Source organism: Heptranchias perlo, chromosome 18 (genome assembly GCF_035084215.1).
Source record: "Heptranchias perlo isolate sHepPer1 chromosome 18, sHepPer1.hap1, whole genome shotgun sequence".
Lineage (NCBI taxonomy): Eukaryota > Metazoa > Chordata > Chondrichthyes > Hexanchiformes > Hexanchidae > Heptranchias > Heptranchias perlo.
Window position 1 is genome coordinate 53882668 of NC_090342.1, and position 72089 is coordinate 53954756.

General features: G+C 49.0%; 1 protein-coding gene across 1 annotated transcript; it reads right to left on the reverse strand.

Annotated features, from left to right (window-relative positions):
• Window positions 1–25819: 25819 nt before the first annotated feature.
• LOC137334471 (basic salivary proline-rich protein 3-like) lies at window positions 25820–55606 on the reverse strand. Its single transcript, XM_067999152.1, has 4 exons — window positions 55555–55606; window positions 54113–54207; window positions 33338–34482; window positions 25820–26009 (listed from the first exon to the last, which is right to left on the reverse strand). The coding sequence occupies exons 1-4, from the start codon at window positions 55604–55606 to the stop codon at window positions 25820–25822; spliced, it is 1482 nt and encodes a 493-aa protein (XP_067855253.1).
• Window positions 55607–72089: the final 16483 nt, after the last annotated feature.

Genomic DNA, 72089 nt, shown 5'->3' on the forward strand with positions numbered 1-72089 from the left:
TAAAATTGTTTACAATTAATGATTGAGGCATAGCAACGGGGAGTGATAGGACAAAAAGAACAACACTCCCCCAATCCTATGTCCTATTGGTAAAAGCAGTATAAAAAGAAGACCTCGAGAGAAGAACAGCCTCTTCACCTCAAGACAGTTGAAAGGAACCACGCACACTGCAGTCGAACATCACTTAAGAAGAAGAGGACCTCATGGACTGAAGAGCTGATCAACCTTCAGGCCTCGATGAGCAAAATCCTTGGTTTAAGGTTATATGAATTAATGATTTGTCTGATGTGTGTATGAATTGTTAAGTCATTACATAATAATGTTGCAAATTATTAAGTGTGTAACGGGATTTTATATGGGAAAGTCATATGGATGATTTGATTTTGCTTTATGAATGCTCGTATGAATTATAGCATCATTAAATAATTACTTTTAATTAACGGAACTACCGTGAGTGAGGGTGACTTTCTTTGCTTGACTATTCGTCCAGTTCCAAGAATCACAGGAAATAAGGATTTCCCTGCCCCCGGGTCTGTGATGACTAGCCTCCAACAATCGTCACCACCATCGTTAGCACCAGGTACTATGTCAAGTCAATGGAGGATTTTTCCTTTGACTCCCCCCATTGACTTCAGTTTTGCTAAGGCTCCTTGGTGCCTTCCGACTCAGAAGCAAGAATGCTACCAATTGAGCCAAGCTGACTCTAAACAGTCTCAAGACTAGTATCTCAGTCCAAAAGGTTGGTTGGAACAAGACACTCGCACAAATGTTACTGCAAAGAAGACTGAAAAATAGTTTCCTCTAAAAAAAAACTTCTGAATTTCCTTCAGCCAATATGGGATAACCTGTCTTTTCAGCACAAGAAACAATTTCTCAGTACTCATTTCCCAACTTCAGAGATGTGTGATTCCAGCAGTTAGATATTTCGAACCATAGAACCACAGAAGTTGACAGCCATCACCCATAGCAACGCTGGACGCCAGAGATAAACGGGCATTCCTTGAATCCAGCACTGTTAAAGCACAAATGATAGAAATACATCTCAAGAGGTCTTCCGTGTTATTATTACCACCACCCATATTATAAACTCAATGGTGGAAAATGCCTGAAAAGGTGGGGGCAAGCAGGGAGCCGGTGGAGCTGCTCTCAAAAAAAGTTCCCGGCACATTCCGTCAGAGTTACGCCAGCGGCATACCTGCAGCGGGATATCCAAAATGTTATTTTTACCAGTAAAGTTCAGGAAGACAAAAAAAAAAATTCAAAATGGCAGCTCAAGCCAACTTTACAAAATTGTTTGAGTGGTCACTTCCTGTTTCTTGACAGTACCTTTTGTTTTAAAAAAAAGGAACAATTCAATTGCTCAGTTTTCTGCTGTTCACTCGTTCCTCATTGGTGCTTCCCGGTGAATCAAACTGTTCAGTCAGTTGTTTTTTTAGTCAATCGTTTATTTGATTGATGACTTTAAAAAGACCAATCCTCATTTCAGCCAATTACTAATTTCTACCTGATGGACTGGTGATATCCTGAAGTGTGACACTATAGTTGAAAGGGATGGTACAATGCATAACTTCTAAATGCAAGGCTATTGCATACATATGGAAACCATTAGCGCAAAATACATTTAAGTTAGTCTATTCTGTTATCAGTTGTGTCAGGTATCAGCCGTGGCTCAGTGGTGGCACTCTCGCCTTTCAATCAGGAAGTCATTGGTTTACGCTCCACCCCAGAGACTTGAGCACATATTCTAGGCTGACACTCCAGTGCAGAACTGAGGGAGTGCTGCACTGTCAGAGTTGCTGTCTTTAGGATGAGACGTTAAACCGAGGTCCCGTCTGCCCTCTTAGGTGGACGTAAAAGATCCCATGGCACTATTCGAAAAAGAGCAAGGAAGTTCTTATGGTGTCCTGGTCAACATTGACCCTTCAACCAACAGTTTATTTGGTCAAATATCCCATTTGCTGTTTGTGTGACCGTGCTGTGCGCAAATTTTCTACTGCCTTTCCCTAGATTACAACAGTGATTATCACTTCAAAAAGTACATCATTGTCTGTGAAGCACTTTGGGACACCTGAGGTAGTGAAAGGCACTATATAAATGCAAATTTGTTCATAATTTATTAACCTGAGATTGGCTCTCCTTTCCAATTCCTTCTTCAGTCCCCACAACTCACTGCTCAATGAAGTGATATAATTTAATAATTCATCACGATGCAAGCTAATATCTCCATGACTCACTGGGGCATTCCTCAAGGTGAGTCAGAGAATATACTTCCTTATAACTATAGGGGCGTTTGTGCCATTCAGGGAATTGCATCAGGGCCATTGATTTACAATGACCAAATAAGTCAAATCCCATTTAAATTAAATAGAATATTTCATGAGATTGTTGCCTATGCTTTGGGCATTGGATTCCAGGGACTCAAATTTAAAACAGAACCGGGAAGGGGGCGGGGGGTCAATTTGAGGTCAGGAAACCCATTAGTACGGGTTTCCCGGACATCCTTACGATATTGATGTAAGGACGTCTTTTCCTTTTTTTGTCAGTTTCCCGTCTGACTGACCGACTGATTGTCAGGCTGATCTCATTTGAACGGGAGATCAGCCAGGGAGAGGACATCTGCAGGTAAGTCTTTGTTTGTATGGATGGGAGGGGGGGCATGGGTGGGCAATGGCACGGGTGAGAACGGGGCATGGGGGCATGGGGGCATAGGTGGGCACGTGTGGGTATAGGTGGTCACGGGGGTCGCGAGTCATGGGGGATGGGATCGGGGGTCATGGCGGGAGTCCGCGATTATTGAGGGGGAGGATTGGGGTCGGAGGATCGGGGTCAGAGGATCGGGGTCGGGGTCGGAGGATCGGGGTCAGAGGATCGGGGTCGGAGGATCGGGGTCGGGGTCGGAGGATCGGGGTCAGAGGATCGGGGTCGGGGTCGGAGGATCGGGGTCAGGGTCAGACGATTGGAGTCGGAGGATCGGTGTCGGGGTCGGATGGTCGGGGTCGGAGGATCGGGGTCGGAAGATTGAGGTCGGGGGTCAGAGGATCAGGGTCAGAGGATCGGGGTCGGGGTCGGAGGATCAGGGTCAGGGTCAGAGGATCGGGGTCGGGGGATCGGGATCGGGGTCAGGGTTGGAGGATCGGGGTCGGGGGTCGGGAGTCAGGGTCAGGGTTCTGCTATCGGGGCCGGGGATCCGCAATCGGTGGGGGGGTGGGGTAGGTGCAGGTAGACTTGTTGGGCCTGCTCCTGCTTCTCCGGGCCCACAATTTGTGCCTTTCTAGGCACCTACCTGATAGTCTCGGGCCTTCTCGCCTCCTTTCACGAGGCGTAAAACAGAAGGCCCGGTAATCCCGCCCCCCCCACGGTTGGAATCGGGAATTAGTGAAAAATGGAGGCTTGAAGCCTCCTTGAAAAGTTTTAAAGCCCGACCCGCCTCCTGGGAGTAGGTTGGCCGCTCGCCCCTCGTCCTGCCCCCGTGAAAACCGAAAACGGGTGGGTTGGGGGCTGGTTGGTGGCAGGTCTGAAATGGTGGCAATTTTCAATGCCCCCTGCCCCCAACCCACCCGTTTTTTACTTTTAAAATCGAGCCCCAAGGCTCTGTCTACTATTCTGTGAAAACTGTAAATAAGTAGTATATATATTTCCTTACAACTGCATTTAATTTTTATCCCTTCCCAGTTTTAAAGCGTAGAATACACAGTGAGATGTACCAGTTGGAGTTAACTATCTGCCAGTTAGGTGTACTGGGTAAGAGGAGTGGGCTTTAGCTGCATTGGGGAAGAGTCCTGGGCTTTGGTGGCACTGGGCTGACAGTCCTGGAGTGTGACAGCACTGCAGTGGGGCTTCTGGGGTTTTGCAGCATTGGGATTCTTTGCTGCAATATCATTATAGAGAGGGAACCTGAGGTTTGACAGAACTGGAGAGATAAATATGGGTTTGGTTAACTGGTAAAGTGTGTGTGTCACTTTCTAAGAGATCTTTGCAAATGTTAAATTTGGTGTTTTGCGATTGGTTCCTTGAAGCATATCTCTGTGTCTATCTCTCTCTCTGCCTGCCCCTCTGTCTATCTGTATCTCTCTTTCACTCTGTGTCTCACAGGTGCCAGTAATTAGAAAGTTTACATTTACTAACTATCAATAAAGCATAGATAATAATCACCTCATACATTAAGGGTTTGTTTGCTTTCAAAATTCAATTAATTTGTTTTGCACTCAAATTACAATGAGGAAAGACTCTATGGGCTCGATTTTAGCAGGCCTGCGGGTTCCCAGTGGGTGGTCCTCCGGGAGCGTGGAAAACGCGGACGGCTAATTGCGTGCGCCCCCCCGCGCGATCGCGGGATAATTGAACTGATTAAGCCCTGCTTCCGGGTTCTCCGCTCCCCAGCTGCGTGCCGGCCGGCTGCGCATGCGCAGTGCCGTCGACGCGATGTAGGAGCTCCACTTAAAGGGGCAGTCTCCCAAAGCCCCTCCTGCTGCAATCAGTAGGCAAGACATGATGGCTCAACCCAGGGGAAAGGCTGCGCCACGTTTTTCGGACCTCGCGCTGCAGCTGATGCTGGAGGGCGTGAGGAGGAGGAGGGACACGCTGTTCCCTGCGGACGGACGCAAGTGCCCTGGCTCCGCCGCCAGGAAGGCATGGGCAGAGGTGGCGGCGGAGGTCAGCAGCAGGGCCAACACCCCAAGGACATGGGAGCAGTGCCGCAAGCGGTTCAATGACCTCACTAGGTCCGGCAAGGTGAGTACACCAACGCACCCTCCCACAGCCCGTCCCCACCATCACGCCAAACACATCACAACCCCTCCTGCAGAGCCACCACAGCGCTCCCGCAGCAATCCTCACAGCCACTCACTCACCATCCTCGCCGTGCCCGCGAGTACCCACCGTCCCTGTCCCCACCCGAACACTACCACACACCCCAATCCCCATGCAATGGGATGGGCATGTGGCACACGCATCCTCCCATCCATCTGCCCCACGCTCAACCCACCCACACCGATGCTCGATGCGTGTCACTATGCAATACGCACCCACTCACGCATTTGTGTTTTGCCTTGACAGGAGAAGAGAAGCAAGAACAACAGGGAAAGGGCCCGCACCGGAGGTGGCCCGCCGCACGTGTTCGACCTGACAGACGCAGAGGTGGAGGCACTCGACCTCGCCCGGACGCCACATTGCCTATCTGTCGCAGATGGTGAGTCTGTCGCTGCAGAAACGGCCGGTAAGGGAAAGCTGACACTCAACACCCATGATCGCGAGTGACCGTATCATCACCTGCCATCAGGCGCACCGTAACGTTGGTCCACATGCCTCATAGTGCCCTCTGTTCTCTTGCAGGGCCGTCTGCGAGCGCTGTGTTTGAGGAGGGCGATTCCTCAGAGGACATGGCGGTCTCTGAGGGTGCATCGTCACATCAGAGCCAACCATCCACCAGCGCAGAGACACGCACCTCGGTGGGTCCCCCTCGCCAACTAGTTGGGGTAGCACTTGGTGATTCACCGCGCACGAGTGAGCATGAGCAGACCCTGGTGGCAGGGGCAGCCGCGGAGGGTCCGCGTCGGTGGGAGCACTCATCTCCAGGCTCTGCTCAGCCGGACCCAGATGCTGAACCCAGGGGGCCACCAGTGAAAAGGAGAGCCGTCAAGGGGCACCAGCTAATTGCCGAGGTACTGGGAGAGGTGCCGTGCGCATTGTCCACAATTGCGCAGGCGATGGAGGAGTCCAACTCCTGCATGCGGGCATTGGTGGCGCAGGCACAGGAGGGTACCGGCGACATAGTGTCGTGGGTAGGTGCGGGAGCATCTGCGGTGGAGGACAGGCTGGCCTCCCTCGAGCGTCACGCACAGCTCCACATCGAGTCCGTGCAGGCCCTGACAACGGCTGTACGGATTCAGGGTGAGCAACATTCCACCGCCATCAACAGGCTGACGGATACACTAGGGGTGGCCTTGCAAGGCCTCACACATGCCATCCAAACTGTCGTCCAGCAGGGTGGAAGGGGTGATGTGGGCCGAGGCCACGAGAGGGATGATGGTGACCGGGGACATGGAAGCGGGGACGCTTCTCAAGGCGCCCCCACGTCCCACCCGTTGCCCCCCTCTCAACCAGTACCCGCAATGGTGCCTCCTCTCCAGGTGGCCGAGTCTGCCCCAGCCCCGGTGCAGGAGGAGCAGTCTGTGGAGGTGCCCTCACGGGCACCGAAACCCAGGGGCCGTCCGCCCAAAGCATCTACCCGGTCAGGGCGAGAACAGGAGCAACCTGCCACTACCTCTGCTGGAGCCACAGGGGTAGCACCACGTAGGGGTACCCGCAAAATAAATCCAAAGGCGTTATAAGCACAAAGGGAATTCACCAGGATGTCTGTTAATTTGTACACTTTTTGTTTATAGTCGTTCACCATGTACATATTAAACACTATCGTTCTCACCACTCCTGCCACCTCTCGTCCATTCTTCCGCAGCCTGTGCAATAGGTGCGTTCCGTGCAGCCCATCATGACGGCGAACACCTGCTGCCGCCCATTGGGCACACTGCTGTGGGTGCGTGGGTACTGGCAACACTCTTCAGTGGAGGGGGCTGGTATGGCCCCTCGCATGTGCAGGTGAGGAGATGCGAACGCCTCGCACTGTCTGACTCTAGGAGAACCGTTGACGTATGAGTGCCTCCCTGGCCCGGCGAGCATCCCGGTGAGTCGTGGTTGGCGCATGGGTCGTCCACCATCCTCTGGCGCGTCCTCCTCCTCCACCTCCTCCTCCTCCACCTCCTCCTCCTCATCCTCATCGCCGTCCTCAATGTGGGTGGCGGGTGTGGATGGGGCCTCCTCCAGCGGCACCCCTCTCTGTTGGGCCATGTTGTGCAGGGCACAGCAGACAACTATGATTCGTCCCACTCTGAATGGTGTGTATTGGAGCGCTCCCCCAGAATGATCAAGGCACCTGAAGCGCATCTTGAGAAGCCCTATGGTCTGCTCAATTGTACACCTGGTAGCAATGTGGCTGTCATTGTACCGACGCTCCGGCTCGGTGATGGGGTTCCTCAGAGGCGTCATGAGCCACGTGTGTAGGGGATACCCCTTGTCACCGAGGAGCCAGCCGTTGCCGGTGTTGGGTGCGTGGAGGATGGGCGGGACGGCGGACTCCCTGAGGACGAAGGCATCGTGGCAGCTGCCAGGGTATCTGGCGCACACGTGTAGGAATCTCTGGCGGTGGTCACAGATGAGCTGGGTGTTCATGGAGTGATACCCCTTCCTGTTGATGAACAGCCCTGGCTCATGCGGAGGTGCCCGTATTGCGATGTGGGTGCAGTCAATTACACCCTGTACCCGTGGGAAGCCGGCCATGGCATGGAATCCAACCGCCCTCTCCATCTGGCTGCGCTCATCCATGGCGAAGTTGATGTAGTGCGAGGCCCTGCGGAACAATCCATCGGTGACCTGCCTTATGCACTTGTGTGCAGACGACTGACAGACCCCGGTGATGTCCCCGGTGGCACCCTGGAAGGAACCAGATGCGAAGAAGTTGAGGGCAGTGGTGACTTTGACTGCGACAGGTAAGAAGATGCTGCTTGGTCCATCAGGGAGCAGCTCGTCGTTAAGGAGGCTGCAGATGTCGGCGACTACCTGGCGATTGACTCTGAGCCGACGTATGCACTGCTCCTCGGAGAGGTCCATGAAGCTGAGCCTCGGTCTGTACACCCTGTGCGGAGGGTAGTGCCTCCTGCGACACATCTCTCTCTGCGGTTGCCCTCCCTCCTGCTGTGCAGGTGGGTGTGCCACAGCACCGTGTTGGGGGGCTCCACGTCTCCGAGGCGGACGGCGTGGACTGCGAGGCTGCTGGGGCTGGTCATGCTGTTCGTCCTCCGAGGGTGTCCACGCACCACCCATCTGGCAGGTGTTGGTCTGAGGGGTTGTGCAGGGTAGGTAGGTGGTTCCTCGCACTGGGGCTGCGGTTTCACGTCGGTCTGTCCGCTGGCTTGGCGGGGTGTGGTGGAGGGCAGGGGTTGCCCTATGTGACGCGGTGGCCTCCTGCGTGGGTGAGGGCTCTCCCACCCGCTGTGGAGTGCACCTTGGCAGCTGCCACAGGCTGCTGGCTGGAACACGACCGGTTGAGGGAGGACTGTTTCCCCCAGTGTGTGAAACACTCTGCCTTGAAGGTAAAATCCCACACTTCCTGTTTTGACAGCTGATTCAGCTCATTTAATGACCTCAACAAGCAAGGTAAGTAGACTCAAGTGGAACCCCGCTGGCTTTAATTGCCTGCGGGATTCCCACCAGCGGGGGCCGCGCACGCAGCCCCGCACGTCAGCGCGGCACCTGGAAGTGGCCGGGATCTCGGCGCGATCCGCTCCCGCACGTGGAAATTGACATTTTGGAGCCCGCCCCGCCGATAACGCACAGGAAACCCGACGCTAAAATCGAGCCCTATGTGTTTCCCTCCCTTTCTCTCTCTCTCTCTCTCTCAGCTTAAACCATTTTCTTAAGTTTATAATGGTATAAAAAGGAGGCCGATTTATTATTGCTCATTTTTCGGCCAACAATAAAAGAGAAAATTACCATCTTTCTCTTTTACACGCACACACACACAGACTCTTTATTTTTGAAAAATGCACTTAAATAAATTTTACCTGAATAAAGCTTTTGTATTTTGTCCTCTAGTTTTCCTTCAAATATCATTGAACAACAATCAAATAGATTTGTTAGCGACTGAAGGAAACATATTCCATAATTTGGCTAAAGTGAAGACTACTAATGCACCTTGGCAAATTGTGCACACTGCACGAGCTCACTCTGCATGACCTACCTTCTGTTGATAGTGTCACTGCTCTGGGCAAAAATATCAAGTCTAACCCCAGGCTTTTGGGTTGGGATGAGACCAGGATGTTTAAACTTTAGTGAAGGCATTAAGAGACACACATGACAATTCAATGGATGAATATGTGAAACATATAACTTTTTGAATTTGTTATTTTGTTTAAACCCTTTTTGGGGGGAAATTAGAAATATCAGTTACTGAGAAAAAAATGGCCAATAAAATTTTTTGCCCATGAAGTATTTTGAGGAAAAGATGGTACAACACCACTCAGTGACCAGATTGTGAAATTACAGGGTGCCAAATTTAAATAGGTGGCCTCCATTATAAATATGGACAGTCAAACTAACAACAGAAAAAAGTTGATGCAGTAGTGTGACAAGATGTGTGACAACAAGGTTTTGTAAACAAAAAATGCAAACAAAGAACTGTCCTATTGAGTCATTCAACACATTCTGTCTCTCAAAAAACATTTCTGCACTCACACGAATAACACCCTTTTCAGAACTGTTGGAGATATATTACTAAAAGATTACTATAACTATTTTGAACTTCTTATGAAGTTACAGGTAGGAAGCAAATTCTCTTGCGACCCTGCCAAAAACAAAAGTTTTATAAATATATATATAGTACACAAAAGACAGCTAGATATATTATACTTTTTTGGTCAATTTTCTCCCCATCTCCTCTCCAAAGGCATTGTTGCATGGTTGTGAGTAAATGGAATTGAGGTACAGATCAGCCATGATCTAATTGAATGGTGGAGCAGGCTCATGAGGCTGAATAGCCTATTCCTGTTCCTATATTTCTGTGTTCTATACGAGATACTCATCAATGGTTTTCCTGAATACACAGATAATTACACTTCGAAAATATAAAAGTCACAATCAACAATTCAAATATACCCACAGGCCAATAAGTCACCAGGATTTTAGTCATTCACAATGACAAACCATTAGCTTGTTCCAATAAAGGAAATTCTGCCATTTACACGTGTGGCCATTAGCAATTCAAAACAATGGCCAGCACTTTGATTTTAAATGGATAAGATCCAAGTGCTTGTATGTCCTGGTTTAAGTGGTCCAACTTGTTCAAACTCATATTCTATACTTTACACAGATAGAGTCCTTTTGTTATTCGCATAATTGACAATAATGTTTTTGTTCTTATCTTGAATTGAGCTCACATCACTGATGTCGCCGTGCAGATAGAAGTTCTGCTCTTTGGTGCAACAATTCACCGAGGATCTGCTAAGTTTGTGACGTGCAATCAAAAGAAAGTGCATTTCTACCTCACCGGATAACATCATGTGCCTCCAACAACTGACATTGAACCTGTCCCGAATACTATGGCTGATACTGGTACAGATTCTGATCCTGCTACTGATACCACAATTACTACCAACACTAATAAAACTACCGATACTGCGATTAATACTAATACTGCTATTGATACAGCAATAGTTATCAAACATTACCACTGGCACCAATATTGCTACCATTAACAGGAAAAAAAGAACTTGCTTTTATATCGTGCCTTTCACAACCTCAGGATGTCCCAAAGGACTTCACAGCCAATGAAGTACATTTGAAGCGTAGTCACTGTTGTAATGTAGGAAATGCAGCAGCCAATTTGCACACAGCAAGGTCCCACAAACAGCAATGAGATAATAACCGGATAATCTATTTTAATGATTTTGGTTGAGGGATAAATATTGGCCAGGACACTGGAGAGAACTCCCCTGCTCTTCTTCAAAATAGTTCCATGGGATCTTTTACATCCACCTGAGAGGGCAAACTAATACTGCTAGTGCTACTGATACTGCTATTGACGCTGCTGCTGCTACTAACACTATTACTACTACTGTTACTGCTACTATAATTAATACTGTGACTGTTGCTGCTGTAGATATTGATATGGATACTGTTACTGCTGTTGATACTGTGACTGTTATTGATACTGCCACTATTGATACTGCTCCAGCCAGTGCTACTGCTATTGATATCATATTCTCAAATTACGACAGTAACTTGCAGCCTGTATTCATGGAGATCCATGTTATAAAAACAGGTTTTTTTTGTATTTTAAAAATGAATTATTTAGCTTGAAATCTGAAGCGGCAGCTGCAAAAGTAGAGTTTAATGAGGGCAGAATGATTAACAGTGAGAAATATATCAGGTAGCTTGGAGAGGAAACTAAAATGTCTTATCTGCCACAATTGCTGAATTAGATAATGATGGTGCCAAAATGGTACTAACTATGGGAAGAGTTAAAGGTTACAGGTTAGAAAACTGTTCAGGTTCCTAAAGATTTTGTTTTGTGCACCATGATCTGAAATTTAGCCCACGGTAAGAAAATGACTTACTGGCTGCAACAGTATCTCAATTACTAAATGCACTGTGTGGTCGAGTAATGAGCCACACAGAGCAGGAAGGACCCAAGGGTTTGATTCCTGGTATGTGCTGAGTTAACTAATCTCAGCCAGAACAGCGGTGAGGATGCAACAATTAGCCTCAGTGTCTGCAGGCTAGAGGTGAGGGAAATCAGCCAAGGTTCCTTCCCCTGATCATTATCCAATGATTCCTACTGCAAAGAGCATTCATGCATTCATCAGATAAGGTCAGGGTCAGGCTCAGGTGCCCCCCATGGTTGAAGACCCTGCCAACAAACATTGTCTGGATCATACATGAAGAATGGAGAGGGCATTAGACAGCTGCTGCTTCTATGGTGTTGTACCCTAGCAAGGGATTAAAGGTGGCAGGACAAATTGAGAAGGCTGTTTCAAAAGCATACAGTGACTTTATAACTAGAGGCATAGAGTACAGAAGCAAGGAAGTTATGCTAAATCTTAATAAATCACTGGTTAGGCCTCAGCTGGCCAATTCTGGGCACCACTCTTGAGGAAGGATTTCAAGGCCTTAGAGATGGTGCAGAGGAGATTTACTAGAATGGTACCAGGGATGAGGGACTTCAGTTATGTGGAGAGATTGGAGAAACTGGGGTTGTTCTCCATAGAACAGAGTGAGACTAATTGGACAGCTCTTTCAAAGAGCTGGCATGGGCATGAAAGACCGAATGGCCTCCTTCTGTGCTGTATGATTCTATGATTCTATCTAAGTAACCGTATCCTTGAGTTTCCAAGTTTAATTTTAGAGGCAAAACCTGTTGACAAAGAACCAGCTGTGAGCTTTCGTGGACATGATACAGGCTGAACGGATTGACTTCAGAGGTTCCATAACAGGGGTTCATGCTGCATGATAGGTTGCTGGTAAGGTTGACACACTGTTGCCTAGAAACACTTCAGTGTGAGGGAATGACTGTTGACTAATGGCAACTTATGCAACATCCCTCGAGGTATTTCCCATTGCAACATTTATTTAGGTTATTTTGAATGCTTTAATCCGTGTGTACTGGAATCATCATTAGAAGTAATATCCCAAGACAAATGAGGTGATATAACCAGCAGAGTACAGCTGCAGGCAACTGAAAGGAGGTCAGCGTTCTCAAAATCGTGAGCCTCCTGAGAGTGTGCTGCAGAGAAATAAACAGAAAATGCTGGAAACTCACAGCATTTGAAAAGAGAGAACGCAGGTTGGAGATTCAGGTAATGATCCTTTATCAGAACTGGAGACCAGTGAGTCACTGACACACACAGACCAGGAAGGGTTAACCGCCCATCTGTGCTGAGTGAGCTTGTTTTAGCTTTGGTGACAGTAGGGTTCCACCCTCAGTGTAAATTCAAACTGCCCTTAGTGCACCTTGTGTTAAACGCTCTGAGATGTCCTTCCATGTGTGGGGTGTTATAAAGTATAAATCACTGCTGCTGTTAATCGCTGAACAGCAGCCCCTGCCGGAAGTGTATGTGTGTGTGGACATCAGTTGAAGACAGACTTGGTTGTGATGCCCTCCGTGGTAGAATAGACTGCTACCATTCACTGTAGAAGCTCACAGATGCAAAATGACTACTTCAGTGAGGTGACTGGAACCTGTGGAGTCCACACCTTCAGGAGAAGATGGGAGGAGAGTTTGTTGAGTTCACAAGAAATGGATGATGTTAAGGTCATGTCTACACTGCTGATTATATTAAAGAAGAAACGAGGGAGGGAGGAAGGGAGGGAGAGCGGTGGGAAGGAGGGATGAATGGATGGAGGGAAGGAGGAAAAGGAGAGAGGGAGGGAGTAAGGAAGGATGGATGAAAGGAAGGAAGGAGGGAGGGATGGAGGGAGGGAGAGAGCCTGGAAGTAAGGAAGGAGGTAGGGAGGGAAGGAGGGAGTGAGGAAGGGGAAGGAAGGAAGAGAGGGAGGGAGGGAGGGAGGAAGGAAAATAAACTTGTAAACCTCAACTTATACAGCGCCTTTCACATCCTCAGGATGATGCAACGTGCTTCACAGCGAATGATTCACTAATGGATAATGTTTGAAGAGTAGTCACTGTAGTTACACAGGCAAATGCAGCAACCAATTTGCACACAGCAAAGACCCACAACCATCAAAGAAATAAATGACCACTGAATTTGTTTTGGTGAGATTAGTTGGGGGATGAATGTTGGCCAGGCCACCAGGGGACCTCCTCACTCTTCTTCGAATAGTGCCATGGGATCTTTTACGCCCACCTGAACAGGCAGATGGAGCCACAGTTTAACATCTCATCCAAAAGACAGCACCTCTGACAGTGCAGCACTCCCTCAGTACTGCACTGGAGTGTCAGCCTAGATTATGTGCTCAAGTCTCTGGAGGGGGACTTGAACCCACAACTTTTTAAGCTCAGCAGCAAGCGTGCTACCAACTGAGCCACAGCTGACACCTTATGACACCAATACTTTCAGCTACATCAGGGCACAGGATTTAGGCAAGTTTAGGACAGACACCAGGAAGTATTTCTTAACACTGAGGGAGTGCTGCACTGTCAGAGGTGCCGTCCTTTGGATGAGATGTTAAACCGAGGTCCCATCTGCCCTCTCAGGTGAATGTAAAAGATCCCATGGCATTATTCAAAGAAGAGCAGGGGAGTTCTCCCCGGTGTCCTGGTCAACATTTATCCCTCAACCAACATCACCAAAACAGATTATCTGGTCATTATCTCATTGCTGTTTGTGGGACCTTGCTGTGCGCAAATTGGCTGCCGCATTTCCTACATTAGAACAGTGACTGCCAAAATAATTAATTGGTTGTAAAGCACATTGGGACATCCTGATGTCATGAAAGATGCTATATAAAGACAAGTTCTTTTTTATTGTTAAGGGTTTATTTTCTCTATTCTGTTAAGTATCTCATAAATCTCTGCTTTCGAGCCTGAAGAGCCCCAGCTTATCTCATCATTCCTCAAAGCTCCTCCCTGCTGACACAGGGGCTCAATTTTAAAATCAAATTATGGGTGCGTTGGGAGCGGGGGGCGGGGGCTGCGAAAATGGCGAAAATCCCAAGCAGGTTTGGAAGCCGTCTCCAACCTGCCGACTTCCGAGTTCCCCACAGACACTCCTATGTGGGCGGGCTTCCCGAATCCGGAAGTCCTGCCGGCAATTAAAACCGGCGGGATGATAGTTAAAGAACCAAATGTACCTCATTGAGGTACTTAAGGTACTTTATTTCTGACCTAGTAGATAGTTGAAACAATTTTAAACTTACCTGGGTGGCTTTTCCATGGCTTCCAATTCACGCCTGGTGAAACTAGGCAAAAATAAATTAAACAAAAAATCATTACACAAAGTTAAAAAACAAAATAAACCTACCTTTCCACCCTGCTCCAATGTCCAAAGACTCCCTCTCCGATGTCCCTCTCAGCCCCCGATGTCTCCCTCTCCGATGTCTCTCGGCCCCCACCCCGATGTCCCTCTCCGATCTCCCCCGATCTTCCCCTCTCCCCCCCGATCTTCCCCTCTCCCCCCCGATCTTCCCCTCTCCCCCCCCGATTTTCCACTCTTCTCTCCCCGATTTTTCACTCTCCCCCCTGATCGTCCCCTCTCCCCCCCGATCTTTCCCTCTCACCCCCAATCTTCCCCTCGCTCCCCCCGATCTTACCCTCTTGCCCCAGATTTTCATCTCTCTCTCCCATGATCTTCTCCTCTCCCCCCCCAATTTTCCCCTCTCCCCCCCATGATCTTCCCCTCTCCCCCCGATTTTCCCCTCTCCCCCCCATGATCTTCCCCTCTCCCCCCGATCTTCCCCTCTCCCCCCCATGATCTTCCCCTCTCCCCCCGATCTTCCCCTCTCCCCCCCATGATCTTCCCCTCTCCCCCCGATTTTCCCCTCTCCCCCCCATGATCTTCCCCTCTCCCCCCGATCTTCCCCTCTCCCCCCCATGATCTTCCCCTCTCCCCCCGATCTTCCCCTCTCCCCCCCATGATCTTCCCCTCTCCCCCTGATTTTCCCCTCTCCCCCACCATGATCTTCCCCTCTCCCCCCGATTTTCCCCTCTCCCCCCCATGATTTTCCCCTCTCCCCCCCATGATCTTTCCCTCTCCCCCCGATTTTCCCCTCTCCCCCCCATGATCTTCCCCTCTCTCCCCCCCATGATCTTCAGTGCCCTCCACTCTCTGTTCCAGCGAGGATGATGTCTTGCTCTCTCTCTCTCTGGTTCTTCCCCCCACCTTCGGCGTTTCAGCTCCTGTCGGCAGCGAGTCTGTCAATCAGACTGGCTGCCAATCGCGAAACCCAGAAACAACTTTAATCATCATCAATTGCATTGCGATCGTGTTGGAAAAGGTAAGATTTTTTTATTCGAGTTTGCCACGCGCACCTTCACCCACCCCACCCCCCCCCCAACCATTTCAAAATTGAGCCCCAGGTGATTTCTCTACACTGCCTCTCACAACTGCTTCGCCCCCTGACATCACAGTGATCAAAATAATAGCACTTAATGCAGCCTGACCAAGGCACTGTACTGACTTTAGGGATTTAAACACAATTCATTTGGCAAGAGAACTAATACAGAAAATGGATAATGGGGTCCAGAACTATATTTACTTGTATACCATTTTGTTCAGATCAGTTTGTAATCTCCTCGTGTCAGTCCATACAGCTCCCGTATAATGGACCGATCAGTCCATACAGCTCCCGTATAATGGACCGATCAGTCCACACAGCTCCCGTTTAATGGACCGATCAGTCCATAGAGCTCCCGTTTAATGGACTGATCAGTCCATAGAGCTCCCGTATAATGGACCGATCAGTCCACACAGCTCCCGTATAATGGACCGATCAGTCCATACAGCTCCCGTATAATGGACCGATCAGTCCATAGAGCTCCCGTTTAATGGACCGATCAGTCCATACAGCTCCCGTATAATGGACCGATCAGTCTACACAGCTCCCGTATAATGGACTGATCAATCCATACAGCTCCCGTATAATGGACCGATCAGTCTACACAGCTCCCGTATAATGGACTGATCAATCCATACAGCTCCCGTTTAATGGACCGATCAGTCCACACAGCTCCCGTATAATGGACCGATCAGTCCATACAGCTCCCGTATAATGGACCGATCAGTCCACACAGCTCCCGTATAATGGACCGATCAGTCCATAGAGCTCCCGTATAATGGACCGATCAATCCACACAGCTCCCGTATAATGGACCGATCAGTCCACACAGCTCCCGTATAATGGACCGATCAGTCCATAGAGCTCCCGTTTAATGGACCGATCAGTCCATAGAGCTCCCGTTTAATGGACCGATCAGTCCATAGAGCTCCCGTATAATGGACCGATCAGTCCACACAGCTCCCGTATAATGGACCGATCAGTCCACACAGCTCCCGTATAATGGACCGATCAGTCCACACAGCTCCTGTTTAATGGACTGATCAGTCCACACAGCTCCCGTATAATGGACCGATCAGTCCACGCAGCTCCCGTATAATGGACTGATCAGTCCATACAGCTCCCGTATAATGGACTGATCAGTCCATACAGCTCCCGTATAATGGACTGATCAGTCCATACAGCTCCCGTATAATGGACTGATCAGTCCACACAGCTCCCGTATAATGGACCGATCAGTCCATACAGCTCCCGTATAATGGACTGATCAGTCCATACAGCTCCCGTATAATGGACTGATCAGTCCATACAGCTCCCGTATAATGGACTGATCAGTCCACACAGCTCCCGTTTAATGGACCGATCAGTCCATAGAGCTCCCGTATAATGGACCGATCAGTCCACACAGCTCCCGTATAATGGACCGATCAGTCCACACAGCTCCCGTATAATGGACCGATCAGTCCACACAGCTCCCGTATAATGGACCGATCAGTCCACGCAGCTCCCGTATAATGGACTGATCAGTCCATACAGCTCCCGTATAATGGACTGATCAGTCCATACAGCTCCCGTATAATGGACTGATCAGTCCATACAGCTCCCGTATAATGGACCGATCAGTCCATGCAGCTCCCGTATAATGGACCGATCAGTCCATGCAGCTCCCGTATAATGGACTGATCAGTCCATACAGCTCCCGTATAATGGACTGATCAGTCCATACAGCTCCCGTATAATGGACTGATCAGTCCATACAGCTCCCGTATAATGGACCGATCAGTCCATGCAGCTCCCGTTTAATGGACCGATCAGTCCACGCAGCTCCCGTATAATGGACCGATCAGTCCATGCAGCTCCCGTATAATGGACTGATCAGTCCATACAGCTCCCGTATAATGGACCGATCAGTCCATGCAGCTCCCGTATAATGGACCGATCAGTCCATGCAGCTCCCGTATAATGGACCGATCAGTCCACACAGCTCCCGTATAATGGACCGATCAGTCCACACAGCTCCCGTATAATGGACCGATCAGTCCACGCAGCTCCCGTATAATGGACCGATCAGTCCATACAGCTCCCGTATAATGGACCGATCAGTCCACACAGCTCCCGTATAATGGACCGATCAGTCCATACAGCTCCCGTATAATGGACCGATCAGTCCATACAACTCCCGTATAATGGACCGATCAGTCCACACAGCTCCCGTATAATGGACCGATCAGTCCATGCAGCTCCCGTATAATGGACCGATCAGTCCATGCAGCTCCCGTATAATGGACCGATCAGTCCATACAGCTCCCGTATAATGGACCGATCAGTCCATACAGCTCCCGTATAATGGACCGATCAGTCCATACAACTCCCGTATAATGGACCGATCAGTCCATACAGCTCCCGTATAATGGACCGATCAGTCCATACAGCTCCCGTATAATGGACCGATCAGTCCATGCAGCTCCCGTATAATGGACCGATCAGTCCACACAGCTCCCGTATAATGGACCGATCAGTCCACACAGCTCCCGTATAATGGACCGATCAGTCCACGCAGCTCCCGTATAATGGACCGATCAGTCCACGCAGCGCCCGTATAATGGACTGATCAGTCCATACAGCTCCCGTATAATGGACCGATCAGTCCATACAGCTCCCGTATAATGGACCGATCAGTCCATGCAGCTCCCGTATAATGGACCGATCAGTCCATACAGCTCCCGTATAATGGACCGATCAGTCCATACAGCTCCCGTATAATGGACCGATCAGTCCACACAGCTCCCGTATAATGGACCGATCAGTCCACGCAGCTCCCGTATAATGGACTGATCAGTCCATACAGCTCCCGTATAATGGACCGATCAGTCCACACAGCTCCCGTATAATGGATCGATCGGTCCATGCAGCTCCCGTATAATGGACCGATCAGTCCACACAGCTCCCGTATAATGGACCGATCAGTCCATACAGCTCCCGTATAATGGACTGATCAGTCCATACAGCTCCCGTATAATGGACCGATCAGTCCACACAGCTCCCGTATAATGGACCGATCAGTCCACACAGCTCCCGTATAATGGACCGATCAGTCCACACAGCTCCCGTATAATGGACCGATCAGTCCACACAGCTCCCGTATAATGGACCGATCAGTCTACACAGCTCCCGTATAATGGACCGATCAGTCCACACAGCTCCCGTATAATGGACCGATCAGTCTACACAGCTCCCGTATAATGGACCGATCAGTCCATACAGCTCCCGTATAATGGACCGATCAGTCCATACAGCTCCCGTATAATGGACTGATCAGTCCACACAGCTCCCGTATAATGGACCGATCAGTCCACACAGCTCCCGTATAATGGACCGATCAGTCCATACAGCTCCCGTATAATGGACTGATCAGTCCACACAGCTCCCGTATAATGGACCGATCAGTCCACACAGCTCCCGTATAATGGACCGATCAGTCCACACAGCTCTCGTATAATGGACCGATCAGTCCATGCAGCTCCCGTATAATGGACTGATCAGTCCACACAGCTCCTGTATAATGGACCGATCAGTCCACACAGCTCCCGTATAATGGACCGATCAGTCCACACAGCTCCCGTATAATGGACCGATCAGTCCACACAGCTCTCGTATAATGGACCGATCAGTCCATGCAGCTCCCGTATAATGGACTGATCAGTCCATACAGCTCCCGTATAATGGACCGATCAGTCCACACAGCTCCCGTATAATGGACCGATCAGTCCATAGAGCTCCCGTATAATGGACTGATCAGTCCACACAGCTCCCGTATAATGGACCGATCAGTCCACACAGCTCCCGTATAATGGACCGATCAGTCCATGCAGCTCCCGTATAATGGACCGATCAGTCCACACAGCTCCTGTTCAATGGACCGATCAGTCCATACAGCTCCTGTTTAATGGACCGATCAGTCCACACAGCTCCCGTATAATGGACTGATCAGTCCATGCAGCACTCTGTATAACAATGTCCGTACAACTCTCCTGTGATGGCACTGCATAGTGAGTACAGCTGCACTATTGGACAACAATGAGCTTTTTGATATGGACTTTTGGATGCCTGCTCTTAAGGAGGACTAAGTAAGGCCCATGGAGTGGGAACTGTCGGGGCGAAGCTCACCCAGGAACTGTGAGATGGATAAAGCAATGGGCTTAAAGTCCAGGATTAGCAACAACAACACAATAACTTGCATTTATATTGCACCTTTAACGTAGTAAAACGTCCCAAGGCGCTTCACAGGAATGTTACCAAATAAAATTTGACTCCGAGCTACATAAGGGGATATTAAGACAGGTGACCAAAAGCTTGGTCAAATAGGTAGGTTTTAAGGAGCGTCTTAAAGGAGGAGAGAGATAGAGAGGGAGAGAGGTTTAGAGAGGGAATTCCAGAGCTTAGAGCCTAGACAGCTGAAGGCACGGCCGCCAATGGTGGAGTGATGAAAATCAGGGCTGTGTAAGGGCAGGGTGAATACATGGTAAAAGAGCATAATGGGTTAAAAGTATGAGCAGCAAATGGAGAATAACTCGTGCGTAGTCAGTAGAATCGCAACAAAATTACAGGTAGACTAATTTGGGATCGATAGCCTACCAAGGAGTGGATCATTTGCAGTGAAACACCAATCGAGCAAGGGACTCTGGGTAGTAATTACCAACTTGACCAAAACCAATATGCATGCTGGGCTTGTTTCGAGCTTCAGCTGCAGAGAGAGAGCGCGAGTAATGGACTGTTCAGCCATGCTAGTGCAGTGTTCAGTCATTCCCACTTTTATGTTTGCCTGCAGCCCTCCCGCTGCATTATACTGTGCACAGTGTTTCAGGAATATCTCTCATCATTTTGAATGTACTTGTTGCATTGTTTCACAGACACCAAAATATTCCGATCTCAACTCTAGCACAAATGGAAAAAGGAATTGTATAAAAAGGATAAAAAGAAGCAATTGTTGAAAAATCAGCTATTATGAGCCACCAAGAGAGGCAGCGAGTGTTCTGAATTACCTCACACTGGTCCTAATTCATTGTGCACAAATCCAGAGTTGTCTGTTGTCTGAGATGGTCGATTTTGGCAGTTGCGAGTTACTGAGAGGAAAACATTCAATCCGCTGTGTTTTGCTAACAGTTTTGAATGTGGTCACTTTTATGACTTCTGCTGGTAGCTCTCAGTTATGTAGAGAATGCAGAGTTTGCTTATCCAGTCTTCACCCTTCCTCTCTTAAAGGTGCTGACTCTAGTTAGCATTCAGTTCCATGGGGGCCAGCTATCTCTGCTGGCCTTTCTTTACATGTGAGCTCAGGCAGTGACCACTGGCCATTGTGTCAACCAAGGAAGGCCTTCAGGAGAAGACAGAAGAAAACTGGGGCAGAAAGGGGAATCTTCTTTGCTATTTTTTCTTTTCCTATTTCACTTTGTAAAGTAAATAAATAAATTGGATTTTAAAATGAAAATTGCGTAGCGGGGGGAATGGTCGTTGAAAATGAATAATCTCAGGCTGGATCTCAGGATTTTATAACACTGTGAGGTCTAATCCATTTATAAACCTAAGTTTCAAATTATTCAGCCTTCGTCAGAAATAAAGGAAAAGAACGAAATTGCATTTATATAGCGTCTTTCACGACCTCAGATCATCCCAAAGTGTATCACAGCCAATTAAGTGCTTTTGGAGTGTATAATGTAGGGAAATGCAGCAGCCAATTTGTGCACAGCAAGGTCCCACAAACAGCAATGAGATTAATTACCAGATAATTTGTTTTAGTGATATTGGTTAAGGGATAAATACTGGCCAGGACACTAGGACAACTCGAATATTGCCATTGGATTTTTTACGTCCACCTGAGAGGGCACACGGGACCTCGGTTTAACGTGTCATCTGAAAGACGGCACCTCCAACAGTGCAGCACTCCCTCAGTACTGCCTGGATTATGTGCTCAATTCCTGAAGTGGAGTTTTGAACTATGACCTTTTGAATTAGAGGTGAGAGTGCTTCAGACATAATCTTCCACTGTAGATAAAGTAATACTTACTTCATCCATCTCAGTAATGTTAATATCTGAACAAGTCTAATCTCAGCGCATTCGCGTCATCTCCTGCGGCTTTCTGTTTACTTCTCGTTAGCTTTAAAACGTTTTCATTTAGCAGTTGGCCCCAAGCAAGCACTTAACAGCATAAGATTGGATTACCAGAAACAGATATCAGTTACTCTGGTGCATTCATCACTGCACTGTACAGTTCCCTTCTCAAGCGTCTCTGTCCTCAAGCACCATTATCAGGAAAGTGAAACCGCCCCCAGATTTACCAATACTCTTACAGTGGAATCCTCCACAGCCTCCCCTGGCATCTCAAATGATTAGTGCATCACCTGGTGTGTAACTGAGCCAGGCACAGGCCAGAGGGTCAACACTCGGTGCTTGGTATGTGCTGATCTCAACCAAAACGGCAGTCACGTATCCTACAGTTGGCTTCAACATTCAGTGTAAGGATGGATTAAAATCAGCCAGGGCGCCCGGTTCTGATCACTACCCAGAGGGCCTTACGTAAAAGTGTGTGTGTGTGTGTGTGTGAACATCAAGTGGTGGGTTCCAGGAGCCAATGTAGGCCAGCAAGCACAGGGGCGATGGGTGAGTGGGACCTGCTGCAGGATAGGATATGGGCAGCAGAGTTTTGGATGAGCTGAAGTTTATGAAGAATGACGAATGGGAGGCCGGCCAGGTCGAGTCTGGAGGTGAGAAAGGCTTGCATAAGGGTTTGAGTGGCAGGTAGGCTGAGGCAGGGGCAACGGGGAGAGAGGAGAAATATCACACAGATCGAAGTAGCTAGTCTTTGTGATGGGCTCAGTAGCTAAGATCTGATTTGTAAAAGGACACCAAGATTGCAAACAGTCTGGTTCAGCCTGAGACAGTGGCTAGGGAGGTGGATGGAGTCAGTGACAAGAGTATGGAGTTTGTGGTGGGGGCCGAAGATGATAGCTTCAAGCTTCCAAATGTTTAGCTGAAGGAAATTGCATCTCATCTAAGACTGGAGGACAGGGGGGTGAACACCTGCCTCATCAGCCTGGGCCAGGAGAAGGCCTTTGACAGAATATCCCACACGTACATAATGGACGTGCTCTCCAAAATGGGTTTTGAGGAGGGAATCCGCGATTGGATCCGGCTACTCTACGAGGACATCCTTCGCACAGTCCTAATCAACAGGTGTGAGTCAGAGAGCTTTCCGATCAGATCTGGAGTCAGGCAGGGCTGTCTTCTCTCCGCGGTCTTGTTCATGTGTTATCAAGCAGTTTGTCGCGTCCATCAGGAAGGACACAGGTATCGGGGAGGGGGGTGACAATCCCAGGCAGCGGAGGCTCTCAGGTTAAGGCCTCCCTGTACATGAATGATGTCAGCGTCATCCTGCTCCGACCAGCAGTTGGTCCACACACTGATGGGCATCTGAGACCGTTTCGAGCTGGCCTCAGGGGCCAGAGTGAACCAAAATAAAAACGAAGCCATGTTCTTTGGTAGGTGGGAGACCCGATCCTTTGTCCCTTTCACCATCAGGTCCAACTACCTGAAGGTGCTGGGGATCTTGTTCGGGGAGCCCCTGGCCTACACAAAGAACTGAGAGAAGCGGATCGCCACGGCCAAACAGGAGCTTGGTATGTGGGTGGGGCGATCCCTCTCCATAACCGTCAGGAACCTGGTGATAAGGTGTGAGGTACTCGTTGTGTTGCTCTATGTGGCAACAGCAAGGGCACTGGCGGATGGCAGGAGTGGGAGGAGGAATGCTGTCATCCTGAGAGAGGACAGCAGGTTCATCTCCCATGGTGCCCACTGCCACTCTCCCAGGGCGGCGCCTCAGCAATCCTGGTGATCTGATGCAGAACAGATTGCTGGAGTGCTGTGACACCCTGGAAGCCCCGTTCCACAGTGGAACCCAAAGCCACGATAGCAGCAGTCTGAGCTACCAAGGCAGCAGTCAGACCTTGTAGGTAGATGTTTGTGCTGCAATGGAAACTGTGACATCAGCCATCAGACGCTGCATCATGGTGGGTTCCACAGGTAAGCTGAGGGAGGTGACCATCCATTCCATGTGGAAAAGGATGGGCTCCAAGCCCCGAAAGTGGCGTCCAAGATGTGCACGCACACTTCTGGCATGACGTGCGCAGGACGCCATCTTGGTAAAGGCGTTTGTGTAAGCGCACCTAACGAACGCCGGCAGCATGTAAAGCAGGGAAATTATGATGTTAATCAGTGTGCAACGCTGATTTGAAGCAGCTGGCGCCATTTTAAACTCCCCGCTCCAGCCAATGCACTGTCCTAACCTCACACAGCTGAACAGGAGTTAAAGGGCATGAAGGAGCCCCCACCAGCACTATTTAAAGGGATCAGGCAGGAGTTACAGGTTAGTTGCTGGATTAATCTGGCTGCTGGTACAATTGTGGGTGTTTGTGGACGTTCCTATACTTGGAGAAAGTTGCTATATTATGTAGCCAATGTCTGGTTGGTCGTGCAGTATTGTTAGTGGCGTTTAAAATAGTGTGCTGAACAAGGATGCTGCCAGATGTGTATGGCCTGCTAGGGTTTCCTCTGGGGATTGAACATGACTGTGAGCATGCAGAGAGGCCATGCAGAGCAGGACAAGCTGCCAGAAGAGGGAGGAGGAGGAGCAGGGCTCTTAGCAGGAGGCCATATCCAACAAGGGTCTTCAGGGACCAATTCTCTTACCTCAACTTCAGCGATGATCACTGTAACCGATGGCTGTGGTTCACGAAAGAGGTTGTGACTGAGATTTGTCAACTGCTGCAGCCACAACTGCAGCCTCAGAGCAGGGCAAGGACAACATTGCCTGTGGCTGTCAAGGTAACCATGGTGCTTAATTTTTACGGTCTGGCTCCTTTTAGGCAGCTGCAGGAGATATAAGCAACATTTTGCAGTTTGCAGTGCACTGCAGTGTAAGGGAGGTCACTGAGGCTCAGTATACACTCAGAAACAGATTCATCTCATTCCCCTTGGACGGAGACAAGCAGTAGGAGCAAGTGCAGGCTTCCAAATGGTACAGGGTGCCATTGACTGCACACATAATGCCACGCATAATGCCATGCATGCTCCACATCTGGATTTGGCCATATTCATGAGCAGAAAGGGATTCCACTCCCTCAATGTGTAGCTGCTGTGCGACCACAGGCAGCGCATCATGCAGTTCAATGCCCGTTATCCTGGCAGCAGTCATGACTCCTTCATTCTGCGGCAGTCCAACGTGTCACCTATATTTCAACCAGCACGGCAAGTCAAAGGCTGGCTACTGGGCGACAAGGGCTATCCCCTCATGAAGTGGCTCACGACTCCGGTCCAGAATGCACCCACACGTGCACAGCAGGCCTCCAATGAGAGCCATACTGCCACAAGGAACATCATCGAGCAAACCATAGACGTTGTCAAGCAACGTTCCTGCTGCCTGGTCCGCTCTGGAGGAGCCCTGCAGCACTCAGCTGAGTGGGTATCAAGATTTATTGTTGTATGCTGCATACTGCACAACCTCACCATCATGAGGGAACAGCCCTTGTCACCACCTATCCGATGAGAACCTGAGGAAGAGGAGGAGGAAGAGGCAGAGGAGGAAGTGGAGGAGGAAGTCCAGTAGGATGGGGAGGAAGAGGCAGGGAGGCAACAATGTAGACAGGTCCTGTCCGCCAGCGCTCTGCATGATCAGCTGATTAATGAGTGATACCAGTAACCTCAATGACACCTCCCCATTCACCAACAGTCCCACACTCCTTACCTGTCCTCTCCCACATGACCATCAAATCGTCCTCCTTATGATTACACATTGCTTCCTCCCTCAGCTCATCGCAGAAATGAAAACCAACACCAATTGCAAATTCAAATCCAAATTTAGAAATTAACACAATTCAAACAAACTGATACTATTCACCCTTGTTCATTCCCTCAGTGCCTGTTGTCCGTGTGGCTTTACCTTTCCTGGTGCTCCTACAAGGTGCATCCCTGGTGGCTGGAGCATGGGTGATGGGAGGCTGCTGGCCTTCAATGGAGGAGCGTGCAGATGGCCGTGGAGGACGACCCCGAGCGGCGCTGGGCTGGGAGGGCCCGGCTGCAGACTGCACCATATCGGCCTGGGCTGCAGCACTCTGGCCTGGCTGGCTGACAGGCAACAGCAAGGGCACTGGCGGAGTGGCAGGGGTGGGAGGAGGAATGCTGTCATCCTGAGAGAGGACAGCAGGTTCATCTCCCATGGTGCCCACTGCCACTCCCCCACGGCGGCACCTCAGCAATCCTGGTGATCTGATGGAGAACAGATTGCTGGAGTGCTGTGACATCCTGGAAGCCATGTTCCACAGTGGAACCCAGAGCCATGATAGCAGCAGTCTGAGCTTCCAAGGCAACAGTTAGACCTTGGAGGTAGATGTTTGTGCTGCAATGGAAACTGTGACATCGGTCATCAGACGTTGTATCATGGTGGGTTCCACAGGTAAGCTGAGGGAGGTGACCACCCGTTCTATGTGGAAAAGGATGGGCTCCAAGCTCTGCACAAAGCCTCCTCCACGCCCCTTGACATTGTCTGCAGGCTTTCCGGCAGGCTTTCCAGTGCACCAAGCATTTGGTGGTGTACGCCCATCAGCCTTCTTCTGTAGCCTGGCCCATCAAAGTCATCATCTGACTCCTCTGCAGCAGAACTAGTGAGTGACCTCGCCCTCCGGCGAGCTGGCACTTGTGGTATCCATTCCCCCCGTCCTGGTTCCTGCGCACTTGTGCCCTGTGTCTCACCACGACCGTCCCCCTCCACCGCCCCCTCCACCGACTCCCTCCACCGTCCCCCTCCACCGACTCCCTCCACCGTCCCCCTCCACCGCCCCCTCCACCGACTCCCTCCACCGACTCCCTCCACCGTCCCCCTCCACCGCCCCCTCCACCGACTCCCTCCACCGACTCCCTCCACCGACTCACTCCACCGTCCCCCTCCACCGCCCCCTCCACCGACTCCCTCCACCGACTCCCTCCACCGTCCCCCTCCACCGCCCCCTCCACCGACTCCCTCCACCGACTCCCTCCACCGACTCCCTCCACCGTCCCCCTCCACCGCCCCCTCCACCGACTCCCTCCACCGTCCCCCTCCACCGACTCCCTCCACCGACTCCCTCCACCGTCCCCCTCCACCGCCCCCTCCACCGACTCCCTCCACCGTCCCCCTCCACCGCCCCCCTCCACCGACTCCCTCCACCGTCCCCCTCCACCGTCCCCCTCCACCGACTCCCTCCACCGACTCCCTCCACCGTCCCCCTCCACCGCCCCCTCCACCGACTCCCTCCACCGTCCCCCTCCACCGACTCCCTCCACCGTCCCCCTCCACCGTCTTCCTCCACCGCCCCCCTTCACCGCCCCCTCCACCGTCCCCCTCCACCGCCCCCTCCACCGTCCCCCTCCACCGACTCCCTCCACCGTCCCCCTCCACCGTCCCCCTCCACCGCCCCCTCAACCGACTCCCTCCACCGCCCCCTCCACCGTCCCCCTCCACCGCCCCCTCCACCGACTCCCTCCACCGTCCCCCTCCACCGCCCCCTCCACCGACTCCCTCCACCGTCCCCCTCCACCGCCCCCCTCCACCGTCCCCCTCCACCGTCTTCCTCCACCGCCCCCCTTCACCGTCTTCCTCCACCGCCCCCTCCACCGTCCCCCTCCACCGCCCCCTCCACCGACTCCCTCCACCGACTCCCTCCACCGACTCCCTCCACCGTCCCCCTCCACCGTCTTCCTCCACCGCCCCCCTTCACCGTCTTCCTCCACCGCCCCCTCCACCGCCCCCCACCACCGCCCCCTCCACCGTCCCCCTCCACCGTCCCCCTCCACCGACCCCCTCCACCGCCCCCCTCCACCGCCCCCTCCACCGACTCCCTCCACCGTCCCCCTCCACCGCCCCCTCCACCGACTCCCTCCACCGTCCCCCTCCACCGCCCCCTCCACCGCCCCCTCCACCGACTCCCTCCACCGACTCCCTCCACCGTCCCCCTCCACCGCCCCCTCCACCGACTCCCTCCACCGTCCCCCTCCACCGACTCCCTCCACCGTCCCCCTCCACCGTCTTCCTCCACCGCCCCCCTTCACCGCCCCCTCCACTGCCCCCCTCCACCGTCCCCCTCCACCGTCTTCCTCCACCCCCCCCTCCACCGCCCCCCTCCACCGCCCCCTCCACCGTCCCCCTCCACCGCCCCCCTCCACCGCCCCCCTCCACCGCCCCCTCCACCGTCTTCCTCCACCGTCCCCTCCACCGCCCCCCTCCACCGTTCCCCTCCACCGTCCCCCTCCACCGCCCCCTCCACCGTTCCCCTCCACCGTCCCCCTCCACCGTCCCCCTCCACCGCCCCCTCCACCGTTCCCCTCCACCGCCCCCTCCACCGTCCCCCTCCACCGTCCCCCTCCACCGTCCCCCTCCACCGTTCCCCTCCACCGCCCCCCTCCAACGCCCCCCTCCACCGCCCCCTTCCACCGCCCCCTCCACCGTCCCCCTCCACCGTCCCCCTCCACCGACTCCCTCCACCGTCCCCCTCCACCGTCCCCCTCCACCGTCCCCCTCCACCACCTCCCTCCACCGACCCCCTCCACCGACCCCCTCCACCGGCTCCCTCCACCGCCCCCCTCCACCGACCCCCTCCACCGTCCCCCTCCACTGCTCCCTCCACCGTCCCCCTCCACCGTCCCCCTCCACCGTCCCCCTCCACCGTCCCCCTCCACTGCTCCCTCCACCGACCCCCTCCACTGCTCCCTCCACCGCCCCCTCCACCGTCCCCCTCCACCGACTCCCTCCACCGTCCCCCTCCACCGTCCCCCTCCACTGTCCCCCTCCACCACCTCCCTCCACCGCCCCCTCCACCGTCCCCCTCCACCGTCCCCCTCCACTGCTCCCTCCACCGACCCCCTCCACTGCTCCCTCCACTGCTCCCTCCACCGTCCCCCTCCACTGCTCCCTCCACCGTCCCCCTCCACTGCTCCCTCCACTGCTCCCTCCACCGCCCCCCTCCACCGTCCCCCTCCACTGCTCCCTCCACCGCCCCCTCCACCTCCTCTGAAGGTGCCGGTTCCAGTTCTTCGTTATCTGAAATGACAAAGGGACACGGGCTGAGTTGTGGTGAGGGGAGGGGAGACCCTCATCATCGATACCTCCAGCACCGCCAGTGGCCATGGCCTCAGCCACAGCCCGTCCAATGATGGCCAGCACCATCTCCTCCATGGGGTGAGGACTTGTAGACGTGCCTGTCCTGCCCCAGCTCTTTCCTGCTGCCTGTTGTTAAGCGCCACCTTCTTCTGCAAGAAAGAGGGTCGTGTGTCAGTGAGTGTCCTGCAAGATGTTTGGGTGATGTGGCTGTCATGGTTGAACAGCTGCCAGCGTGTGTGACCTGTGAGTTGTGGATGTGCGGCTTGCAAGAGTGGTAATATGTGAGGGTGAGATGCAGCATTTGATTTGAAGGGTTGAGCACCGATGGAAAGGGTTTGTTGGTATGTGGGTGATGGGGGTGTAGTGCATGGAGCAGTGGATGAGGCTAATGGTAGCAGATGCCATTTGACATTTGAACTCACTAACCTTGACCACTCGTGTCAAATCATTGAACTTCTTCCTGTATTGCATCCATGTGCGTGGTGCGATGCTCCTGTCATTTATCTCGCCAGCCACAGCCTCCCACTAACTCTTCAGCATGTGTCTGGAGGGCCTCCTGCCCCCCTGCGGGGAAAGGATGCCCCCTCTGTGCGTCCACCTCTTGCACCAAGGCCTCGAACGCATTGTTGGAGAACCTTGGTGCACGCTCTCTCGCAGGCCGAGCCGTTCCTCAGTGTATTCCTCAGTACATTTCCACACCAATTCTAGGTCTCCCTCCAGCCACAGTGCACCTCCCCTTTAAGAGGTGCAGGCTGCCTTTAAGTGGTGCTGGCCACTCCAGATACCAGGGCCCCCTGCTGGTACGTGCAGCCAATCAACAGCGCAGGTCGTGCTGGCTGCACGCAGCAATCACTGCAGTCACCAGGCAGCACGAATGTTGTAATAAATTGGATAGCCCGGTGGTGAAGGATAGACAACCAGAACCTAGTCTTCAGTTGCTTTTAAGCCTTTATTCACAGAGATCCCCATTACACACCCAGCACCCCCCAGATAAGCTCCTCTTATAAATGGATACAAGAGAGTCCCCAATTGATACCACCATCTGAATACAATTAACACTAATTGATATAAACCGCATGGATACAATTAACAAATGTTACGTGCTGACTGGATCTCAACGACCGGGCACGGGTTAATCACGCACCGCGATTCCAGCGCCCATTTTAGGGGCTTAAGGTGATGTGGAAAAAATGTTTACACAGTGAGTTGTAATGATCTGGAATGCACTGCCTGAAAGCAAATTCAATAATAACTTTCAAAAGGAATTGGATCAATATTTGAAGGAGAAAAATCTGCAGGGCTGTGGGACAGAGGCAGTATTCACCCACTAACCCGGGACAGTGGCAGTATCTACTCACTAACCCGGGACAGTGGCAGTATTCACCCACTAACCCGGGACAGTGGCAGTATTCACCCACTAACCCGGGACAGTGGCAGTATTCACCCACTAACCCGGGACAGTGGCAGTATTCACCCACTAACCCGGGACAGTGGCAGTATTCACCCACTAACCCGGGACAGTGGCAGTATCCACCCACTAACCCGGGACAGTGGCAGTATTCACCCACTAACCCGGGACAGTGGCAGTATCCACCCACTAACCCGGGACAGTGGCAGTATTCACCCACTAACCCGGGACAGTGGCAGTATCTACTCGCTAACCTGGGACAGTGGCAGTATCTACCCACTAACCTGGGACAGTGGCAGTATCTACCCACTAACCTGGGACAGTGGCAGTATCTACCCACTAACCCGGGACAGTGGCAGTATCTACTCGCTAACCTGGGACAGCGGCAGTATCTACCCACTAACCTGGGACAGTGGCAGTATCTACCCACTAACCTGGGACAGTGGCAGTATCTACCCACTAACCCGGGACAGTGGCAGTATCTACCCACTAAACTGGGACAGTGGCAGTATCTACCCACTAACCTGGGACAGTGGCAGTATCTACTCACTAACCTGGGACAGTGGCAGTATCTACCCACTAACCTGGGACAGTGGCAGTATCTACTCACTAACCTGGGACAGTGGCAGTATCTACCCACTAACCTGGGACAGTGGCAGTATCTACCCACTAACCTGGGACAGTGGCAGTATCTACTCACTAACCTGGGACAGTGGCAGTATCTACCCACTAACCTGGGACAGTGGCAGTATCTACCCACTAACCTGGGACTGTGGCAGTATCTACCCACTAACCTGGGACTGTGGCAGTATATACCCACTAACCTGGGACAGTGGCAGTATCTACCCACTAACCCGGGACAGTGGCAGTATCTACTCGCTAACCTGGGACAGTGGCAGTATCTACCCACTAACCTGGGACAGTGGCAGTATCTACCCACTAACCTGGGACAGTGGCAGTATCTACCCACTAACCCGGGACAGTGGCAGTATCTACCCACTAAACTGGGACAGTGGCAGTATCTACCCACTAACCTGGGACAGTGGCAGTATCTACTCACTAACCTGGGACAGTGGCAGTATCTACCCACTAACCTGGGACAGTGGCAGTATCTACTCACTAACCTGGGACAGTGGCAGTATCTACCCACTAACCTGGGACAGTGGCAGTATCTACCCACTAACCTGGGACAGTGGCAGTATCTACTCACTAACCTGGGACAGTGGCAGTAGCTACTCGCTAACCTGGGACAGTGGCAGTATCTACCCACTAACCTGGGACAGTGGCAGTATCTACCCACTAACCTGGGACAGTGGCAGTATCTACCCACTAACCTGGGACAGTGGCAGTATCTACTCACTAACCTGGGACAGTGGCAGTATCTACTCGCTAACCTGGGACAGTGGCAGTATCTACCCACTAACCTGGGACAGTGGCAGTATCTACCCACTAACCTGGGACAGTGGCAGTATCTACCCACTAACCCGGGACAGTGGCAGTATCTACCCACTAAACTGGGACAGTGGCAGTATCTACCCACTAACCTGGGACAGTGGCAGTATCTACTCACTAACCTGGGACAGTGGCAGTATCTACCCACTAACCTGGGACAGTGGCAGTATCTACTCACTAACCTGGGACAGTGGCAGTATCTACCCACTAACCTGGGACAGTGGCAGTATCTACCCACTAACCTGGGACAGTGGCAGTATCTACCCACTAACCTGGGACTGTGGCAGTATCTACCCACTAACCTGGGACTGTGGCAGTATCTACCCACTAACCTGGGACAGTGGCAGTATTTACCCACTAACCTGGGACAGTGGCAGTATCTACCCACTAACCTGGGACAGTGGCAGTATCTACCCACTAACCTGGGACAGTGGCAGTAGCTACTCACTAACCTGGGACAGTGGCAGTATCTACTCACTAACCTGGGACAGTGGCAGTATCTACTCACTAACCTGGGACAGTGGCAGTAGCTACTCATTAACCTGGGACAGTGGCAGTATCTACTCACTAACCTGGGACAGTGGCAGTATCTACTCACTAACCTGGGACAGTGGCAGTATCTACTCACTAACCTGGGACAGTGGCAGTATCTACTCACTAACCTGGGACAGTGGCAGTAGCTACTCACTAACCTGGGACAGTGGCAGTAGCTACTCACTAACCTGGGACAGTGGCAGTATCTACTCACTAACCTGGGACAATGTCAGTATCTACCCACTAACCTGGGACAATGGCAGTATCTACCCACTAACCTGGGACAATGGCAGTATCTACCCACTAACCTGGGACAATGGCAGTATCTACCCACTAACCTGGGACAATGGCAGTATCTACTCACTAACCTGGGACAATGTCAGTATCTACCCGCTAACCTGGGACAGTGGCAGTATCTACCCACTAACCTGGGACAATGGCAGTATCTACTCACTAACCTGGGACAATGTCAGTATCTACCCACTAACCTGGGACAGTGGCAATATCCACCCATTATCCCGGGACTGTGGCAGTATCTACCTAACTCATCCAGGACAGTGCCAAATGGCACCTAACTCACCCAGGACAGTGACAGTGCTCAATTTCTCGGCAGACACTTGGGTGAAAGGAGCAGCAACATTTCATTTAAACAGCACAAGTGAAGAGCACGGAGCTCCTAGAATCATAGAATCATAGAATGATACAGCACAGAAAGAGGCCATTCGGTCCATCATGCCTGTGCCAGCCTCTTTGAAAGAGTCCTACTCCCCAGTTCTTTCCCCACTGTCCCGGGTTAGTGGGTGGATACTGCCACTGACCTGGGATAAAGGGCGGATACTGCCACTGTCCCGGGTTAGTGGGCAAATACTGCCACTGTCCCGTGTTAGAGGGCGGATACTGCCACTGTCCCGGGTTAGTGGGCAAATACTGCCACTGTCCCGTGTTAGAGGGCGGATACTGCCACTGTCCCGGGTTAGTGGGCAAATACTGCCACTGTCCCGTGTTAGAGGGCGGATACTGCCACTGTCCCGGGTTAGTGGGCAAATACTGCCGCTGTCCCGGGTTAGAGGGCAAATACTGCCGCTGTCCCGGGTTAGAGGGCGGATACTGCCACTGTCCCGGGTTAGTGGGCAAATACTGCCACTGTCCCGTGTTAGAGGGCGGATACTGCCACTGTCCCGGGTTAGAGGGCGGATACTGCCGCTGTCCCGGGTTAGAGGGCGGATACTGCCGCTGTCCCGGGTTAGTGGGCAAATACTGCCACTGTCCCGGGTTAGTGGGCAAATACTGCCACTGTCCCGGGTTAGAGGGCGGATACTGCCGCTGTCCCGGGTTAGTGGGCAAATACTGCCACTGTCCCGGGTTAGAGGGCGGATACTGCCGCTGTCCCGGGTTAGAGGGCGGATACTGCCGCTGTCCCGGGTTAGTGGGCGGATACTGCCGCTGTCCCGGGTTAGAGGGCGGATACTGCCGCTGTCCTGGGTTAGAGGGCGGATACTGCCGCTGTCCCGGGTTAGAGGGCGGATACTGCCGCTGTCCCGGGTTAGAGGGCAGATACTGCCACTGTCCCGGGTTAGTGGGCGGATACTGCCACTGTCCCGGGTTAGAGGGCGGATACTGCCACTGTCCCGGGTTAGTGGGCGGATACTGCCGCTGTCCCGGGTTAGTGGGCGGATACTGCCGCTGTCCCGGGTTAGTGGGCGGATACTGCCGCTGTCCCGGGTTAGTGGGCGGATACTGCCGCTGTCCCGGGTTAGAGGGCGGATACTGCCGCTGTCCCGGGTTAGAGGGCAGATACTGCCACTGTCCCGGGTTAGTGGGCGGATACTGCCACTGTCCCGGGTTAGAGGGCGGATACTGCCACTGTCCCGGGTTAGTGGGCGGATACTGCCGCTGTCCCGGGTTAGTGGGCGGATACTGCCGCTGTCCCGGGTTAGTGGGCGGATACTGCCGCTGTCCCGGGTTAGAGGGCGGATACTGCCGCTGTCCTGGGTTAGAGGGCGGATACTGCCGCTGTCCCGGGTTAGAGGGCGGATACTGCCGCTGTCCCGGGTTAGAGGGCAGATACTGCCACTGTCCCGGGTTAGTGGGCGGATACTGCCACTGTCCCGGGTTAGAGGGCGGATACTGCCACTGTCCCGGGTTAGTGGGCGGATACTGCCGCTGTCCCGGGTTAGTGGGCGGATACTGCCGCTGTCCCGGGTTAGTGGGCGGATACTGCCGCTGTCCCGGGTTAGTGGGCGGATACTGCCGCTGTCCCGGGTTAGTGGGCGGATACTGCCGCTGTCCCGGGTTAGTGGGCGGATACTGCCGCTGTCCCGGGTTAGTGGGCGGATACTGCCGCTGTCCCGGGTGGACTTGATGCAAAGACAACTCCTTCCGCCCAAGTATCTATCCAGTAACAACATTCTCTTGCTGCCTCCTCCTATCCAGAATGAAAACAAAGCATTGATATCTTCACACATGGAGAATAAGGAAGATCCAGGGTCTTTGGGACAGGAAGAAGGGTCAAAGCAGAGAAAAATGGGAAAGATAAAACAGAGATTTACCTGTAACCATACTGTTTCTAAAGCTTTCCATAGGCTTGATTCATTTTTGCAATCAAAACACAGCCTCCCTTTAGTTTGAAAAAAGTAAACTCATGCCTCTTACTACGGGCTGAGGTATTTCTATACCTCAGGATGTCCCAAAGCGCTTTACAGCCAATTAAGTACTTTTGAAATGCAGTCACTGTTGTAATGTAGGAAACACGATAGCCAATTTTTGCACAGCAAAATCCCACAAACAATAATGTGATTTAGTGATGTCGGTTGAGAGATAAATATTTGCCATGACACCGGAGAGGCACTCCCCTGCTCTTCTTTGAAATAGTGACCATATGATTTTTTACATCCACCTGAGAGGGTCGACAGGGCCTCAGTTTAATATTTCATCCAACAGTTGGCACCTGCCAACAGTGCAGCACTCTCTTGTTACTCTGGAAGTGTTAGCCTGGATTATGTGCTCAAGTCTCTGGAAGTGGGGCTTGAACCCATGACCTTCTGACTCAGAGGCGAGAGTGCTACCAACTGAGCCACGGCTGAGAACTGCGTTACAAGTGGACTGTACGCAGGATCACTTCATGTCATGTATTTGCATGTGTTCTGCCATCACTAGCCCTGTTACGCATTGTGCAGGCAGCCATCACACACTGGGCAATAATTTGCGAGTCGGAACGCCATTCTGTTTGTTCCATTTTACTGCTAGTTCCCAGCAGACAGCTGTTCCATGCAATTTTTTTGTGTGGAAATACCCTGAAAGAGAAAAGCCGGCTCCCTCACAGACCGGGGGAGAGTGGGCTGGGGTTGCAGAATCAGCTGAGTGAATTGAGCCAGTTTGTGTGCATGTATTGGAACACGGGAACTCACGGGCGGGAAAGTGAACAATGGGGAAAAAATCTAGGCTGACACACCAGTGCAGTACTGAGGGAGTGCTGCACTGTTGGAGGAGCCGTCTTTCGGCAGAGATGCCAAACCGAGGCCCCGTCTGCCCTCTGTAAAAGATCCCGCGGCACAGTTTGAAAGAAAGGCAGGGGGATTCTCCTTGGTTCTCCTGGTTGTCCCTGAACCAACATAATTAAAAATCAGTTTAACTGGTCATTATCACATTGCTGTTTGTGGGACCTTGCTGTGCGTAAATTGGTTACATTACAACAGTGACTACATCTCATAAGTACTTCATTGGATGTAAAGCACTTTGGGATGTCTTGAGGGTGTGAAAGGTGCTATATAAATGCATGTCTTTCTTTCTTAAGCTGCAATAGCTGAAAGCAGAGAAAGAAAATATAATGGTAAAGAGCCACACCAAGCTGATTGCAGGAGACCGGGAACGAGGTAACGATAAAAGAGGAGGAGAGGGAAAAGAGAGAGATAGAGATATCCTTTTCATTTGTCGGTTATTGATTGTAACTGATAACGGCAAAAAAGAGCAATGGCATAAATTGTCCAATTTGGAAGAAGTTCCAATTCAGTCACAGTGTCATTGGACAGAAGGGATGGTTTGTGTATTTGAGACCTGCAGGTGCAAAAGAGGCTCAAGTCTATGGCTGGAGAGAGTTACTGAACTGTTTATAATGTGTAAAATGTAAATACGTAGGAAATGCTGTGAAAGTAAACTGTATCGCAGTTTCTTCGCTAGCAATTCCCAAACCTACCTATCATCTAGAAGGACAAGGGCAGCAGGAGCATGGAAACCCCATCACCTCCAAGTTCCCCTCCAAGTCACACACCATCCTGACCTGGAAATATATCGCCGTTCCTTCATCGTCGCTGGGTCAAAATCCTGGAACTCCCTTCCTAACAGCACTGTGGGAGTACCTTTGCCACCTGGACAGCAGCGCTTCAAGAAGAAGGCTCAATACCATCTTCTCAAGGGGCAACTAGGGATGGGCAATAAATGCAGAATTTGCCAGCGATGCCCACTTCTCGAGAATGAATAAAATTAAAAAGCATATTAAGTTCAACCTGTTACTATAATGTACAGCTGAGCAATCCAGATCTGCATACAGACCACCTGTTAATAAAGTTATTGTGTTGTAATATTACAACCATGTGATTGTTGACTTGTAGATAATTACTAATATCAATAACTGTCAGAAGGGCAAGTGACCCTGAGAGCTATAATATCACCGTGTATCTTACAGCAGTTGGCAGTAGGACCAGCTCGAGGTATGGACAGCTTCTACTTTCATATTTTAACTTCATTTAAATGTGTTCCCCTCCCTTGTTTTTTTTTAAAGAGAGCTGCAGGCCTTTTATAACATAATATAACTGAAGTTTTTGGAGTAGAGTACGAGGTAGGTGTGGATAAGGGTCAGTGTAAGGACTAGGCCAGTGCAGCTGCACAGCGAGGGGAGGGAGGGGGTACACTGATAATGTGTTGAGGAGGAGGCAGCATCAAGTGGGAAACTGAACCCCCACATTCGGTTTGTATTTCTTTCTTCCGGTAATGACATCAAACGAGCTTTGTTTCTCCTACGATGTCAGCTCTTCATTTTAAAAATGGAGCTAGATTAAGAATGTGGCACCAGTAGAAAGGAGACAGATCCAAAATTTCTGGTCCTGGGACGATGTGACCAAATAGGGTTGACACAAAATTCGGGGGCGCCCTTTTTTTTTACATTGTGAAATTCCGACGGGAGAAGGGTGGGTGCAGCTTGTGCCTGTACCCCCTTTTCATCCCAATGTTGCTCAAAGGACTGGCGGGATGGCACCCCCAGTCAGAAATGACATCAGGCCATGTGGCCGGGGTAGGTGGGCCCACCTACATGGTGCTGGAGTACTTACTGCACCAACTGGCTACGGGGAGAAAGCAGGGGAGTGGGACTAATTAGATGGCTCTTTCAAAGAGCCGACATAGGCATGATGGGCCAAATGGCCTCCTTCTGTTCTGTATGATTGTATGATTCTCGGTTCAACGCCAGGGCAGATTGGTAGGTGGAAGTCCTGCCCTGCCACACTTCCAAGCGGTGGAGCAGGGCTCAAGAAGCTTTGGCCCCACCACCAGTTTTTATTTCTTGAAAGGTGAAGGTTCTCTAGACACTGTCTAACATTGATAAATATTCTCCCTTCCCAACCTGCATCCCCTCCACATATTTGTTTTTCCATGTTGCCTGTCCACACCGAGGAAATTTACTCAAAGTAAAGGGGGGAAAAGCCCCACTACAATTCAACTTAAAGAATGAACCCTAAAAAATGCTATGAGTTAGCAATGCAAAAGGTTAGAGGGTGCGATCTGCTGGAGCAGAGGAGGAGGAGGGCGAGTACTCCCTCTCAACAAATTGCACTTTAATCACTGGCAGTTTGTTCCAAGCTGTTTGATGTGGGGGTCGAGCCTTTTTATTTGTCTGAGGCATTGAATGTAACTGATAGCGGTAATAAAATACAGTGAGAGCCGTGCAGGATCCACATCGTAATAGTGCAAGTTTTTTTGCACGTAATCTAAAGCATTGTCACATTTGACAAGGCAGCGTACCTCATGCAGCATTGTTGCCAGCTCGCGATTCAGCAATCAGATGTGTGAAATGTGAAGACCCAATGAGGCAGCATCAATTATAACAGGAAGCTTCTCCATCACTACATGCAAGATGTTCAAACAAGGTTGATTTTTCACACCCACTACCTGCTGACTCAGAGATGGAGGGTGCCTGCCAACTGAGCCAAGCTGACACTTAGAAATGAGACAAGACAGGAAGCAGTGGTTAGGTGATACCAAGCTTTGTGGTTGGGATCAGATCAGCCATGATCTTATTGAATGGCGGAGCAGGCTCGAGGGGCCGATTGGCCTACTCCTGCTCCAATTTCTTATGTTCTTATGTTCTTATGTTCTTTGGTTTTATATAGCACCTTTCATCCTCAAGATACTCCAAAAACCTTCACAGCCAATGCATTACTTTTGAAGTGTAGTCACTGTTGTTTTGTAGGCAAACGCGGCAGCTAATTTGCGCACAGCAAGATCCCACAAACAGCAATGTGACTAATTACCAGTTGCTCTGTTTTAGTGATGTTGGTTAAGGGATAAATGTTGGTCAGAACACCAGAGGAACTAACTCCTTTTCTTTGAATAGAGCCATGGGATTTTTTTTAACATGCAACTGAGCAGTCAAAAACATCACATCTGAAAGGCGACACCTCTGACAGTGCAGCATTCCCTCAGTACTGCACTGAATTGTCAGCCAAGACTATGTGGGCTTGAGCCCATGACCTTTTGACTCTGAGGTGAGAGTGCTACCAGTAAACCAAACTAAAATTGGAAGGGAAGTCTGAGGGGTAAGGAGTTTCACAGTGTTGAAGTTCTGGGGAAAGAATTAATAAGATAGGACGCAGTGTGATAAGTCTTGAGAAATCCCATGCTCCCAGCTGGGAATCTGCACTTCAAAGAAGCACAAGTCCAAGATCAAGCTATAATGTTGCTGCACAGATTTTCCGACGGGCATTCCCTTCAAACATAGCTCTCTACTGGGAGCACAGGATTGTTCAAATTTTCCCTTTGATTCCAAATCAACAACAACTTGCATTTATGTTGCACCTTTAATGTAGTAAAACAACCCAGAGCACTTCATAGAAACGTAATCAGACAGAAATTGACACTGAGCCAAAGAAGGAAACATTCGGACAGGTGAGAAGGTAGGTTTTAAGGACCATTTTAAAGGAGGAGAGAGTGGAAGAGGGGAGGAGAGGTTTAGGGAGGAAATTCCAGAACTTAGGGCCTAGACAACGATGGCGGAGTCCAGCACGTGAGTGCAAAAGACAAGGCTGAAGCGTTTGCAACCGTCTTCAGCCAGGAGTGCCGAGTGGATGATCGGCCTCCTCCCCATATCCCCACCATCACAGAAGCCAGTCTTCAACCAATTCGATTCACTCCACGTGATATCAAGAAACGGCTGAGTGCACTGGATACAGCAAAGGCTATGGGCCCCGGCAACATTCCGGCTGTAGTGCTGAAGACTTGTGCTCCAGAACTAGCTGTGCCTCTAGCCAAACTGTTCCAGTACAGCCACAACACTGGCACCTATCCGACAATGTGGAAAATTGCCCAGATAAACATGACAAATCCAATCCGGCCAATTACCGCCCCATCAGTCTACTCTCAATCATCAGCAAAGTGATGGAAGGTGTCGTCGACAGTGCTATCAAGCAGCACTTACTCACCAATAACCTGCTCACCGATGCTCAGTTTGGGTTCCGCCAGGACCACTCGGCTCCAGACCTCATTACAGCCTTAGTCCAAACATGGACAAAACAGCTGAATTCCAGAGGTGACATGAGAGTGACTGCCCTTGACATCAAGGCAGCATTGGACCGAGTATGGCACCAAAGAGCTCTAGTAAAATTGAAGTCAATGGGAATAAGGGGGAAAACTCTCCAGTAGCTGGAGTCATACCTAGCATAAAGAAAGATGGTAGTGTTTGTTGGAGGCCAATCATCTCAGCCCCAGGACACTGCTGCAGGAGTTCCTCAGGGCAATGTCCTAGGCCCAACCATCTTCAGCTGCTTCATCAATGACCTTCCCTCCATCATAAGGTCAAAAATGGGGATGTTCGCTCATGATCGTGGAAGCACAGGAGCAGAATTGGAGGACCGCAGAGATCTCAGAGGGCTGTAGGGCTGAAGGAGGTTACAGAGATAGGGAGGGGCGAGGCCATGGAGGGATTTAAACACAAGGATGAGAATTTTAAATTTGAGCCGCTGCCAGACCGGGAGTCAATGTAGGTTAGCGAGCACAGTGGAATGAAGGGAGAACGGGACTTGGCGCAAGTTAGGATACGGGCAGCAGAGTTTTGGATGAGGATGTAGAAAGGAAGAAAATACAGAATGATATATTTGGACATTAGGAAGAACCAAAAACTAAAGTTTAGATGACTGACTACAGTTAGAATAATTGAACATAAAGCACAATTCGGTCCATTATATCTGTGTCAGTTCTAATTCTTCAGCTGGGTCTGTCTATCCTAATCCCATCGCCTGCTGTTTCCCACCTTTTATACTCTTCCTTTGAAATTTTTATCCAATTCCCTTTTAAATTTATTTTATAATCTCTGCCTTTTTACCCAACTGTGGTGATAAAGCAATTCAATGTTGTAATAACCTGTTGTGTGAATATAATTACTCTAACTTTGCACTCCATTATTTGAGTGGTCTATGGCCCAGAGTGGGATTGATAAAATGAAGAGAGGCAGGAAATGTTGGAGGCAGAAGGAAAGGAAGAGAGATTACCCGCAAGCTTGTGCCTTGTCTTGGGACGCGAGTGATAGAAGTCATAGACTTTCTTAAAGAAAGAAAGACTTGCATTTATATAGCGCCTTTCATGACCTCAGGATGTCCCAAAGCGTTTTACAGCCTATGAAGTACTTTTGAAGTGTAGTCACTGTTTTAATGTAGGAAACGTGGCAGCCAATTTGCACACAGCAAGATCCCACAAACAGCAATGTGATACTGATCAGATCTTCTGTATTTTTTAATAATGCTGGTTGAGGGATAAAGCCAGGACACTGGAGAAAACTCCCTGCTCTCCTTCAAAATAGCATCTTGAGATCTTATTACATTCACCTGAGAGGGAAGGCAGGGCCTCAGTTTAACGTTTCATCTGAATGACAGCACCTCCAACAGTGCAGCACTCCCTCGGTACTGCACTGAAATGCCAGTCCAGATTATGTGCTGACGTCTCTGTAGTAGGGCTGGAATCCACAACCTTCTGACACACGGTTAGCAGAGGCTTGCCAGAAACAAGAGAAGTATTAAAGTCTCGGAAAGACTTGGGCAGCAAGAACCCTACAGATCATACGCTGGGAAGTCGGGCAGAGCAGAAACCCATCAGCTCCCTGGACAATCGATGTTGATGGGGTTCTAGTGGAGAACATAGGAAGCACAGAACGGACAGGCCAGGTGTCGCTTAGCAGCAGCTACTTGTTAAATGAACTCAAATTCTGCCTTCCTCAGCCAAATCATGTTTACATAAAATTACAGTCAGTAACTGAAAGCATATGTTCAGCAAGGAACAAACCATATTAGTGCCCCCAAGGATGGCGTTTCTTGGCAACTGCTCTTGGCAGACTATCTCTGCATCCATTTAAATTCCATCTTCAAAGGCAATGGTTACGTCTCAGAGACCAACCTGACCCTACTGTCCACTAGGGATCTGTTCCTCTGGGGATATACCGAAACACTTCAAGAATGAACCGAAGTTTCCTCCGAGCTCAGTGGGTCAATGGCCAGGGCATTAAATGAGTGGCCGTCAGTGTAATCCAGCCTCAGTCAGCGCTGACAGGAGGAGGCAGCGACGGGCGAGCAATAGCTAATGAGTGCTCCTTTTGGGAACAATTGGGGTCCACTGATGATATAAAATATAAGCAGAGAACAGAAATACAAAAATCGGATTTCTCAGAGCTTGACTCAAGTATTATAAAAATGATATCACATCTAGAACAAGAGAAACAATCATGACACGTTCCTGACCTGTTCACAATGGGGTTTCGGCTGAGAATGAATCCCGAATACAAACTGTAGATTTGAAGTGTCAGAAGACTGATGGGTGCAGAAGGGCATGTGAGGGTGGAGAAGGTAGCACAGATAGGGCTGTGGAGGGAATCTTAGAACACAGGCTGTGGATTTGAAATGTTCAAGGAGCCACGAGCTTCTGTGTGGATCTAACTCAAGCTCTTTTTAAACTGAGGGATTAGCTGTAAGACTAAATGCATGACAGGGAAGCTGGCCTACCAATTTTCTTGCCTCCGGGGGAAAGCTCGCGTAGGAGACTCCCGCCAGCCTCCTGCCTCAGGTTTCTGATCCCTCACGCGCATGCTGCACGCTGGCTTTCTGAGAACTTTTTCTTGCGAGAGATTGCAGGGCAATGCTACGAAGCAGAGCTATCCGAGCACTCATAGCCGTAGTAAAACTATAGGGCCTATTGTTTAAGAGAGGGCATTCACTCCCATTAGGAAAGCTGGGATACCCTGCCTTTATAACATTTTTTTGCTTTGTCTCACTTGGTGAGTGGAGACAGAAAGAGATAAATATAGAAAAAGGGAGCCAGCAAAGAAAACAAGACAAATCCTTTTCCTTTTCAAAACTGCCATCGTCAACCTCTCCTCGAAAACCCACCCTCAATGCTCTCCAACAATATCCCATCTTTCTCCAATGACCTTGAACATAGTTGCTTTCCAGCTCCGTGCCTATCTCTCTCAACACTCCCAGCTCTACCTCTCCACCTCCTCTCTCAATCATCACAATCACCTCCATGCTTGTCAGACTTCTTGTCTGACATCAAAGCACGGATGAGTCATAACTTTCTTTAACTGACTGTTGGGAAGATCAAAGGGTTCTCTGCCCTTATCATAAACTCCATTCCCCTCCCACTGACACCATTCAGAGCTAAGACTGAGCCAGGCTCTGCAAAACCTTCACATTCTGTTCAACCTTGAGCTGAGCTCCAAATTCCACATTCTGTCCGTCACCAAGATGGTTTATTTCCACTTTTGCAACATAGTTAACCTCAGCCCCTGCTTGTCTGTGCCCCTGAAACTCTTATCCATGATTTTGTCACCTCTAGACTTGTTTATTCCAATGCTTTCCTTGCTGGTATCTCATCCTCTGCCCTCCATATACTCCAAATCTCAGCTGCCCATATCATGTCCTGCACTAAGTCGTGCTTACCCATCACCCATATCCTCACTGACCTACACAAACTCCCCGTTCCTCCTGATATATTAAATTTAAAATGCTCATCCTCCATTTCCTCCACGGGCCTATCCTCTGCTACCTCCTCCACTTCTGCACCCATTGCTCCTCTGCCTCTTGCCTTTTCCACATTCCCCCACCTACCTTTGTCCCACTACTGGTAATAGAGCCTTCAGCCACTTCAGCCCGAGAACTCGCTGTTTCTTGCCTCTCCCAGGAGATTGTATGGCTGCGGGGGTGGGTGTGAGAGTGGGAGGTCGGGGAGAGGGAAGAAGTGTTTAGCCATGATGATCTGGCCATCATGGTGTTGGGGCAGGCTTGGTGGACCAGCTGGTCTATTCCTGCCCGTCCATTTGGTATGTTCGTATGTTCATAGAACTCCCTCCCTAAACCTCTACATTCCATTTCTCACTTCACCTTTACAAATCTACTCAAAACCCATCTTCTAGGCCGAGCTTTGGTCCCGCCTCCTAGCTGCCCTCAATTGATGTCCATTGACTATCTACTTTCACTATTAGCACCGTGGGATTTTTTTTTCACTTTAAAGACGCTATATGAACGCAAGCTGTCACCGTTGGAAAAGGATAAGAAAGTGAAGAGCAAAAGAATACATTAATATCATTTGGCCACCTCCTGTGGATCAGCTAACAGATGTATTTTGCTGCTTTTAACCATGTTTATAATTTAGGCCTGAGGCTTTGTTTAAGTTATATGCTTCACGACTGAATATTTCAGGCCCAGGATTTGTGCAATGTTGACAGCTCTGTAGGGAGTCTCGAGCTGTCGATTGAAATTTTATGGTGCTAGGAACGTTCAGAGCAGATCAACACGATGCAATTGATTTTGTTTTATATACAAAAGAGTTAGAGTACGTGGAAACATTTTTGACTAAATTATTTAGGTATAGCCTGGACATCAAATTACCAAAGTGTTATTAATTACAACTACAGCAGATCGTTCCTTTCACCGAACTCTACCTGGGGCTAGGGTTCCAGTCTGTATAAACATGAACGCGGCCAACATGCATCCGCTGCTCCCAATCCACTCATCACAGCCACTCAATACCACTTCTAGCATCTGCCCTGTACTGCCCATTGTGCAATAAATACTGGCTCTCACCAAAACAACTAAGTCATAGAGTCATAGAGTCATAGAGTTATACAGCACGGATAGAGGCCCTTCGGCCCATCGTGTCCGCGCTGGCCATCAAGCCCAGTCTCATCTAATCCCATATTCCAGCATTTGGTCCGTAGCCTTGTATGCTATGGCATTTCAAGTGCTCATCCAAATGCTTCTTGAATGTTGTGAGGGTTCCTGCCTCCACAACCCTCTCAGGCAGTGAGTTCCAGACTCCAACCACCCTCTGGGTGAAAAAGTTCTTTCTCAAATCCCCTCTAAACCTCCCGCCTTTTACCTTGAATCTATGCCCCCTTGTTATAGAACCCTCAACGAAGGGAAAAAGCTCCTTAGTATCCATCCTATCTCTGCCCCTCATAATTTTGTACACCTCAATCATGTCCCCCCTCAGCCTCCTCTGCTCCAAGGAAAACAAACCCAATCTTCCCAGTCTCTCTTCATAGCTGAAGCGCTCCAGCCCTGGTAACATCCTGGTGAATCTCCTCTGCACCCTCTCCAAAGCGATCACATCCTTCCTGTAGTGCGGCGACCAGAACTGCACACAGTACTCCAGCTGTGGCCTAACCAGTGTTTTATACAGCTCCATCATAACCTCCTTGCTCTTATATTCTATGCCTCGGCTAATAAAGGCAAGTATCCCATATGCCTTCTTTACCACCTTATCTACCTGTTCCGCCACCTTCAGGGATCTGTGAACTTGCACACCAAGATCCCTCTGACCCTCTGTCTTGCCTAGGGTCTTCCCATTCATTGTGTATTCCCTTGCCTTGTTAGTCCCTCCAAAGTGCATCACCTCGCACTTTTCCGGGTTAAATTCCATTTGCCACTGTTCCGCCCATCTGACCAACCCATCTATATCGTCCTGCAGACTGAGGCTATCCTCCTCGCTATTTACCACCCTACCAATTTTTGTATCATCAGCGAACTTACTGATCATACCTTTTACATTCATATCCAAGTCGTTAATGTAGACCATAAACAGCAAGGGTCCTAGCACAGATCCCTGTGGTACCCCACTGGCCACAGGCTTCCAGTCACAAAAACAACCTTCGACCATCACCCTCTGCCTTCTGCCACTAAGCCAGTTTTGTATCCAAAGTGCCAAGGCACCCTGGACTCCATGGGCTCGTACCTTCTTGACCAGTCTCCTGTGCGGGACTTTATCGAAGGCCTTACTGAAATCCATGTATACCACATCCACTGCGTTACCCTCATCCACACGCCTAGTCACCCCCTCAAAAAATTCAATCAAATTAGTCAGACATGATCTTCCCTTGACAAAGCCATGTTGACTATCCCTGATTAATCCTTGCTTCTCCAAGTGGAGACTAATTTTGTCCTTCAGAATTTTTTCCAATAATTTTCCTACCACTGATGTTAGGCTCACTGGCCTGTAGTTCCCCGGTTTTTCCCTACTCCCCTTCTTGAATAATGGTACTACATTAGCGGTTCTCCAGTCCTCTGGCACATCCCCTGTGGCCAGAGAGGTTCTGAATATATGTGTTAGAGCCCCCGCAATCTCTTCCTTTGCCTCACACAGTAGCCTGGGATACATTTCGTCCGGGCCTGGGGATTTATCCATTTTTAGGCCTGCTAAAACCGCCAATACCTCCTCCCGCTCGATGTTAATATGTTCGAGTATATCACAGTCCCCCTGTCGTATTTCTATGTCTACGTCGTCCTTCTCCATAGTGAAAACAGATGCAAAAAATTCATTTAGAACCCCTCCTACATCTTCCGGCTCCACACACAGATTGCCATTTTTGTCCCTAATGGGCCCTATTTTTTCCCTAGTTATCCTCTTACCCTTAATATACTTATAAAACATCTTAGGATTTTCCTTTATTTTGCTCGCCAGTGTTTTTTCATGGCCCCTCCTTGATCTCCTAATTTCTTTTTTAAGTATCCCCCTGCACTTTTTGTACTCCTCTAGGGCTTCCTCCGTCCTTAGCCTTTTGTATCTGCCAAAAGCCCTCCTTTTTTTCCTAATCCATTCTCGTATATCCCCTGACATCCAAGGTTCCCTGGAGTTCTTGGAACCACCCTTGACCTTTATGGTAACATGTTGCCATTGTATGGTCTCAATCTCCCTTCTGAAAGACTCCCATTGCTCCGATGCGGATTTTCCTACAAGCAGCTGATCCCAGTCCATTTTGGCCAGATCCTGCCTTATCCTATTAAAATCGGCCTTCCCCCAATTTAGAACCTTTATTTCCGGCCCCTCCCTGTCCTTTTCCATGACCACCTTAAATCTCACTGAATTATGGTCACTGTCACCAAAGTGCTCACCTACTAGCACTTCTTCCACTTGGCCGGCCACATTCCCTAGAATTAGGTCCAGTACCGCCCCCTCTCTTGTAGGACTTTCTACATGCTGGCTCAAAAAGCTCTCCTGGATGCATGTTAAGAATTTTGTACCCTCTAAGCCTTTTACACTCTGAGTATCCCAGTTAATATTGGGGAAGTTGAAATCCCCCACTATTATTACCCTATTATTTGCACAATTTTCTGAGATTTGCCTACATATCTGTTCCTCTATCTCCCCCTGACTGTTTGGGGGTCTATAGTACACTCCCATCAAAGTGCTTGCCCCCTTTTTGTTTTTAAGCTCCACCCATATGGCCTCATTTGAGGAACCTGCTAATATATCATCCCTCCTTATGGCAGTAATTGATTCTTTAATTAATATTGCGACCCCCCCTCCTCTTATACCTCCCCCTCTGTCTCGCCTGAAGATTCTGTACCCCGGAATATTGAGCTGCCAGTCTTGCCCCTCCCTCAACCATGTCTCTGTGACAGCAACAATATCATACTCCCATGTGTTTATCAACACCTTCAGTTCATCCACCTTATTTGCAAGACTCCTTGCATTAAAATAGATGCCATCCAGCCTTGCTCTTACATATTTGCCCTGTCTTCCAAGCTGACTTGTTTTTTTCTCAATATTTGGCTGCACATCACCCCCTATTGTAGCTCCACTCTGTATCCCCCTGCCAAGTTAGTTTAAACCCCCCCCAACAGTGCTAGCAAACCTCCCCGCAAGGATATTTGTCCCGCTCTGGTTCAGGTGCAACCCGTCCGACTTGTACAAGTCCCACCTTCCCCAGAAGCAGGCCCAGTGATCCAGGAAACTGAAACCCTCCCTCCTGCACCAACTCTTTAGCCACGCATTCATCTGTTCTATCCTCCTATTTCTATACTCACTAGCCCGTGGCACTGGGAGTAATCCAGAGATTACAACCTTTGAGGTCCTGCTCTTTAATCTGCTACCTCGCTCCCTAAATTCTTGATGCAGGACCTCATCTCTCTTCCTACCTATGTCGTTGGTCCCAATGTGGACCACGACCTCTGCCTGCTCACCCTCCCCCTTGAGAATGCCCTGAAGCCGCTCAGTGACATCCATGACCCTGGCACCAGGGAGGCAACAAACCATCCTGGAGTCACGTTTACGGCCACAGAAACGCCTGTCTGTTCCCCTTACGATAGAATCCCCTACCACTATAGCTCTTCCACTCTATTTCCTCCCAGCCTGTGCAGCAGAGCTACCCCTGGTGCCAGGAAGTTGGCTGCTGCTGCCTTCCCCTGATAAGTCATCCCCCTCAACAATATCCAAAGCGGTATATTTGTTAGAGAGGGGGACGGCCACAGAGGACCCCTGCACTGCCTGCCTGCTCCTCTTACTCTGCCTGGAGGTCACCCACTTACTTCCTGCCTGTACAACCTTTACCTGCGGTGTGACCATCTCACTAAACGTGCTATCCATGACGTTTTCAGCATCGCGAATGCTCCATAATGAATCTATCCGCAGCTCCAGTGCCACAATGAGGTTTGTCAGTAGCTGCAGCTGGATACATTTCCCGCACACATGGTCGTCAGGGACACCGGAAGGGTCCCTGATTTCCCACATAGAGCAGGAAGAGCATAACACGAGGCTGGGCTGTCCTGACATGACTTACCCTTTAACTAATTAATTCAAATTAAATGAATCCCACCAATTTCACTTCAATTAAAAGGTATACTCAAGGGCCCTTGCTGAACAGCAGTCCCCCACTACACAACAGAGACCAGAGAATCCACAAACTCGAACCTTAGACAAATTCAGCAGGAAAATACTCACCAACCAATCACTTACCTCTTCCTTGGTGACGTCCCACTTGGATTACTTTTTGCTTCTTATTTATCTTAGGTCCAGGAGTTAAGTCCCTGAAAACAAAATATAAAAACGAACCTACCCTTTAAATTCCCTCTCCCCCCTAAAAGGTTAGAGGAGGTGGGAGGGTGGGAGTCACTACTAGTGTAGTGTCTCGGGTTTAGCAACCGCTCCACCTATATACGGGTACCAATGAATTGGCCCCGCCCCCTGCCTTTGAAAAAGCCCGCGAAGTCCTGGACTGCAAACATAAACACGAAAAAAAAATGCCTTTGGAGCTGTTCCACTTCAAACTATGAAACAGGGAAGGCACTACGTATATAATATCCCACCGTCCAGGGCCCCAAACACTCCTTCCAGGAGAAACAGCATTTTACTTGTACTTCTTTCAATTTAGTACACTGTATTCGCTGCTCACGATGCGCTCTCCTCTACACTGGGGAGATCAAACGCAGTTTGAGTGATCGCTTTGCTGAACATCTCCGCTCAGTCCGCAAGTGTGACCCTGACCTGCCGGTCACTTGCCATTTTAATTCTCCGTCCCACACCCTCTCTGATCCTTCTGTCCTCGGCCTCTTATTCTGTTCCAATGAAGCTCAATGGAAGCTCGAGGAACAGCACCTCATCTTTCGATTAGGCACTTTACAACCTTCCGGACTCAACATTGATTTCAATAACTTCAGATCATAACCACTGCTACCATTTTTTCAGGTGCTGGTAATGGTTCTGATGTTACCATTTACATCTGCTCTAGACCCAACTTTTGTTTCTTTACTTGTCTCATTATCACCCCCTTTTTCTTGCACCATCATCCCTTTTCTCATTTCATCACTTTTGTCCTCCACCCTATCAGAGACCTTCCCCTTTGTTCTTTCCTCCGCTCCCCCCCCCCCACTTTCCCTGGCTCTGTACTTGCTTAAAGACTGTTAAATCTCAAACTTCTTCCAGTTCTGACAAACGGTCATCGACCTGAAACGTTAACTCTGTTTCTTCCTCCATAGATGCTGCCTTACCGGCCGAGTATTTCCAGCGATTTCTGTTTTTATTTCTGATTTCCAGCATCTGCAGTATTTTGCTTTTACTTAAGGCGCTACTTATTTTCTACTGATGTTGCAAAATGATGTTGAGCAGAAGTGATTCCCTGGTTCATGAGTGCAGTTTTGTTTGAAGGTCATTATTTCCAATATTTGGCCGGTGACCCTCCCTCAAATGTTTGGACAAGGTCCATGCAGTTTACCTACTGGAATACCACTTGTGGCCAGGAAAAATGGTACCGCCAGAGGCAGCGTTCACATTGCTGTTGCCTCTGGTTGGTTCTCGGCTGCTCCAGAAGTACTAGCATTGAAGGAGCTATGTTTCTTTACCTCATTGTACATCCCTGTAACTGGGGCTGCTATCTGCGGCAGCACTGTAAGGTTAATGCGTCATTCGCCCGTTCACAGACTCAAAGGCACCACGAGGCTCCAGGTACATTGCCGGTTGGATTCCATCTCACTAGCAGCAACAAAGAGCTGCACACGTGCAAGCTTACATCTACGTGGCTGAATTGTGACTTCGAAACATCACTTTCTTTTTTGACCCATCGGACCGTCACTGGTGGCTTAGAAAGGTTGGTACAGATCAGACATCAAGTAACCACATTACTGGGCTCCACAAGGAACCCACAGCCAGGCAAAATGGCAGCTGGTGCCACCACAAACAATGTTTGCATTCCTACCTGTACAGCTGTCAGGAAAAACAGCGCCATGGAATCTTCTGCATCCAACTGAGAGCCTTGGTTTAGCGTCTCATCCGAAAGACGGCACCCTTGACAGTGCAGCATCCCCTCAGTACTGCACTCAAGTGCCAGCTTGGAATATAAAGCCTTGCTTTTTTGTGATATATATTAATGATTTGGACTTAAATGTAGGGGGCATGATTAAGAAGTTTGCAGATGATACAAAAATTGTCCGTGTGGTTGATAGTGAGGAGGAAAGCTGTAGACTGCAGGAAGATATCAATGGACTGGTCAAGTGGGCAGAAAAGTGGCAAATGGAATTCAATCCGGAGAAGTGTGAGGTAATGCATTTGGGGAGGGCAAACAAGGCAAGGGAATACACAATAAATGCGAGGATACTGAAAGGTGTAGAGGAAGTGAGGGACCTTGGAGTGCATGTCCACAGATCCCTGAAGGTAGCAGGACAGGTAGAAAAGGTGGTTAAGAAGGCATATGGAATACTTTCCTTTATTAGCCGAGGCATAGAACATAAGAGCAGGGAGGTTATGCTGGAACTGTATAAAACACTAGTTGGGCCACAGCTTGAGTACTGCGTACAGTTCTGGTCACCACATTACAGGAAGGATATAATTGCACTAGAGAGGGTACAGAGGAGATTTACGAGGATGTTGTCAGGACTGGAAAATTTTAGCTATGAGGAAAGATTGGATAGGCTGGGGTTGTTATGTTTGGAACAGAGGAGGCTGAGGGGTGATTTAATTGAGGTGTACAAAATTATGAAGGGCCTAGATAGAGTGGATAGGAAGGACCTATTTCCCTTAGAAGAGCGGTCAATAACCAGGGGGCATAGATTTAAAGTGATTGGTAGAAAGATTAGAGGGGAGCTGAGGAAAGATTTTTTCACCCAGAGTGTGGTGGGGGTCTGGAACTCACTGCCTGAAAGGGTGGTAGAGGCAGAAACCCTCAACTCATTTAAAAAGTATCTGGATGTGCACCTGAAGTGCCGTGACCTACAGGGCTACGGACCAAGTGCTGGAAAGTGGGATCAGGCTGGGTGGCCCATTTTCGGCCGGCACGGACACGATGGGCCGAATGGCCTCCTTCTGCACCGTAAATTTTCTATGATTCTATGATTCTTCTATGATTCCTCGAACTCACGACTCCTAATTCAGAGGCAAGAGTGCTAACAGCGAGCCAAGGCTGACACTTAAGGGATCACAGAGCTTTGTCCATGGTTTGGTCCCTCAGTATTAATGGGAAGTGACGGAGGCACATGCTTCGCAGGTCGAGAACCAACCCACACTTGCTAAGTTTTGCTAACATTTGACATCAGTTTGCTTGTACTCCGTCAGCTTGACACCGCTGCTGATGATAGCTGATGTATTTGAAGAGATGATTAGTATTTCTATCTGACAAACACAGCACATCACCATTGCCAGAGAGCTTTATGTATAAGTTATGTACTGCACTCAGCAAACCATTTACATACAATAAAAATAAGCCCTGTCAATGGAGAAAGCCCTGAGGAGCCAACACTTTTTTCTCTTCATTTTTTCTCTCTATCTGATCTTTTCTGTGCTTCAGCTATTATTGCTTGAATAAGACCTAACCTGGCAGGTCTTTGAAGTTTAGTATTAAAGTGTCATGATTAATAATATCATATGTCCTTTCTCAAGTGGCAAGATACCACAATAGTAAATCATCAAAATTCCATTGCTAGCTCCCCCAGCAGCCTAGTAGGTAAATTCACCACCTAGTGTTGTACTGAATGATACAAATCAGAAATTAGTTCCTGCTTTGTGAAATGGCCTAGGGCAGTTGGGGCACTACAAATGGTGAAAAAAATCAGCCAGGGTTCCTGACTCCACTCACTATCCAGTAACCCCACTAGAAAAGGTGCATGTGTTGACTGAGAACAAGATTGGACTGGCTGTGATGCTTCCTCCAGGTGAATCTCTGGCCATTATACTGACTAGACTCGCACATGAGGAATGGCCACTTGTCGAAGTATTGGTGGGCAACCAACACCCGTAAACCTGGCCCCAGCAAGAGTCAGCACCTTCATACACTCCGAGTGCAGTACTGAGGGAGTGCTGTACTGTCGTAGGTGCCATCTTTCAGATGAGACGTTAAACAAGGCCCCGTCTGCCCACTCAGGTGGACATAAAAGATCTCATGGTACTATTTTGAAGAAGAGCAGGGGAGTTCTCCCAGGTGTCCTGGCCAATATTTATCTCTCAACCAACATCACTAAAACACATTATCTGGTCATTATCACATTGCTGTTTGTGGGACCTTGCTGTGCACAAATTGACGGCCACGATGCCTACATTGAAACAGTGACTACACTTCAAAAAGTCCTAAGGTTGTGAAAGGCGCTATATAAATGCAAGTCTTTCTTTTTTTTTCATAGGGATAGAATAAAATTGAAATTAATTCATCTGACATTACATAATTATAAAAAGGATACCAAAACATCTCAACTGCTTGTGCTTAGAATGAAATCTGAGATTCTACCTTGGCATATTTTTATTGTATGTAAATGATTTGCTGAGTGCAGTACATAACTTATACATAAAGCTCTCTGGTGATGGTGATGTGCTGGGATTGTCAGATAGAAATACTAATCATCTCTTCAGATACATCAGCTATCATCAGATGAGCTTGCTGATGGTATGAGATGACATATGGAGATCAACCATTCGTACAACATTAGGTGGTGGATTTACCCACTCGGCTACTGGGGGAGTTAGCTATAGAAGTTTGATGATTTACTGTCTATGAGGGCACACACAGCCCACGGCGTGGTACCCCTTTATGGTAAGGTTGAAAACAAGGCAGGGAAACCATGAAGAAGTTTTTAGTGATCTGTGCACATGGACACCTAAATCCCTTCGCTCCTCCACAGCTCCTAGTTTATCACCATTAAGAAAATATTCTGATTTGTCATTCTCAGACCCAAAGTGGATGACATCACACGTCATCGGAACATGTGCTTGATAACAGTTTTGTGGATATTAATGTGAGAAAAGCAAAGCTTCCATTGTGTGTCAAGGAAAGATTTCTATATTTTTCCCCTATTTAACTTTAGATAGACAACAGAAATGAATTTCAGAGCTGACAAGAGTTAAGATGGAAGCTATCTTTCTTTACTAAACTACACGATTGACTGTGAGAATACAGGCTATTTTTTTTGATCAGGTAGGATGTGGAAGTACTTTCTGAGGTGCTAATCTGAGCATACTTTGTTAAAGACTTCATCGAAATGTGAGGCTTGTAACAGTTACCAACTACTTCTCATTAAGTGATTCTTGCACAGAATACACTATCGTGTTTTGGATTTGATTGATTGGCATCTCTTTATTCAGAGGCATTTTGGGCTGCAATAAAGAGTGCAGACTATTCTCATATCATGAGTTCAGTGTTCAATTTATTTCAGCATAATTTAATTTCATATCATTTTTGGAGTTGAGCACACTCTGTACGATCCTTCTATCAGCAAGTTTGTGGAAAGTATACATTCCGAGGAAGATATTTTAAACCCTTACAGGCTGATTCAACTTTACTGTTTTCTAAGTGTTTGCACCGTCAGTAACCTGCCAAGCTTTACTGCTCTTGTGTAATTATTTTATTTGTAAATAAATCTGATTATTATTTTTTGTCTGAATGTAACAGACTGACAGCATGATATTTACTGACTTTTGGAGAGGCAGGAGAATGTGGTTTGCATACCAGATGAGCTCTGGTGCATTATACCGTGGTTAATGGATTATTATCAGTCCTGAGGCACTCTATCCCAGTCATAAAGAGGCTCAGTTTGCTTATGGATCCTTTGCCATTGGGAGAGTGCCCTAATCATAACAAAAACGAATTAAGTGCACTGAAGAACAAAAGTTAATTTATTCATTAAAAAAAAACATTGTTTGTACTTGTAATAAGAGGAGTTCAAATCAGAATTTACATGATATGACATTTCCACTGGCTAGATTCTGTTAGTCAGTGACTAATGAGGTGTTAAACTGATCCATTTAGATCGGCATTTACAGAGGTGTTAATGGCACTCAGTAATTTACTGTTAAGTGTGCAGTGTGTAACTGGTACTATCCAGTTAAATTTTAAAAATGCTTCTCACTGTTATACATCAATACAATGAACTTCTGTAGAAAGTCTTGAGTTTAAATTTGGAATAATCATTATATCAATCCTGGTCAATCAGGTTACCTAAAGAAGAAAGAAGAAAGATTATATAGAGCCTTCCATGACCTCAGGACCTCCCAAAGCGCTTTACAGCCAATGAAATACTTCTTGAAGTTTAGTCACTGTTGTAATGTAGGAAACACGGCAGCTAATTTGTGCACAGAAAGATCCCACAAACAGCAATGAGATAATGACCAGATAATCTGTTTTTAGTTATGTTGGTTGAGGGATAAATATTGGCGGAGTGGGGGGAAGAGGATGGGGACGCGGGGGGGGGGGGGGGGGCGGGAGGATGGGGGCGAGGGCGGTGCGGGCGTGGGGAGGGGGCTCCTAATGGAGGTAGCAGAGAATCAGGCACTCAAGGAAGGCTGTAGAGACTCAGTGAGTTCAGAGAGGGAGCAGAGATTCAACAAGACACGAGGATCAGCGATCTGAGGGATGCAGCAGTCATTCTGAGTGGCTCATGAAGAAGTACCAGTAGTCAGACTATTCTCTTCAATGTGGAATAAATTTGATATTCTACATTAATAAAATAATAGCTTCATTACACTCAACATTGATTTCAATAACTTCAGATCATAACCATTGCTCCCTTCTTTTCGGGCAGCAGGTGCTGGTAATGGTTCTGCTGTTGCCATTTACAGCTCCTCTAGACCCATCTTTTGTTTCTTTACTTGTCCCATTCCCACCCTCCTTGTCTTGCATCATCATCCCTTTTCTCATTTAATCACTCCTGCCCTCCACCCTATCACAGACCTTCCCTTTTGTTCTTTCTTCCCCTCCCTTCCCCCCCCGACTTTCCCAGGCTCTGAACTTGTTTAAAAACTGTTTAATCTTCAACTTCTTCCAGTTCTGATGAAAGGTCATAGTCCTGAAACATTGGGCCCGATGTTACCATGGCGGCGGGTTCGCGGTGGGGGGGTCTATTGGGCGCGTGGGTTTTGCACCCGGTGACATCGGTCTGCCCCGAACACAATCGTAGCCTAATTGGATCCACTTACCTCTTGTTCCGAGTTCCCCGCTGCCGGTCTGCGCGTCGGGCGGGCTGCGCATGCTCAGTAAGGTCTGTCAGCTGGAGGAGCTCTATTTAAAGGGGCAGTCCTCCACTGACAGATGCTGCAAGTAATAGGAAAAATTACAGCATGGAGCAGCCCAGGGGGAAGGCTGCTCCCAGGTTTAATGATGCCTCACTCCAGCTCTCATTGGATGGGGTGAGGAGGAGGGGGAGGACAGAGATCTTTCCCCCGGCGGGCGGGAGGAAGCGGCCTGCCTCTGCCACCAGGAAGGCCTGGCTCAAGGTGGCAAAGGAGGTCACCTGCACCACCAACATATCGCCCACCTGCATACAGTGCAGGAGGCGCTTCAATGACCTCAGTAGGTCAGCCAAAGTGAGTACACTTACTCATTCCCCCACACTCCATCTGCCACATCACCGCCCCCACCCCACATCTCCTTCTGCACTGCCAACACTACTCTGTCACACCCACTCAAACCTCATCCTCATCTTACCTGCACTTACTCACCTCGCCAGTACTCATCCCGCCACTACCACTCAACCCAATCCTCATACAATCTCATGGCTCTATCTCATACTCACCCTCTCATGCATCTCTTTCACGGTCAGCCTCACTCAACCTGCCACTACCTGTGCTGCAGCCACAGGGCATGCATCACATATGTGCAGTAGGCAGCGTAAGGCAAACATGTCGTGAGCATGAAGGGGATGCACAAGGGTGTTTGAGGGTTTGTCATGGTTTTTACTTCTATTTAATTTCTGAGCAACTCACATCACATATTATATTGGCACCACTACTGCCACGTCTTTGCGAATCTTGTCTGGTTTGTGCAATAATGCCCTTTCCTGACGATCACAATGAAGACCCACAACTGATGCCACCCATTGTGTCACTGCGGAGTGGGTGTAGGTGTATTTGCAGGGCTCTTTTGTGCAGACGACTGAGAGACGTCGGCGATGTCCCCGGTGGCACCCTGGAAGGATGCGGAGGAGAAGTTTTTGAGGGCAGTGGTGATTTTGACAGCGACAGGTAAGAAGATGGTGCTCGGGCCAGCCGGGAGCAGCTCGGCATGAAGGATGCTGCAGATGTCCACGACTACATGTCGAGTGACTCTGAGCCTCCGTGTGCACTGCTGCTCAGAGAGGTCCAGGAAGCTGAGCCTAGGTCTGTGGACCCTGTGGCGAGGGTAGTGCCCTCTGCGACGCATCTCTCTCTGCTGTTGCCCTCCCTCCTGCTGTGCAGGTGGATGTGTCACAGCACTGTGTTGTAGAGCTCCACGTGTCAGAGGTGGACGGCATGGCCGGCAAGGCTGGTGATGCTGTTCGCCCTCCGAGGAGGTCATGACTGCAGCTACGGCGGCCCCCATCCGGAAGATGTACATCTGAGGGAGTCCACAAGGTAGGTCCATGTCTCTGGACCCTGGGGTAAGTGTGCAAGTTTGTGAATTTTATTGTTAGGAGGAGGGTGGTGGAGGCCAAACTTTGTCCAATGATTGAGGGTCTCCCCCCACACCTTTGCAGCTGCCACAGGCTGATGGCTGCAACACGTCCATTTGAACTGGGAGTGTTTCCCCCAGTATGGGAAACAGTCCCAGTTGTTTGTAAAATCCCAACCCTCCAGAAATATCTCGTTAATCAGGTCTGTAAACGACCTGAAATACCTAAATAAATACATTAAGTGGCACCCCGCTGGCTTTAATTGCCGGCGGGAGTCCCACATGCGGGGGCTGCGCGCGCATGTCAACGCATCCGTGGGAAACCCAGAAGTGGGCGGGTTGGAGCCGGGCTCCCGACCCGCCCTGGGAATCCCCGATTTTCGGAGCCCCCCCGCCAGGAACGCACCCGATCGCGGGTGCTAAAATCGACCCCATTAACTCTGTTTCTCTCCCCACAATTGCTGCCTGACCTGCTGAGTACTTCAGCATTGATGTTTTTAGCCTCATCACTCTGCTTTATTAGCCACGTAAGTTACATAAATACACATTATTTTTCTATTGGTGAAATTTCCATGGTCCAATTTCAACATCTTGAATTTTTGAGCACCATTGTTCACCCACATTTTTCCCTTACTATCCTGAAGGTATTGGCTCTCAGTGGGGTACCTACCATTCAACAGGTGTCATCACACCTTGGTATCTCACCCATGTGACCGCCACTCTTTATATGTGAGCCTGGATTGTGAGCATCAACCATGTAGAACATTACAATTGAGCCTGATGCTTTCCTTACCCACCATCCACACACCTATTCAACAGGGGTCACTGGATGGTGATCAGGAGCAGGAACAATTAATGTCGTACCTCAGCTGCTGCCCAAGTTGAGATTAGCTAATTCAGGATAGACCAGGGATCGAACTGCAGACCTTCCAGTCTGTAAGACTCGCTGCTTTAGCCAGCCAAGCCATCGAGGCAGCTTACTGTAGTGTTTTTATAAAGTTATGCAGCACGTGCCTTGGGGATGCCTCTTCCCTTCAAAATTGAGAATCCAATTGAGAATGTAAAAGGAAAAATGACACATGGACTCAGAAGGCACTGCCTGCCCAGGGTGGCTGTCAAACTCCATCTTGGCTGCCTGACCAACAAGAAGCATCACGCCAAGCAAAATCCCAGGGAGGGCTTTGAATATAATATTGGGAGAGGGCAGGGTGAGCGCTGAGGCACTCATCAGTCATCTTGCATTTAACCAGCTATGAAGATTAAAGGTTGCTTTGCCTAGATACTTCGACAGAGAAAACAAACAATAAAAAAAATCCCTGGAATACTCAGTAAAGACGGGACGACATATGACGGATAACGGGAAAAAAAACTTCCTGGAGACTAGATAAATGAACCTAAACGAAGCAGTGACAACATTGAAGTGCTGAGCAAAATTACATAAGAACATAAGAAATAGGAGCAGGAGTAGGCCAATCGGCCCTTCGAGCCTGCTCCACCATTCAATAAGATCATGGCTGATCTGATCCTAACCTCAAATCTAAATTCATGTCCAATTTCCTGCCCGCTCCCCGTAACCCCTAATTCCCTTTACTTCTAGGAAACTGTCTATTTCTGTTTTAAATTTATTCAATGATGTAGCTTCCACAGCTTCGTGGGGCAGCAAATTCCACAGACCTACCACCCTCTGAGTGAAGAAGTTTCTCCTCATCTCAGTTTTGAAAGAGCAGCCCCTTATTCTAAGATTATGCCCCCTAGTTCTTGTTTCACCCATCCTTGGGAACATCCTTACCGCATCCACCCGATCATGCCCCTTCACAATCTTATATGTTTCAATAAGATCGCCTCTCATTCTTCTGAACTCCAATGAGTAGAGTCCCAATCTACTCAACCTCTCCTCATATGTCCGCCCCCTCATCCCCGGGATTAACCGAGTGAACCTTCTTTGTACTGCCTCGAGAGCAAGTGTGTCTTTTCTTAAGTATGGAGACCAAAACTGTATGCAGTATTCCAGGTGCGGTCTCACCAATACCTTATATAACTGCAGCAATACCTCCCTGTTTTTATATTCTATCCCCCTAGCAATAAACGCCAACAGGAAATTTTCCAGCCTTTCTGCCAAAGGCACCGCTTCAAAATGAACACAGACAAGATTATCTTCAGCTTTCATATTTAGTAAAGCTCAACGATAACCGTCAGATTTAAAACTGAGAACTCTTTGCTCTTTCGATGCTTTTACGCTGCAGTTCCGGTTTGGGCAGGCCATCACTACAGGGGCCTTTCACCCCCACACTGCACCGTTCACATTTCCACCCAGCGCCATTCTTCATCAGACGCCAGGCTAGGGTTGCCAACTCTGGCTGGAGATCTCCTGGGAGATTTCATCACATGACCTCCCACATCTAACCGCTCCGCCTTCCCATGGCCAATTGGAAAGCCAACAGACTCTTCGTTACCCGATTGGGTGATTCTCGACTGTCAGTCAAACAGCGTTTCATCCCCATCACCGCTATTTTTAAAACAAATCAATCAACGAAATTTTTTTTAAAGCGCACTTTTTTTTTAATGTAGCAGATGAATCTTTAATTGCAGGAGACTCCAGGAGAGGGATGGCAACCCTACGACAGGCAGACGCAGAACCGGAAACCCTTGAAAGACCTAAGATTACACAGGGCTCTGTCGCTAGCAGAAAGGGGGCTAAAATGGGGGCTTTACATCTCTAACTGAAGCCACCAATAAGAGAAACGTGCGTTTCGCTATTGGCTGCAATTTTAAAACGTAAAAGCATGTTTCGCGTCAGCGGAAGATTTCCAGCTGTGGCATACAGACAGCGCAGGAGAACAACTACAATCTATGAAGACTTGAGCACAGAGATTGGAAAAGGCAAAGAGTGAAGCTGTAACAGACTGAAGTGCGAACAGATTGAGGACTTTCAACTGGGAATTTGGTGAGTGTGGGAATTAGGTATAGACGGGGAAGGAGGTGCTCAGTGATTTAAACCAAAGAACGATAGACTAAAACCGAGCGGAGCATAAAGGGAGCCGCACGAGGAATCAAAAATCAAGAATAAGTCAAAAACAGATGTCACAAGGCAAGGAGGAGAGCCAATGGTAAGTCAATAAGTATTTAGTTCATTGGTTAGTGTTTTTTAGTGGTTGGTTAGTGGTTAGTATTTTAGTGTCAGATAAATGGTAAATTGCCTTAAAGCTAAACAAAGTTTAAATAACTGTAACTAACATGGACAACTGGGGCCCATCACATACACATCCTGTGCCATGTGGGAACTCCAGAACACTTCATGTGCAGGAAGTGTTGCCAACTGCTCGAGCTCGAGCTCGAGCTCAGAGTTTCTGAGCTTGGGGGCAGCTGGAGTCACTACAGTGCATACAGGAAGCTGAGAGTTTCGTGGATAACACGTTTCAGGAGGTGGTCACCCCGCAGCTACAGAGAGTTCAGGCGGAGAGGGAGTTGGTGACCACCAGACAGACAAGGAGGAACAGGCAGGCAGTGCAGGAGTCCCGTGGGAGTGTGGCACTCACAAACTGATATTCAGTGTTGAATATCAGTGAGGGTAAGTGCAGTCAGGAGCAAATCCACAGCATCGTGGGAGACTTGAAGGCACAGGGGGGCAAAAGAAATGCAGTTGTTGTAGGGGATTCGATAGTCAGGGGAATAGACAGGCATTTCTGAAACCATCATCGTGAGTCCCACATGGTGTATTGCTTCCCTGGTGCCAGGGTAAAGGATATCACTGAGAGGGTGCAGAACATATTGAGAGAGGAAGGGGAACAGCCAGAAGTCGTGATCCATGTGGGAACCAATGACATAGGAAGGAAAAGGGTCGAGGTCCTGCAGTCAGAGATTCAGGAGCTAGGGAGGAATTTAAAAAGCAGGACCTCAAAGGTAATAATCTCTGGATTGCTCCCTGAGCCACACACTAGTGAGTATAGGAATAGTAGGATAACACAGGTTAATGTGTGGCTAGAGCAATGGTGCAGGAGAAAGGGTTTCAGATTCCTAGGACATTGGGACCAGTTCTGGGGCAGGAGGGATCTGTTCAAGATGGACAGGTTGCACCTCATCAGAGCTGAGACCAAACATTAGAGAGGAGAAACAAGGGGCACAGCGGACTGGGAGGGACAAGTAGCACTGGAGTAAAGAATAGTTCAGAAATAGGAGGGATCAGACAGGGGGCAAATGCGAGGCAATCTAAGATGAGATTGGAGTGAATGTGTGTAAATGCAAGTAGCATGGTAAATAAGGTTGGTAAGCTGCAGGGACAAGTCGCCACATGGAACTATGATATAGCGGCAATAACAGAGACCTGGCTCAAAGAAGGGGAGGATTGGGCACTTAATATTCCTGGCTACAAGATATTCAGGAAAGATAGGGAAGGAAAGAAAGGAGAGGGTGGCAATACTGATCAAATAAACTATTATAGCACTGGAACGGGATGATGTAGTTGAGGGGGCAAAGACAGAATCTATTTGGGTAGAATTAAGGAACAATAGAGGAGGTAATACACTACTGGGTGTATAATATAGACCACCAAATAGTGGGAAGGAGATAAAGGAGCAAATTTGCAGGCAAATTACAGGAAGATGCAAGAACTATAGATTAGTGATAATGGGGGACTTCAATTATCCCAATATAGACTGGGACAGTAACAGTGTAAAGGGCAAAGAGGAGGAGGAATTCCTGAAATGTGTTCAAGAGAACTTTCTGGAACAGTGTGTTTCCAGCCCAACCAGGAAGTATCTAGTTCAGGGGAATGAAATGGGGCAGGTGGAGCATGGTTCAGTGGGGGAGCATTTGGGGAACAGTGATCATAATATCATTTTAAGTTTAGAATAGTTATGGAAAAGAACATGGACCAATCAAATGTGGAAATGCTTAACTGGAGGAGGACTAATTTCAGTGAGTGAAAAAGGGATCTTGCCCAGGTGGATTGGAATCAAAAATTGGCAGGCAAATCAGTAATTGAACAATGGGAGGCCTTCAAGGAGGAGTTGGTTTGGGTACAGAGGATACACATTCCCACAAGGAGGAAAGGAAGGGCATCCAAAGCAGGAGCTCCCTGGATGACTAAAGATATAGAGATTAAAATGAAACAGAAAAATTAGGCTTATGACAAATGTAAGGTTCATAATACAGTAGAGAACCAGGCTGAATACAGAAAGTACAGAGATCTAAAAAAGGGAATGAGGGGCAAAGACAGAGAATGAGAATAGATTGGTGGTTAACATAAAAGGGAACCCAAAAGTCTTTTATAAACATATAAATAGTAAAAGGGTAGTTAAAGGAAGGGTGGGATCGATTAGGGACAAAACAGGAGATTTTCTTGTGGAGGCAGAGGGCATGGCTGAGTTACTAAATGAATACTTCGCATCGGTCTTCACTAGAGAAGAGGATGCTGCCATTGTAGCAGTAAAGGAGGAGGTAGGAGCGATATTGGAGAGGACAAAAATAGATAAAGAGGAGGTACATAAAAGATTGCCACTACTCAAAGTAGAAAAGTCACCCGGTCCAGATGGGATGTATCCTAGATTACTGAGGGAAGTAAGGGTGGAAATTGCGGAGGGTCTGGCCACAATCTTCCAATCCTACTTATATATGGGGAGGGTGCTGGAGGACTGGAGAATTGCAAATGTTACACCCCATTCAAAAAAGGGTGGGGGATAAACCCGACAATTACAGGTCAGTCAGCCTAATGTTGGTGGTAGGGAAACTTTTAGAGACAATAATCCAGGAAAAAATTAATTGGTACTTGGAAAAGGGCTAATAACTGAAAGTCAGCACAGTGTTAAAGGAAAATTGTGTTTGACTAACTTGATTGAGTACTTTGATGAAGTGACGGAGAGGGTTGATGAGGGTAGTGCAGTTGATGTTGTGTATATGGACTTTCAAAAGGTATTTGGTGAATTACCACATAATAGACTTGTTAGCAAAATTAAAGCCCATGGGGTTAAAGGGACACTGGCAGTGTGGATAGAAAATTGGCTAAGGGACAGAAAGCAGAGAGTAGTGGTGAATTGTTTTTCAGACTAGAGGGAAATATACTGTTTCCCAGGGGGGTCAGTATCAGGACCACTGCTCTTTTTGATATATATTAATGACCTGGACTTGGGTATAGAGGGTATAATTTCAAAGTCTGCAGATGACATGAATCTTGGAAATGTAGTAAACAATGTGGAGGATAGTTCTTTTTTATTCGTTCATGGGATGTGGGCGTCACTGGCAAGGCCAGCATTTATTGCCCATCCCTAATTGTCCTTGAGAAGGTGGTGGTGAGCCGCCTTCTTGAACCGCTGCAGTCTGTGTGGTGAAGGTTCTCCCACAGTGCTGTTAGGAAGGGAGTTCCAGGATTTTAACCCAGCGATGATGAAGGAGACTTCAAGAGGACATAGACAGACAGGTGAAATGGGCAGACACATGGCAGATGAAATATAATGCAGAGAAGTGCGAAGTGATACATTTTGGTAGGAACATAAGAACATAAGAACATAAGAACATAAGAAATTGGAGCAGGAGTAGGCCAATCGGCCCCTCGAGCCTGCTCCGCCATTCAATAAGATCATGGCTGATCTGATCCCAACCACAAATCTAAAGAACACAAGAAGTCGGAGCAGGACCCGGCCACATAGCCCCTGGGCCCTCTCCGCCACCCACAGGGCATTGACCGATCCGAACTCAGCTTCATGTCCAATTTCCTGCCCGCTCCCCATAACCCCTAATTCCCTTTACTTCTAGGAAACTGTCTATTTCTGTTTTAAATTTATCTAATGATGTAGCTTCCACAGCTTCCTGGGGCAGCAAATTCCACAGACCTACCACCCTCTGAGTGAAGAAGTTTCTCCTCATCTCAGTTTTGAAAGAGCAGCCCCTTATTCTAAGATTATGCCCCCTAGTTCTAGTTTCACCCATCTTTGGGAACATCCTTACTGCATCCACCCGATCAAGACCCTTCACAATCTTATATGTTTCAATAAGATCGCCTCTCATTCTTCTGAACTCCAATGAGTAGAGTCCCAATCTACTCAACCTCTCCTCATATGTCCGCCCCCTCATCCCCGGGATTAACCGAGTGAACCTTCTTTGTACTGCCTCGAGAGCAAGTATGTCTTTTCTTAAGTATGGAGACCAAAACTGTATGCAGTATTCCAGGTGCGGTCTCACCAATACCTTATATAACTGCAGCAATACCTCCTTGTTTTTATATTCTATCCCCCTAGCAATAAAAGCCAACATTCCGTTGGCTTTCTTGATCACCTGCTGCACCTGCATACCAACTTTTTGATTTTCTTGCACCAGGACCCCCAGATCCCTTTGTACTGCAGTACTTTCCAGTCTCTCGCCATTAAGAAAATAACTTGCTCTCTGATTTTTCCTGCCAAAGTGCATAACCTCACATTTTCCAATATTATATTGCATCTGCCAAATCTCCGCCCACTCACCCAGCCTGTCTATATCCCCTTGCAGGTTTTTTATGTCCTCCTCACTCTCTACTTTCCCTCCCATCTTTGTATCATCTGCAAATTTTGATATGTTGCACTCGGTCCCCTCCTCCAAATCGTTAATATAGATTGTAAAGAGTTGGGGACCCAGCACCGACCCCTGTGGAACACCACTGGTTACTGGTTGCCAGTCCGAAAATGAACCATTTATCCCAACTCTCTGCTTCCTGTTCGATAACCAATCCTCCACCCATGCCAGAATATTACCCCCAATCCCGTGATTTTTTATCTTAAGTAATAATCTTTTATGTGGCACCTTGTCGAATGCCTTCTGGAAGTCTAAATACACTACGTCCACTGGTTCCCCTTTATCCACCCTGTACGTTATATCCTCAAAGAACTCAAGCAAATTTGTCAGACATGACTTCCCCTTCATAAAGCCATGCTGACTTTGTCCTATTAAATTATGTTTATCCAAATGTTCCGTTACTGTCTCCTTAATAATAGACTCCAAAATTTTACCCACCACCCTTTCAAGCAGTGCATTCCAGATCAGAACAACTCGCTGTGTAAAAAGAATGAGGTGAGGCAATATAAACTAAATGGTACAATTTTAAAGGGGGTACAGGAACAGAGAGACCTGGGGGTGCACATACACAAATTTTGAAGGTGGCAGGACAAGTTGAGAAGTCTGTTAAAAAGCATATAGGATCCTGGGCTTTATTAATGGAGTCAGAGAGTTCAAAAGCAAGGAAGTTTTGCTAAACCTTTATAAAACACTGTGTCAATGGATTGTTGCCGTTGATCAGGAGTGAACCAGCCTTTGTTTCCTTGGGCCGTATAAGTTTGTCCCATAGAGCCTTGGGGGTCAGATATAGGCCAGGATATTCAGCCCATTATTTTATTGAGACGCAAACTGCGGGCTAGCAAGTGGAAAATCCTGGGCATTCGACCAAGGTCCCATTAATGTGCATCTACCTCAAGTTGCTGACAACTGGCAGATCTTAGAGTTCTAACTGGGGTTTTATCCACCAACCGGGCAATCGGAATGAGGACCGCCCTTTCAGCTTAAGTCAAACAGGACAAATCAGCAAGTAAGAAATAAGCACAAATGTCAGCCATGCCTCACTCTCGCCTCGAAGTCAGAAGGTGGAGGGTTCAAGGCCCGCTCAAGAGACTTGAGCACATAATCCAGGCTGACACTCCAGTGCTGCACTGTCGCAGGTGCCGTCTTTCAGATGAAACGTTAAACAGAGGCCCCGTCTGCCCTTTCAAGTGCGTGCAAAAGATCCCGTGATACTATTTGAAGGAGAGCAGGGGAGTTCTCCCCATTGTCCTGGCCAATATTTATCTCTCTACCAACACCACTAAAAAACAGATTATCTGGTCATTATCACAGTGCTGTTTGTGGGACCTTGCTGTGCAGAAATTAGCTGCTACATTTCCTACATTACAACAGTGACTACACTTCAAGTACTTATTTGGCTGTTATGCGCTTTGGGATGTCCTGAGATCATGAAAGGCGCTATATTAATGCAAGTTCTTTTTCATTGAGTTGCCTAGACTTGGAATTGCACAAGGCCCTAGACACTCTCGCAGGCGATGATGATGGCGATGATGATGGTGATGATGATGATGATGGTGGTGGTGGTTGCTGAGTTAATAGAAAGTGTGCTGGGATGATCAAAGCTCTTCTTGCTGCAGTTACTCGTGCTGCATGTGGCCCTAACTGTGCTTGTATGTGTCGGGGATAGAGCTGAGCTGTGGTTTCTGTAGGTGGCCATTTGGCCCATCGTCCCTGTGCCAGGTCTTTGAAAGAGCTATCCAATTAGTCCCATTCCCCTGCTCTTTCCCCATAGCACTGTAAATGTTTTCCCTTCTGCAACTGAAAACAATTTCTCCTTATCTACTCTATCAAAATCATTCATCATTTTGAACACCTCTATCAAATGTCCCTTTAACCTTCTCTGTTCTAAGGAAAACAACCCCAGCTTCTCCAGTTTCTCCACATAACTGAAGTCCCTCATCCATGGTACCATTCTAGTAAATCTCTTCTGCACCCTCTTTAAGACCGTGAAATCCTTCCTTAAGTGTGGTGCCCAGAATTGAACACAATACTCCAGCTGAGGCCTAACCAGTGTTCGTGATGGACATGGGGAATTGAATTAGTGGAGAATATCGGGAACAGACAATTTGTATCATGGTCAAATTGCCTGCTAAAATTCTGTGTTCGCTCTCAGCATCACTGGGGGAACCAGCCTGCTGTTCTTGCACTCAGTGTCAGTTGTAGCTCAGTTGGTAGCAGTCTCGCCTCTGAATCAGAAAGTTGTAGGTTTAAGTCCCACTACGGAGAATAAACACATAATCTAGGGTGACACTCCCAGTGCAGTACTGAGAGTGCACTGTCTTGCAGATGAGACATTAAACCTGCCCTCTCAAGTGGATGTAAAAGTTCCCATGGCACTATTTTGTAGAAGAGACAAGGGGCTCGATTTTCAGACATCTGAGACGGCGGGTTCGTGGCGGGGGGGCTCCGAAAATCGGGGATTCCCGGGGCGGGTCTGGAGCCCGGCTCCAACCCGCCCACTTCCGGGTTCCCCAATGACGCAGCCCCCGCATGCTGGACCCCCACCGGCAATTAAAGCCGGCGGGATCACACTTAAAGCAATTAATTAGATAGTTCAGGTCGTTTGCAGACCTGATTTGTAGGATATTTTAGGAGGGGTGGGATTTTCAACTCAACTGAGCGTGTTTCCCGTACTGGGGGAAACACTCCCAGTTCAAATGGACGTGTTGCAGCCACCAGCCTGTGGCAGCTGCAAAGGTCCATTTGACAGGTGGTGGGGGGAGACCCTCACCCATTGCAGGAGGCCACTCGGTCACCTTGGACAAAGTTTGGCCTCCACCACCCTCCTCCTAACAATAAAATTCACAAACTTCCAACCTCAACCCCGGTGTGCAGAAACATTTACCGAACCTTGCGGACCCCCTCAGATGTACATCTTCTGGATGGGGGCCGCCGTAGCTGCAGTCATGACCTCCTCGGAGGGCGAACAGCATCACCAGCCTCGCCGGCCACGCCATCCACCTCTGACACGTGGAGCTCCACAACACAGTGCTGTGACACATCCACCTGTACAGCAGGAGGGAGGGCAACCGCAGAGAGAGATGCGTCGCAGAGGGCACTACCCTCGCCACAGGGTCCACAGACCGAGGCTCAGCTTCCTGGACCTCTCTGAGCAGCAGTGCACATGGAGGCTCAGAGTCACTCGACATGTAGCCATGGACATCTGCAGCCTCCTTCATGCCGAGCTGCTCCTGGCTGGCCCGTGCACCATCTTCCTACCTGTCGCTGTCAAAGTCACCACTGCCCTCCCGAACTTCTCCTCCACAGCCTTCCAGGGTGCAACCAGGGACATCGCCGATGTCTCTCAGTCGTCTGCGCAGAAGAGCCCTGCAAATACACCTACACCCCCTCTGCAGTGACACAATGGGTGGCATCAGTGGTGGGTCCTCATAGTGATACCCTTGTGCATCCCCTTCATGCTCACGACACGTTTGCCTTACGCTGCCTACTGCACATATGTGATGCATGCCCTGTGGCTGCAGCGCAGGAGGTGGCAGGTTGAGTGAGGCTGACCGTGAGAGAGATGCACGAGGGGGTGAGTATGGGATAGAGCCATGAGATTGTATGAGGATTGGGTTGAGTGGTAGTGGCGGGGTGAGTACTGGCGAGGTGAGTAGGTGCAGGTAAGATGAGGATGAGGTTTGAGTGGGTATGAGAGGTGATGTGACAGAGTAGTGTTGGCAGTGCTGAAAGAGATGTGGGGTGGGGGCAGTGATGTGGCAGACGGAGTGTAGGGGAAAGACTATGTGTACTCACTTTGGCTGACCTACTGAGGTCATTGGACCGCCTTCTGCACTGTGTGCAGGTGGGCGATATGTTGGTGGCGCAGGTGACCTCCTCTGCCACCTTGAGCCAGGCCTTCCTGGTGGCGGAGGTGGGCCGCTTCCTCCCCCTCGCCGGGAGGAAGATCTCTGTCCTCCCCCTCCTCCTCACCCCATGTATTGATACCTGGAGTGAGGCATCATTAAACTGGGAGCAGCCTTCCCCCTGGGCTGCTCCATGCTGTCGTTTTTGCTATTTGTTGCAGCATCTGTCAGTGGAGGACTGCCCCTTTAAATAGAGCGCCTCCAGCTGACAGATCTTACTGCGCATGCGCAGCCCGCCCGACGTGCAGACCAGCAGCGGGGAACCCGGAGGAGCAGGTAAGTGGATCCAATTAGTGGGTTGCCTGCTACGATCGCACGGGAAACCCACTAATTTCACCGGGCGCGCTTGCCCATCCGCCGAGAACCCGCAGCCCTGCTAAAATCGGGCCCCCGAATGTTTCTTCCCCTTCGAATCGTCATATTTTACATCAATTTGGAGTAAGGACCCAATTCTACGTGATCTTCAAAAACTAGGTATTAGTAAAGTTACCTCACACCCACGTGCTGATAGTAATTTTTTATATAATGAAACAGGTTTCACAACCAATGTATTTCATATTGTGATTTTGCCAAATTACTAGTTTAATTATGTAAAGATAATTGGATTGTAGTCTTGTCTGAGATTTGAATCAGATGCCTGTAATGAGGTGGCACTTGTCAGCATATTACAGAACAGGTCCTATATTCCCAAAGACGGGTACAATAAATTCTAACACAACTCAACAGAAAATATGTAGCTAATTACTCCTGTACCTGAACACTGGATCTGGTCCAAAAATAATTGGAAAAACATTTAAAAATATTATTCTGTTGCCATGTAGTACAATGAATTCATTGCAGTCTGGAGTAGCATTATGATGCCACCATTCTTGTATGAAAAAGTGTGACCTTACTTACTCCTTTGTGCAACTGAGTGCTATGCTTTGTGGCCTCCTTTCAACTCCATTAACAAGACAGTTTTCATCCACCTCCGCGACATTATCTGCTTCCGCCCATAAACTCTGCGCCATTGCCAATGAAATTCTGGTCCGTGCCTTCCTCAACCCAAGGCTTGACTTCTCCAACTCTCACCGCGTTCATTCAAAACACTGTAGCCTGCATTCCCACCTGTGCAAAGGCCCGTAGTCCAGGTTTCACTGGCTCCCAGGCCGCCATTTATTGCCCATCTCTAGTTACCATGAGAAGGTGATGGTGGGCCTTCTTCTTGAACCACTGGTAACAGTTTTGATATGACTGAATGATTTGCTAGGCCACTTCAGAGGGTAGTTAAGAGTCAACCACATTGGTGTGGGACTGGAGTCACATATAGGCCAGACCGGGTAAGGACGGCAGGTTTCCTTCCCTAAAGGACATTGGTGAGCCAGTTGGGTTTTTACGACAATCTGACAGCTTCATGGTCACTTTTACTGACTCCAATTTTTTTTTATTTCCAGATTTTTAAAAACTGAATTTGAATTCTCAAATTGCCATGGTGGGATTTAAACTTACGTTCTCTGAATTACTAATTCAGACCTCTGAATTACTAATCCAGTAATATAACCGCTGCACTGTCATACCCAAGTTCAAAATTCTTGTCTTCACTTTCAAATCTCACCATGGCCTCACCCCATTTCCTCAAGTTGTTTTTAGGTTGGTTTTGAGCCAGAATCACCAAGGATCTGATGAGTGTAATATGGGGTTGGCGGTGGCTGCAGAAGACCTGGCATGGCACAAAAGCAAAGTAAAAGCAGGATGAGTGAACTCCTCCAGTCTTACTATCGTGTACACAACCTGCATTCCTCTAACCCCGGGCCACACCTTGTCCAACTCTCCCTCTGTTCCAACATTGCTGTCTGCTCGTCCAGCCACTGTGTTCCTCTCTGCCTAGTTTTTCCTCAACGTAAAGGGTATTGAGATGTCTTCCCTGCATGTGAGGAGCACAACAGGAATGGAAGCTGCTGTTGATGTTGTTATTGTTCATCTATACACCAGAAAGGCTCCACTGTTGTGGGGAAGTTACTGGAATCTATCATCAAGGACAGAATGACTGAGCACTTGGACAGGTATGAACTGATCAAAGAGAGTCAGTGTGGATTTATGAAGGATAGGTTATGTTAACTAATCTAGTTGAATTTTTTGAAGAAGTCACTAACATGGCAGACAGGGGAGTGTGTATGGATGTTGTCTATATGGACTTTCAGAAGGCATTTGATAAGGTTCTGCACAAGCGGTTATTTGCAAAAATGAGAGGGCATGAAATTGGAGGTAACCTGTGACATGGGTTGGTAATTGGTTGGGAGGGAGGCAGAGAGTAGGGATAAAAGGAGAGTGCTCTGTTTGGCAGGATGTGGTGTTCCCCAGGGGTCTGTAATAAGGTCTCAAATTTTCACCATATTTATTAATGACTTGGATGAAAGAACAGAGGGCGAAAAATTGGATAGGGCCTATTATTGGGCGGGGGCAGCGCGATCTGCTATTAACCCGTGCCCAATGACCCCTGTGCAGGCTGGATGAGACTTTCGTGAGGCCTGAGGACTTACCTGCAAGCAGCGTTCCGAATCAGCTTTAGACAAGGATTCAATGCAATCTGCACTTCCCACCAGTAGGGGGAGCCCCAATCTCTTAAAGGCAGGCTGTCGCTTAAAAATCTCCTAAAGGGAGCTGGCACCTGTTATTTGCTGAAAATAACAGTCTGCTGTCTACACGGAGTCTGAACAGAGATCAGACATTGCACATGTAAAACACAGATGCAGATCGCGTCCCTATGTTTACACACTGATGAGTTATGTTAAAACATTGAATAAAGTTTGCGCACTACTAAATCCCACATCCTCCAATCAACATGCCAGACCTCACCAATCTGCCGATCTCAGTTTGTACCAGGCCTGTGAGAGTGCGTGCACCAAGGTTCTCTGTGGATGCACTAGAGACCTTGGTGGAAGAGGTGGACAGAAGGAGGGACATCCTATATCCGCAGGGGGGGCGGGGGGCAAGAGGCCCTCCAGACATATACTCAAAAGGCAGTGGGAGGCAGCGGGCGACAAAGTCACTGCCAGGCGCACAGCATCATGAACATGGATACAGTGCAGGAAGAAGTTCAATGCTTTGACATGAGTGGTCAAGGTGAGTGAGGTCAACTGTAAGTGGCGTCTCCTACCAACTGAACCACACACCCCCATCCCCCACATACCAACAAACTCTTTCCATCAGTACTCAACTCTTCCAATCAGATGCTTCCTCTCACCCTTACACATTACCACTGTTGCAAGCCGCCCACCCACAACTCACAGGCCACACACACTGGCAGCTATTCAACCATGACAGGCATATCACCCAGACACATGTTCCGCTTTATTGCAGGAGAAGTTGGCGCATATCAGGAGGCAGCAAGTGGCCGTGGCATTTAGTCCCTCAAGCCTGTTCCACCATTCAATGAGATCATGGTGGACCTGTGACCTAACTCCGTATACCCGCCTTAGCCCCATTTCCCTTAATACCCTTGGTTCACAGAAATCTATCAGTCTCAGATTTAGAATTTGCAATTGAGCTAGCATCAACTGTCGTTTGCAGAAGAGCTTCCCAAACTTCTCCCACCCTTTGCATGTAGAAGCATTTCCTAACTTCACTCCTGCACATCCTGGCTCTAAATGTCAGGCTATGTC

Coding starts and splice junctions, on each gene's coding strand:
- LOC137334471 (XM_067999152.1), bottom strand. CDS start 55,606: ATGCGCAGCCCGCCCGACGCGCAGACCGGCAGCGGGGAACTCGGAACA. Junction 54,208..55,554: donor CGGGGAACTCGGAACAAGAG/GTAAGTGGATCC, acceptor TGTTATGATTAG/GGCACTCTCCCAATGGCAAA. Junction 34,483..54,112: donor ATAATAATCCATTAACCACG/GTATAATGCACC, acceptor CACCCGGGACAG/CGGCAGTATCCGCCCACTAA.